Source organism: Brachyistius frenatus, unplaced genomic scaffold, assembly GCF_029030835.1.
Source record: "Brachyistius frenatus isolate BFR_SWC_R1_liver_20210118 unplaced genomic scaffold, ASM2903083v1 Contig_170, whole genome shotgun sequence".
NCBI lineage: Eukaryota > Metazoa > Chordata > Actinopteri > Embiotocidae > Brachyistius > Brachyistius frenatus.
This window is the reverse complement of record NW_027210769.1, coordinates 527,577-590,000: the sequence shown is the minus strand read 5'-3', so window position 1 is coordinate 590,000 and position 62,424 is coordinate 527,577. Positions and strand designations below refer to the sequence as shown.

At 42.4% G+C, this 62,424-nt stretch overlaps 4 protein-coding genes and 1 pseudogene across 8 annotated transcripts; 2 read left to right on the top strand and 3 right to left on the bottom strand.

Moving 5' to 3' along the window:
- The first annotated feature begins 2,308 nt into the window (after positions 1-2,308).
- Positions 2,309-7,506, top strand: LOC138631971 (ankyrin repeat domain-containing protein 10-like; annotated as a pseudogene).
- A 1,060-nt stretch (positions 7,507-8,566) lies between these two features.
- LOC138631970 (uncharacterized) lies at positions 8,567-16,012 on the bottom strand. 2 transcript variants are annotated; one of them, XM_069717196.1, is made up of 9 exons: positions 15,805-16,012; positions 14,286-14,329; positions 14,157-14,205; positions 13,779-13,851; positions 13,465-13,557; positions 13,016-13,357; positions 11,537-11,680; positions 11,340-11,442; positions 8,567-9,037 (listed from the first exon to the last, which is right to left on the bottom strand). In XM_069717196.1, exons 1-9 carry the CDS (start codon positions 15,826-15,828, stop codon positions 8,677-8,679), a joined length of 1,233 nt encoding a protein of 410 aa, XP_069573297.1. In that variant the 5' UTR covers positions 15,829-16,012; the 3' UTR covers positions 8,567-8,676. The 2 variants fall into 2 exon arrangements, with proteins under 2 accessions (XP_069573297.1, XP_069573298.1); XM_069717197.1 differs by lacking the exons at positions 14,157-14,205; positions 14,286-14,329.
- Positions 16,013-16,562: 550 nt separating this feature from the next.
- ddx4 (DEAD (Asp-Glu-Ala-Asp) box polypeptide 4) lies at positions 16,563-27,117 on the bottom strand. Its single transcript, XM_069717217.1, has 27 exons — positions 27,092-27,117; positions 26,528-26,589; positions 25,993-26,150; positions 25,595-25,794; positions 25,322-25,501; positions 24,989-25,120; positions 24,870-24,922; positions 22,999-23,031; positions 22,510-22,566; positions 22,393-22,413; positions 22,255-22,317; positions 21,922-21,966; positions 21,824-21,850; positions 21,705-21,749; positions 21,577-21,609; positions 21,465-21,500; positions 21,172-21,213; positions 20,952-21,094; positions 20,167-20,319; positions 19,932-20,086; positions 19,113-19,242; positions 18,872-19,038; positions 18,651-18,796; positions 17,547-17,646; positions 17,180-17,450; positions 16,988-17,095; positions 16,563-16,914 (listed from the first exon to the last, which is right to left on the bottom strand). The coding sequence occupies exons 1-27, from the start codon at positions 27,115-27,117 to the stop codon at positions 16,840-16,842; spliced, it is 2,661 nt and encodes an 886-aa protein (XP_069573318.1). The 3' UTR covers positions 16,563-16,839.
- Positions 27,118-39,526: 12,409 nt separating this feature from the next.
- LOC138631960 (ubiquitin-protein ligase E3A) lies at positions 39,527-52,525 on the top strand. 4 transcript variants are annotated; one of them, XR_011311770.1, is made up of 12 exons: positions 39,527-39,821; positions 40,486-40,530; positions 41,008-41,312; positions 41,398-42,647; positions 42,727-42,871; positions 44,324-44,529; positions 44,631-44,795; positions 45,423-45,578; positions 45,670-45,743; positions 46,774-46,917; positions 47,676-48,492; positions 52,337-52,525. XR_011311770.1 is itself a non-coding variant. In XM_069717182.1 (11 exons), exons 1-11 carry the CDS (start codon positions 39,745-39,747, stop codon positions 47,794-47,796), a joined length of 2,688 nt encoding a protein of 895 aa, XP_069573283.1. In that variant the 5' UTR covers positions 39,527-39,744; the 3' UTR covers positions 47,797-52,525. The 4 variants fall into 4 exon arrangements, 2 of the variants coding, with proteins under 2 accessions (XP_069573283.1, XP_069573284.1); XR_011311769.1 differs by having other exon boundaries at positions 50,894-52,525; XM_069717182.1 differs by having other exon boundaries at positions 47,676-52,525.
- Positions 52,526-53,706: 1,181 nt separating this feature from the next.
- On the bottom strand, positions 53,707-60,604 carry LOC138631964 (cyclic nucleotide-gated channel cone photoreceptor subunit alpha-like). Its single transcript, XM_069717188.1, has 7 exons — positions 60,534-60,604; positions 58,775-58,822; positions 58,357-58,527; positions 57,128-57,229; positions 56,931-57,037; positions 54,152-56,212; positions 53,707-54,078 (listed from the first exon to the last, which is right to left on the bottom strand). The coding sequence occupies exons 1-6, from the start codon at positions 60,596-60,598 to the stop codon at positions 54,855-54,857; spliced, it is 1,851 nt and encodes a 616-aa protein (XP_069573289.1). The 5' UTR covers positions 60,599-60,604; the 3' UTR covers positions 53,707-54,078; positions 54,152-54,854.
- Positions 60,605-62,424: the final 1,820 nt, after the last annotated feature.

Below are 62,424 nucleotides of genomic sequence, written 5' to 3'. Positions count from 1 at the left end.
TGTTTACATGATGCCCAGCTGGTACGAAGGACCCAAAGTGGGACAAGAAAATATCAAACCACCACCATCACCACCCCCTCAAACCACCACCCCACCATCCCTCCAGCACACCACCACCACCACCATCACACCACCACCAGCCTGTACCGCTGATACGAGGCAGGATGGATCCACGCTTTCATGTCGTTGATGCCAAACTCTGACGACCATCTGAATGTGGCAGCAGAAATCCAGACTCATCAGACGGAGACGTTACTCCCATCTTCAAGGTTAGGTTAGGTAGTTCCTTTATTAATCCCCGAGGGGACATTTTTTTCACTACAGCAGCATACAGAAGCAATAAAATAATAATAGAACAATAGAAAAGCAACAAAATAGCAGTAAAAATATAAAATATAAATATAAAATGCACAGTATATACAGTACAGTATATATCTATATATATTCTCCTGTCCAATGAGCCGGTGTGAATCCAGCCTCAGTTTGCTGTTGTTCGCTGGCAGGAGGACCCGGTGGTCTTCTGCTGTTGGAGTCCGTCTGCTTCAAGCTTCCAGGTGTTGATCAGATCTTCTGCATACCTCGGTTGGAACGAGTGCTTATTGGAGTTACTGTTTCCTTTCTATCATCTCCAACCAGTCTGGCTGACCTCCTCTGACCTCTGGCCTCAATGAGGCATCTTCGTGTGCGTTTTTTTTTTTTTTATTATTATTATTGTTGTACATTACATTTCATTTATCTGACTCTTTTATCCAAAGACTTACAATAATTTAATTTCAACCATGAGGGTTCAAAACCAGAACAACAAGAATCAAGAAAATATATTTCTTCCAGAAAGCCAAACTACAAAGTTCTACCAGTAAGTTCTATTTGAAGATACTAAAGTTCTACTGTTCAAGGTAAAGGAGGAAGAGGAGGAGAGGAGAAGGAGGAGGAGGATGTGTGTTTTTAGTTTGTGGTGGAAGATGTTCAGAGTTCCTGTCCTGATGTCGGTGGAGCTCATTCTACCATTTAGGAGCCAGGACAGAAAACAGTCGTGATTTAGTAGTGTTTGAGTTCAGTGAGGAGCAACAAGCTGATTGGTAGAAGCAGAGCAGAGGGAGGGGCTGGGATGTAGGGTTGGACCATGTCCTGGATGTAGAGGAGGAGGAGGAGGAGGAGGAGTGAACGGGCTGGGATGTAGACTGGACCTGATCTGTTCACAGCACCGTATGCAAGGACCAATGTTTGGAAACGGATGGGGGTGGCTACTGGTAACCAGTGAAGGGATCGGAGGCGGAGGAGGAGGAGGAGGAGGAGGAGGAAGACGAGGAGGAGGAGGAGGAGGAGGAGGAGCGGAGTAGTGTGAGTGAATTTCGGGAGGTTAAAGACCAGTGGAGCTGCTTCATTCTGGATGAGCTGCAGAGGTCAGATGGTACTAACAGGTAGACCTGCCAGGAGGGAGTTACAGTAGTCCAGATGTGAGATGACCAGAACCTGGACCAGAACTTGGACCAGAACTTGGACCAGAGCCTGGACCAGAACTTGGACCAGAACCTGGACCAGAACCAGAACCTGGACCAGAACCTGCACCTCCTTCTGAGTGAGAAGAGGACGTCTTCTCCTGATGTTGTGCAGCATGTATCTACAGGAACGTGTTGTTGCAGCGTTGTACAATAAAGTGCACAATTTCATATTTTTACATCCACCATCACATAACTCCAAATAATAAGTTAATAAATAATAATAAAGCCTTACCAACACGCTGTACTTTTATAGGTCCAAAGTGAACGTTTGATGTATTTATGTTACTGATACTTTATGTGGTGAGGCCTCTTAAAACAATTACAGCACTCAACACTAACAGGTATTGTTTTATGCTGAAGAAAGGGTCAAAGCAACAGATAATTAGTTGTTGGTTTTTTTACCTTTAATTGACCTTTAACAGCAGTTTCGTCCTTTAATGGCAGCACGTGCCTGTTCTCCGGCCTCACCTTTGATTTCCGGTCTGACGGCGCCGCCATCTTCTGCCTGTTTAATGTCCTTCTTCTGCTGTTAAACTTCTGTTGGAATAATTAGCAGATTATTTGTAGTATATACATGTCAGTGTATATTTCTGCCCATAAGTGCCTCCCTGTTAATCGTAAAACCGTAAAAACGGCAAAGCGAGCATCGTTAATTCAGCTACGAAACATGTCGGTATTGAGCGTGACGTCTGAGATACAGTGAAAGAGTTGTTGTTGTTGTTGTTGTTGTTGTTGTTCACTCCGCCATTAAAACGTGTTTCTAAAGATCATTTAAAACACGACGTGTCTCACCGGTGAGTCTCCCGACGACGTCCAGCGCTCCCAACCGGCTTTTAGAGGAAACCGCCCCGCCGCGGAGCGACTCCGCTCCGGGTTTCCCGGTCCTCCGGACGTCCGGTGAAGCTTTAATGTCCTCTCCCTTTGTGTTTGAACCCTCGCTGGTCTCCTCCTCGGACCGGGAGCACCGGACAGAAAGAAGCGCTTCTTGTCCGCCACGTTTATTTGTATTTTTTTTTTTACTTCTCCCCCTCTTTAATGTCCGCAGGGCTCGAGCCCGACTTTCCCCGCGATGAGGTGTTCATCAGCCGGTTCCCCGTGCACCGCGCGTGCCGGGACGGAGACGTGGGCGCCCTGGCGTCGCTGCTGGAGCGGCTGTCCGACCAGGTGCACCTGACGGCGGAGGACTCGTGCTTCGGGTGGAGTCCGATCCACTGGGCGGCTCACTACGGACAGGTGGGCTGGAGGCGACCGGGCGGGCGGAGGGAGCTCTTCGTCAAAAAGTCGCGTGTTCAACATTGGACAGTAAATCACACGTTAATCCAGTTTAACGAACCGCTTTCAACTCCGATCACAGCTTCGCTCGTTTGTTTTCGGTCCGTTTGACGCGCGGCGCCGCGATCAGGAACCATTTTTAAAATGTTCTTTTGTCGGTGAACAGTTATGTCTGCCTGTTTACGGTACAATAAAGTTTAAAAAAAAAAAAAAAAAGAATATAAATAAATAAAGTCACGGTTTGCAGCGTTTTCATTGGTTCTCAGGAGAGCCAATCGCTGTTCGGGCGCCAAACGGCTCCTTTAAAAAAACAAAACAGGAAGTGATGTGAACTCTGATCCCTTTGGTTTAAAGTGGATTTAAAAAAAAAAAAAGTGGGGTTGGCAGTGGTGACGTCACAACTTTAACGTAAACACACTTTTCAGATGTGACGGTGTAGAATTAAAATTAAAAATATAAGTAAAATAAAACCATAACAGACACCTGAACTTGTTTTTTTTTCTGCATCTAAAAAGCCCTTAAAGGCTCATCTGATATTCAAACAGGATTTGTCAGCTTTTCTTTTTCTAAATAAAAATGAACTTTTTTAATTAATTTTAATTAAGAACTGTATGATAAAATAAGGTCATTTTGAATTAAAATTCTTATGATTTTTTTAATTTGATTTAATACAATATTTGAACCATTAAAAGTACGTAGTCTTGTCTTTATGCTCTTTAATGTCATTTACTAATGTGGTAATGTAGTTGTTGAATTATTTGGTTTTATTTACCTTGAAACGACCCGTGTTGTGATTTTTTAAGCTCCATATAAATATCCTGGTTGAGTGATGGCGTGTTTTTTTCCTCTTCCAGCTGGCGTGCGTGGTGCACCTGGTGCAGGTGGGCTGCGAGGTGAACACGCTGAGCAGCCGCTTCAACCAGACGCCGACGCACACGGCGGCGTTCGGCGGACACCCTCACTGCGTGGTGTGGCTGACCGAGGCCGGGGCGGACGTCAACAAGCAGGTCGGTCGTCCTGCTGATCAGCGTTCGAATCGGACAGATCGTACAGACCGAATTAATGAATCTGTTGGCGTAATAAAGAAGGTTATTGTAATCAAATTCACCCGTATCACTCATATCGGAACATATGTTCGCATATATCTTGTATTTTGATCCTCCAGAAAAAGTGTCGTTAGGACTCGAACTACAGATTCTCACCATTTACGATGTAAAATGTTTTTCAAAATATGCTTTTATTTATAAAATATACTCAAATGAAGAAAATATTCCCGAAACTCAGACCTTTCTGCTTTTATATTGAATTTATTGATATTCTGCTGTTATTTGTTTCCGTTATTTTTTTTGGTAGCGATATTATGATGTAAACTTTGTATTTTCTATAACTTCAGATAAAAACCCACTGGGAGGTTTTTTTTGCCTCTTCCTGCACTGCACTGAATTTTTTTATTTTATTTTGTAAAATAAATCAAATCGAAATCTAAATAATAGAAGAATGAGGAACAGTCCTGAGTATTATTTTTTTTTTTTTACTGCAGTTAACATTATTTTACTAATATCTATATATATCTAAATAAATTCTGATATAATAAATAAACCTCTCTGGAGCCAGCACTACAGCAGTATTAGTCCCAATTATTCCACAATTATCGAAGAAACTTCCAATAAAGCTTCGTCTTCCTGAAATGATGCTGAAAGCAGATCTTCATAAATGTTCCTCTTCTTCAGTAAAGTCGTAACTGTCCTGATGTTTCCACGGAGGATGTAAATGTTCCATCCATCCTGAAATATTCTGCTAAAGTAGCTGTTATTGTGTTTCAGGACTTGGTCGGCGAGGCTCCGATCCACAAGGCAGCTCGCTCCGGTTCCCTGGAGTGTGTCCAGGTCCTGCTGATCGCAGGCGCTCAGCCACAGTAAGAATCTCCTGGTGGCAGGAAATCTCAGATTTCCACTCTGTTGAGGAGGGAACGACGTCACAGCGGTTTTAAAAGATTCGTTTTCAGATTCAGTTGTAATACGTATTTAGTTATGAGAGAAACACATTAAAATCACACGTCTATCACGAAACCACGGCAGCCAATCAGAATCCGACATTACGTAACAGTGATGACAGTGAACAAAAGGACACAACCCGTCTCTGAGCCGACGGATGACGGTCAGTCCCTCCAGAGGGGTTTTTGTGATTAAAAAATGTTTGATTTTGCGGTTGATTTTACTGAAAAATGTCGGTTATTTTGGGAGTTTTAAGTGAGATTTCTTGTGTAAAATTGCGAGAAAAAGTAAAGAAAAACAAAAACGTATATTTTTTTCAATCACTACCTGATAAAGTAATAAATCTGTCATCACTTCCTGTGATAATAATCCTGCTGCAAATCTTTTTTATGTATTTATTGAACTTAGAGAACCGTGGAGATAAAAGCTCCTAAAAGGTTCTAAAAGCTGCGTATGTTTCCAGAACAGAGCGTCTGTGACTGGAATATAGAAACAAGGACTACATCAGCCTTTCAAAATAAGAGCTTTAGATGCTGTTTAATTCATGTTCATTCAACACATAGACCTGCTGGATGAAACCAACAAAGAGACGTCTCTGACAACTGGACGTGTGGACAAAACTCATTTAACATCCAGTAATATGGAATCACTTCCTCTGATCACAAACATTTCATGAAGACCACATTTTTGCACAAAAACTTGCAAGTTTGCTTGAAGTTTTGTTAATTATTGCAATTTCCTGGAGGGTGATAATAATAATAATAATAATAATAATTATATGTTTGCTAACATCATATGAAGTTATAAAGATATCCTTTTCTCTGCTGTAATGTCATAATCAATGACTCCAACTTTCATATTCAGTTACTCTCTGGTCTTTTGTGAAGTCAGTAAAAAGCTTTCTTCAGTCAGCTGGTCTGAAGACAACATCAATATTTAGAATTGCTTTATGAATATATTTTGGATATATTAAAGTAAAAGAAGGATCACTTTCACGCACAAACACCCTCCTTTTTTTACAGTTTCTGAATTTGGAGCATGTCACATATTTTTATCGGATCATTTTTTATGAGCTGATTAACTGACAGAAAATTTAAAAAAAATTAAAAAAGAGAGTCTGGTTTCTGTTTTACAGAAAGAACCAAGATGCTTCCTAAGAATGAATTTAACCCTCAAATATTCAATATTCACACTCACATTTAGAGTAAAGACACGAGACTGAAAGAAACATTCAAATGAAAAAAAGTCAATTCAGATATGAATATGAAAAAGTAAAAAAATAAAATAATCTAACTTTGAATGTTGTTTAATGTGTTTAGTGAGATAAATAATATCTGAAGCTGATTGTTTTTGATTGATGATTAATATCTATATTGCAAAAAAAAACCTGTCATTTTAATTGAATTCTTACAAACCTTTTTAATTTCCCTTCGTGTTCAGTTTGAGGAACGCCAGCGGGCAGACGGCAGCCGACCTCGCCCGGTCCTATGGCTTCCACGACTGCTTCTGCTTCATCGCCAACGCACAGCAGCACGCAGACGTGGTGCTGAACGGAAACGGCGCCCCCTGTGGTCAGAGCGCGAACAGCAGGAAGAGGCCGCTGAGCGTCACTGACTGTGGTCACGTGAAGAAAGTCAGGAGGGCGGAAGGTACATAAAATATGTAATCATGTATTCATATTGTGAATATATCATGTTTAATACTCCAGGAAGTAGTCCGACCCTTAGCAACCACCTAGCAACAGAGAGGATTTCTAGTCTCCAACTGAATAAATACAGAACACAGGAACACTAAACTGATCAGCTCAGTCTGGTTGGAACAAAGATATCTGATTAACAAAGATATCTGAGGACATAACTAAGGATGTTAAGTGCGTGACTACCCGTGGTGTTACGGTACTGGTGCTCGGAGCGACCAAAAAGGACCAAAAGAGACCCGACTTCACCAAATGGGTCATTTAATAGACCTATAACAAGTAGAAACTACATTATACTACATATATAAAATTCTAATCATATATTGAGTGATATTTACTGTGCAGTTGACCAATCAGATCTCAGGGGCGGAGCTACTTGATAATGAGTGATTGCTCCTGCTGCAGGTGTGTTGGAGGAGGAGGTGGAGATGAACGTGGAATCTTCAGACGAGCTGATCTCAGGTCAGTCTGCAGCAGACGTGATTAAAAACAACTTTAATCTGCTTATAAAGAAACTTTTTTTTTATTCCATTTTTGTTTTGAAAGGTGAAACCAGCATCAAACATCCTGCCGCCCACAGCGAGCGTCCTCCCAGCCTCCTCCCCTCGTCCTGCCCTCCAGCCAATCAGCACGCGGCATCGTCGGCTCCCTCCCGGCACCCTTCGGCCGACATGTGCGGCTCTCTGCACCGGACCGGCAGCCCCAGCAGCTGCGTGTCCCACCGGCCGGCCTGGTGGGGGGGGGGGGGGGGGCGGGGGACTCGCTGCACTACGGACACTACCACGGCTTCGGGGACACGGCGGAGGAGCTGAGCGACGGCGTCCACGCCGAGCAGCGATACAGGCGACAAAATGTTGTTTAAAAGTCAAAATGTTGTTTAAAAAGCACATTTAAATCCAACGGCGTGTTCTTTGCTGCGTCCCGTGGCCTTCGCAGCGCTTATAACTGACCAGAAACATCAGGGATGGGTTTTTTTTCGTTTTGTTTTTTAGCCACACCTGCCACCAAAGATGAATGTTGGTTACCATGACAACCCCCCTCTCCCCTCCGCCGCCCCAGACTAGCAACAAACTCCAACTGTCTAGTTAACGTGTAGCTCTGGTTTGGTTTCCGGAAAATTCGAGAGAAAAATTCCCTTTCAGACGTTTTCCAGAAATGTCGCTTTCACAAACGTGGGGACGGTGACCTTTGACCTTTGACGACCCCCCCCCCCAAAAAATTTGACCAGCTCATCCTCTGTACCGAGTGAATGGTTTTTCTTTTATACCAAGTTTGAAGAAATTTCCTCAAAGCACTCGTTGCGACAGAGCGGGTCGGAGGACGTCGGATGGACCAAAGGGAATGTGTGTTTTTGTAATAATTTATTCGGCTGAATGTCGTTATTAATGTTATAAATCGGTCTTTTTGTAAACACGGTGTTTCTAAAGCTGCCTTCACCGACACTTTTCTACTCTGGCTTCATAAAACATGTTTTACACTTTCATAAAGAATTTCATAAAAACGCTTCGTGTCCACTGTGATTTGTTTGTCATATTTAATTTCCACAGAAGACGTCTGCAATTAATAAACTGGAAAATCACTATTTTGCATATAAATGGAACCTAATTACATTTATGTTTTGGAATTTACAGGCATGAATCAGTTCTTTTGGGAAAAAAAACTAAAACGCAGGACTTGTATAATATTAAACAAATAATAACATACGTTTTATAATCTTTCCAACCATCGTTGTGCTTTTATTGTGAAAAGAAGAAATTCAGTTAAAAAAAAATTGGATTTATTTTGACTGATATTCTGAAAACAAATTTATTATCATGTCCAACATTTCTTTTTAGGTTTTCAGAATAAAATAATCTCCTTAAATAAAAACAGACCTGTAGATATCTGCTGTATTAAGACACGATGTGTTGGACTGAATGCATCAAAGCATATTTACATCAAATATATCAGCGTTAACACCAACTATCAGTTCTGTTACTTGAAATAAATTTTAAAAAGTGTTAAAACGCCTGTTTGACCCTAAAATACAACCAGAATCTGTAGTTTTACTTTCTTATTGCTGCATGACGTCTGAATGAAACCGGAAAATATAGGTTTTAAAATCAGGTCAAAAAAGCTTTATTTGAAATCTTAAATATGATTTGACAGCAGAAATAAAACCGTCCGTGTCCTCGGACATCATGGCTTAAAGCAGAGTTTTGCTGAGTATGCGTCACCTCCGCAGGTCCAGCTGGATGTTCCTCTGCAGACTCTCGATTCTGGCGTCCAGCGCCGCCAGCCCGTCTCTGAACGCCGCCTCGTCTCTGGTGTCGAAGGTCGTCCCCGACCTCAGGCTGCACTCGGACCACGCCGACACGGCGTCCGTCGGCGAGCGCTCGAAAAGCTGCCTGCGTTCTCTTTGGCCGGGACGTCCCGCCGTCTCCTCAGCATCACACGCCTCCTCCGGCGGACCCAGAGACATCAGGTACCGGGTGATGAGGTCCGTAGGGGGCGCTGCTGCGTCCTGGCTGACATGTTGTTTTATGTCAACAACAACAGGAGGAGAATCAGGTAGACGCCGACTCTGAAGGAGCCTGAAACAGAGAGGAGACGTGTGAGGGGCTTAAAGCTGAGCTGATACCCTTTCACTTCTTTAATGGGCGTGGTCTCGGAGCTTGAGGCACTTTCAGCACTTCTAAAACAAAAGCTTCAACACTGAGGTTTTTCTTCCTGTTAAAGAGTTTTTCCTTCCTTCTGTTGGAGGTTTTTCTTCCTGTTAAAAGAGTTTTTCCTTCCTTCTGTTGGAGGTTTTTCTTCCTGTTAAAGAGAGTTTTTCCTTCCTTCTGTTGGAGGTTTTTCTTCCTGTTAAAGAGAGTTTTTCCTTCCTTCTGTTGGAGGTTTTTCTTCCTGTTAAAGAGAGTTTTTCCTTCCTTCTGTTGGAGGTTTTTCTTCCTGTTAAAGAGAGTTTTTCCTTCCTTCTGTTGGAGGTTTCTTCCTGTTAAAAGAGAGTTTTTCCTTCCTTCTGTTGGAGGTTTTTCTTCCTGTTAAAAGAGAGTTTTTCCTTCCTTCTGTTGGAGGTTTTTCTTCCTGTTAAAGAGAGTTTTTCCTTCCTTCTGTTGGAGGTTTTTCTTCCTGTTAAAGAGAGTTTTTCCTTCCTTCTGTTGGAGGTTTTTCTTCCTGTTAAAGAGAGTTTTTCCTTCCTTCTGTTGGAGGTTTCTTCCTGTTAAAGAGAGTTTTTCCTTCCTTCTGTTGGAGGTTTTTCTTCCTGTTAAAGAGAGTTTTTCCTTCCTTCTGTTGGAGGTTTTTCTTCCTGTTAAAGAGAGTTTTTCCTTCCTTCTGTTGGAGGTTTCTTCCTGTTAAAGAGAGTTTTTCCTTCCTTCTGTTGGAGGTTTTTCTTCCTGTTAAAGAGAGTTTTTCCTTCCTTCTGTTGGAGGTTTTTCTTCCTGTTAAAGAGAGTTTTTCCTTCCTTCTGTTGGAGGTTTTTCTTCCTGTTAAAGAGAGTTTTTCCTTCCTTCTGTTGGAGGTTTTTCTTCCTGTTAAAGAGAGAAAAGAGTTTTTCCTTCCTTCTGTTGGAGGTTTTTCTTCCTGTTAAAGAGTTTTTCCTTCCTTCAGTTGGAGGTTTTTCTTCCTGTTAAAGAGTTTTTCCTTCCTTCTGTTGGAGGTTTCTTCCTGTTAAAAGAGAGTTTTTCCTTCCTTCTGTTGGAGGTTTTTCTTCCTGTTAAAGAGTTTTTCCTTCCTTCAGTTGGAGGTTTTTCTTCCTGTTAAAGAGTTTTTCCTTCCTTCTGTTGGAGGTTTCTTCCTGTTAAAGAGAGTTTTTCCTTCCTTCTGTTGGAGGTTTTTCTTCCTGTTAAAGAGAGTTTTTCCTTCCTTCTGTTGAAGGTTTCTTCCTGTTAAAAGAGAGTTTTTCCTTCCTTCTGTTGGAGGTTTTTCTTCCTGTTAAAGAGAGTTTTTCCTCCCTTCTTTTGGAGGTTTTTCTTCCTGTTAAAGAGTTTTTCCTTCCTTCTGTTGGAGGTTTTTCTTCCTGTTAAAGAGTTTTTCCTTCCTTCTGTTGGAGGTTTTTCTTCATGTTAAAGGGAGTTTTTCCTTCCTTCAGTTGGAGGTTTCTTCCTGTTAAAGAGTGTTTTTCCTTCCTTCAGTTGGAGGTTTTTCTTCCTGTTAAAGAGAGTTTTTCCTTCCTTCTGTTGGAGGTTTTTCTTCCTGTTAAAGAGAGTTTTTCCTTCCTTCTGTTGGAGGTTTTTCTTCCTGTTAAAGAGAGTTTTTCCTTCCTTCTGTTGGAGGTTTTTCTTCCTGTTAAAGAGAGTTTTTCCTTCCTTCTGTTGGAGGTTTCTTCCTGTTAAAAGAGTTTTTCCTTCCTTCTGTTGAAGGTTTCTTCCTGTTAAAAGAGAGTTTTTCCTTCCTTCTGTGGGAGGTTTTTCTTCCTGTTAAAGAGTGTTTTTCCTTCCTTCAGTTGGAGGTTTTTCTTCCTGTTAAAAGAGAGTTTTTCCTTCCTTCTGTTGGAGGTTTTTCTTCCTGTTAAAGAGAGTTTTTCCTCCCTTCTTTTGGAGGTTTCTTCCTGTTAAAAGAAAGTTTTTCCTTCCTTCTGTTGGAGGTTTTTCTTCCTGTTAAAGAGTTTTTCCTTCCTTCTGTTGGAGGTTTTTCTTCATGTTAAAGGGAGTTTTTCCTTCCTTCAGTTGGAGGTTTCTTCCTGTTAAAGAGTGTTTTTCCTTCCTTCTGTTGGAGGTTTTTCTTCCTGTTAAAGAGTTTTTCCTTCCTTCTGTTGGAGGTTTCTTCCTGTTAAAAGAGTTTTTCCTTTCTAGTTTACGTGGTAAGTGTTGAACTGTTAGGTCCGTCTGTATAATGTTGTAGTTCTGTTGTGACTTGTGTCCATATAAATAAACTTGAATTGAGTTGAACTACCTGTGTAGGTTTTCCATCTCCTCCAGTCTCTGCTGGGCGAGCGACGTCATCTCGTTCTTCTCTCGCTTGACATTCACCAACCGTCTTCTCGTGTCCTCCAAGTCTGAACTCACAAAACACATTTTTTTGTTTACAATTTTTTTTTCCCTCTCAGTAAATAACTCCATTTTCAATTCAGTTTTTCATTGATTCCTGACCCGTCTTCATGAGTGTGTTCTCCTCCTCCGTGTCCCTCAGCCGTCTCCGTGTGTCCTGCAGGACTTCCTGTAGTTCGGTCAGGTTCTGCTGGACGTCCTGCAGCCTGGACCGAGACGTCAGCAGCTCCTCCTGCAGAATCACGACTGAGGACACACGGAAGTCAATACTCACATTTATTCATCTTTTACTCTGAAATAAAGTCTTCTTTCCACTCTAAAAGGGGGCGGAGCTCCATAATGTGACCTTCCCACCAACATGAGTACATACAATACAATGCAACACACACACACACACACACACACACACACACACACACACACACACACACACACACACACACACACACACACACACACACACACACACACACACACACACACACACACACACCACGGTTATGATGTGTGTTACAGAGCATCTCTCTCCTTCAACTGCTGCTCCAGAGTCTCTCTCTCCTTCACACACACACACACACGCCTCACCCGCACGACACACACACACACACACACACACACACACACACACACACACACACACACACACACACACACACACACACACACACACACACACAGAGTTGTCACAGGCAGTAGCTTGTGGGCCAGTTAACGTCTGGAACTTGATGTGAAAGGAAACTCTGTGTGTGTGTGTGTGTGTGTGTGTGTGTGTGTGTGTGTGTGTGTGTGTGTGTGTGTGTGTGTGTGTGTGTGTGTGTGTGTGTGTGTGTGTGTGTGTGTGTGTTACCTGCGGAGCTGTGAGTTCTGGCTCTGCAGTGATGACAGATCTGGTTCACTCTCAGTCTGGATGTTTAATCTGCCAACATTCATGTGAGCTGAGGACACAGTCTGCAACCGCTCTGCTGCACTGTCTGACACACACACACACACACACACACACACACACACACACACACACACACACACACACACACACACACACACACACAGTTCACGTGGACACATTTTATTCACTTTGGATTTGATGAGAGAAGTTGAATGGGAGTCTATGGAGCCGGAGGCTTTTTGGAGCCGACCTCTAGTGGCACTCGCTGGTATTGCAGCTGAAGACACTTCTGGATCAGAACCATTTTACAGACCTGAAGCTACGAACACGTTTATATGGATTAAATTGGAACATTATATATTGTGTTAGTACTGTATACATTTGCACTGGGAAAACAAAATTTAAAAAAAAACGTTTGTACAGTCACTTCATTTTTTCCTGACTTTTTTAGTTTTTGATTGTTTTTTACCAAAACAAATAAATCCTCGTTACGTGAAAATAAATTCAGATTCTGAAATCTGAATTGGTCGTATCCATGGCAACAAACGAGCTCTGAAAAGCCTCTGACTTTAAATATTCTGAAACTACAAACAACAGCAGCACCTGCCCACCTTCAAGTCCAGCTGTTATTCTGTGAAATATCCCTCTGAAAATAATTAACAGATCAGATGTGTAATAAACAAACGTTGCGTTACCGTCTCCTGTGATCCGACCCCGGACCGTCTTCCCTCCGTCTCCTCGCCAGCTGTGCGCGTCCTCGGGGACGTCCTCATGCCGTCCAGCCTCCAGCTTCACGCCTGACGTCTTCCTGCTGCAGGTGTTGATCTGGGAGTGTGTGTCTCTGACAGGAACACACTCCTCCTGTCCATCACAGAGTGTGTGTGGAGACGACGAATGGCGCACGGACAGAAGGACGGAGGTCTGGGGGGGAGGGGGGGAGGTCTGGGGGGGAGGTTTGGTGTGAGGTCGTCTCTTAGGAGGATGCAGCTTCACTCCGGAGTGAGCAGCTGCAGCGGTGGAGCGCTGCGGTCCCGGAGCTGGACATGGAGGACAGATGTGGGAGTGTTAGAGACACACAGAGCTCAGAGGACAGAAACATAGTAGATATTTAAGCTCTGCCCCCCCCCCACCTCCTCCCACACACCTGTCTTTGCAGGCAGCTTCCTGATGGTCTTCTTCCCTCGTGAGGTGGAGAGTCGCGATTTGCCTGCTGCAGCCTTCACTGTTCTGGGGGAGACTTTTATACACACACACACACACACGCACGCGCACACACACACACACAGTATTAGATGGATGTAATGAACAGATGAAACTCTGGTTGACAGTTCTGATTGATGAAAGTATTAAAATCACTTCTGTGAACTGATTATTCTCCTGAATCACCTGATTCATTAATAAACTCATAATTTCAAAGATCTCCGGTTTTGTTCTGTTGCATCATGAAACTCGTCTCACCTGGCTGGTCGGCCTCCAAGATGTCACTGAGCAAGGCAGCGCAGCGGTCCAGACCCCGATGGAGAGTGGTGACCTGAGGACAGATGACTTTTGTCAGCATGTAAACATCTGTCACTCTTCCTGCTTTGACCTTTGACCTTCACGTAAAGTGCTCCAGAGGATCTGGTTTGTGTTTGTTGAAGCCGTCTGACTTTTAGTTTTTTGTTCCCAGAACTCTGCAGCAAATTCATTAAAATGATAAAAACCCAACAACTCGTTTTAGATCGTGTGTGACATCATAAGTATATAAAAGACATTAAACTGCAACAGAAAGCTGTTTTCAAATAGAATTATATGCTGATTTGGCGATACATCAATAACTCCAGATGGGGTCGGTACCTGGTCCTCTGAGTCGGTGGAGTAGAGCGAGTAGGCCGGTTCAGGAGTCCTAACGGCAACACAGCGTGTTCAAAATCATGTAAATATATTCAAAGTAAAACCTTGTGATTATTAAGTGGATGACCTCACCGACTGACTGCGACTGCCCCCGTCAGCCTCCCCGACGTCACCACCTGACCACCAGCAGCACAGCAGGGGGTCCACACATTAATACAGGTATAGTCTACCATCGTACACGTTCTCGTAGCTTCTGGTCCACAATGGACGATTATATAACCAGTAAAAATAAATGTAAATATTAAAGATGTTACCACATATTCTTAACATGGAAAATCATAATTGTGAGTTAATTATAAATGTATTAATTCTCAATGGAAAGTTTTTTCAAAACAAGAGGAATATGCTATTTTTATGCATATATCTTTTTCTCCTATATTTTTGCAACAAAGGAATTTATGCATTTAAAACCATTGTTTTATTTTTATTATATTTATTTATTACTTTTGTTATTATGTCCACATTGCTATCTTTCCGTACAAAATAATGATTACTTGTCTACACTCTTTGTAAATCCACATCTTGTTCAATAAAGTTCTGATTTAAAACAGCATGGTATCTATGCTCTCTCTCTCTCTCTCTCTATATATATATATATATATATATATATATATATATATATATATATATAAAATTATTGGTAATTAATTTACATTACGTATGGTATATTTCCATGTGTTGTTCTACTTTCACCGAGACATGCAAATAAAGTTTGTTATAAAATAAATAGAAGGATTATAACTGCAGAACCAACATATTTTCTGATTATGTTGTAAACACAACATTTAATTTCTGAAATGTGAAATTACTACTGAAGTTCAGTTGTTGTTGTTTTTTTTAAATAACATCTTTATTTAAAAGGATTTACAACCCAAACTGGCACCATTTTATTTAAATGGCATCTTTTATTTCCCTCATACAAACAAAAACAGATCTAGACACCGTCGGTGAAGTCACATAAAATACTGTATTCTGCCAGTTTAGTATCTTTGTGAACCTTGTAATTAAAATCAGTCATTCAGGAGCACAAAGACTGAAGAAGAAAGAAAAACCCTCAAACTGTGACAACATAAGTCACATTATAAAACTCCAGAGCTTCATAAAACCAAACAAAACACTGAAGCCTCCTGTTGCTCACTTCACGTTATACAGCTCATCAGACACAAGATATTATTACAATAAAAAATAAAAAAAATGGCACAGTGTGAATGCTGCAGTATCAAAACTGAATTATATAGCATGGACCAAAGAAATATTGAAACATATATGTTTATATATATGAAATAAATTGACCTCCTGTGTTCCTGACATGTTGAATTTGAGCATTAAAACGTTGATATTTATTTTTTCCTCAAAGATTGAAATATGAAATATGTTCCTGGGAGTTTGAGCATTAAGGAGTCAAATGTGTGCATGACACTTAAATCATCTTTTGGATGATCAGGTTATCAAAACAAGAAGTGTGCTGAAGTGTCTCCGTCTTCTTGGTTTATTGCCGCTGACAGGATTCAGTGTTTTTCTGTCTTTATTAATAAAAGTCTCATTAATTACAGAAGACAACGAACAGCTGGTGAAGCTAACTTAGACTTACCTTGCGTTTAGCTTTTCCTCTCATGTTTTAACGGCAGCTTCAGTCACCGGCAGGAAATATCCACCGGAGCGGAACCGAGCGGGACCGAGCAGGACCGAGCGGGACCGACTGTCAACGTCCACTCGTGTGTCTTCCCGCTGTTTCCTCCGGTTTCTCTCCGTCAACTCTTCAAGCTGATTTCTCGAGACTCCAGTTAGCGAACAAAACATTTGAAACGGAAAACATGTCGCCGACCAATCAGATCGTTCCGGTCAAAAAAGGGACCGCCCACACAGAGGGGCGGGGCCGATGGAGCAGGCATGCGCAGATTCGATATCACTTCACGAGGGCAACGATAACCTCGCGAGATCAGGGCGGCTGTAGTTTTCCGGGGACTCCGACCTTTCAGAGGTTTTTATACTTCACATCGATGTTAGAGGTTTATTGTTTAAATAAAACTAAACTCAGATGACGTCAAAAACGGCACACAGTGTCAGGTTTCTTAAGTTTTTATGAAGTTTGAGAGGAAGACATTTATACATTCCTCGATACTCTTTAACGTGAAAGGTTAAACCATCAACAAATTACCTGGCTTTATTCAAATGTATTTAATAACCTCCTCCTGTCAGTATTAGACTCTAAAACTTCAGTCTATTATAGACATTGACAGCACAGAACAACTAAATCATTTAGCAACCATCAACAGGTGGATTCTTGTTTTTCTAGTGTTGATGTTGATGTTTTAATTTCCTTTAACTCAGAATAAATGTCAACTCTGCTTTGAACCATTATGTATTTATTGATCTTCATGCTGCCATAAACAGAATATGCAGTATTAAATGTGTAACTTATGACCACGTTATAACGCCGGTTATGAATAAAAAATAAAAAAAAGTTTTCCACATCAGTGAAGAATGATTGACAGGTGAAAACCTGCTTTAAACAACATTTTCAACCTCGACAAACTTCTTTTTTTCTTCTTCTACTTCAAACAAAAACTCAAGATATAACAACGAACGCGTTAAAAGAAAACCAACTGAGTGATGCGTGGCGTCTCTACTCCCATTCTTCATCATCGACGGCCGCCGGCCGGCAGCCGTCCTGGGAGGGGCCTGACGGAGGGGGAGGAGCCTGAAGACAGACCACACCGTGAGGCTCAGTGACATCACAGAGACTCGTAAACAGGAAGTGGACAACCGTTTACCTTCCTGGAGTCGGTGGAGCCGAACATCCTCCTGCCCGGGTTGAAGCCGGCGGCGCCGGGACCGCTGAACGCCGACTCCTCCAACCAGGACGGGACCTCCTGCTGGGCCTGATGGGAACACGCAACACGGTGACGTTCAGGAAGGAGCTGCATGAGGACATCAAGTCTGCCGAGTCGGAGCTTCGTTCCTACCTTGGACAGGATGGTGACGAGGGAGCGCGCCAGCTGTCCGTCAGCCTCCAGGTCGTAGAAGGACACGGCCCTCCCGGTGTTGCCGCAGCGACCGGTCCTCCCGATGCGGTGCACGTACTCGTCGATGTTGTTCGGGAGGTCAAAGTTCACCACGTGCTGCACGTCTGGGATGTCCAGACCGCGGGCGGCGACCGAGGTCGCCACCAGGACCGGACACCTCCCCGAGCGGAAGTCGGCCAGGGCCTGTTCACGCTCCCGCTGCTCCCGGTCGCTGCCGGACCGTCATGTTGGCACGGTAACACGACACGTTAATAAAACACCTCAATGAGACGCGTTAACAGACTTTGTCAGCGTTGTCCTGACGTACCCGTGGATGCTGGTGGTCGCGACCTTCTCTTGACACAAGAAGGTGGCGATGAAGTCCGCTTGTCTCTTGGTCTCTACGAACACCATCGTGCGCTCTGTTCCTGCAACCCCCCGCAAACAAAGAGTGAAGCTTTAGTTCCTACCAGAGCTTCTTTTTTCTTTTCTTTTTTTTGTGAGTGTTGCGATCGAAAACGTTTCATTTTTCATCCGATTTTATCAAAAAATTATGTAATTTGCAGTTTGTAAATGAGTTTTTTGTGGTAAAATTGTGGGAATTAGAAAATATTGCCCTACCTGATAAAAGGAATAAATCTGTAATCAATTCCTGTAATAATAATCATACTGCACAACAGAAATGTTTTTATTTTACTCTTTTATTTGATATTTTATTGAATTTAGAGAACCGTGGACATAAAAGGTCCTAAAAGGTCCTAAAAGCTGCGTATGTCTCCAGAACAGACCGTCTGTGACTGGAATATAGAAACAAGGACGACATCAGCTGTCAAAATAAGAGCTTTAGATGCTGTTTAATTCATGTTCATTCAACACATAGACCTGCTGGATGAAACAAACAAAGAGACGTCTCTGACAACTGGACGTGTGGACAAAACTCATTTAACATCCAGTAATATGGAATCACTTCCTTTGATCACAAACATTTAATCATCATTTTAATGTGAAGAACACATTTCCTGCAAAACCCTTGAGTTTTATTTGGTGATGAAAACAGCAGCAGAGACTTTCTGGTTGAAATGAAGAGTTATTGTTTTTAATAAAGTGAGTTTAGTTTGAAAAGATTTACTTTATGTTTTAATACTTTCAGCTCAGATTCTGATGAAGTTTTTTTTGCAGAAAAATTGCAAACACCCACAAAAATGACTGAATTTGCGTTTATAAATGAAGGGACTGAAGGATGTGCTTTGTAATAAAACGCTACATAAATCCGTGTAGTGAAGCTAGAACTTCTTAATTTTAAATGGAAAATATATAGAAGTGCTCAGTTTTAGTATCATAAAACTTACTAATTATACTTTATATATTAGTGAAAAGTTTTTGTTTACAAGTTTTTCTTTCTAGACTTGAAGCCTAAAAAAAACAAACCCACCGGTGGTCTTGAGGAGGTTCAGAAGTTGGTCCCTCTTGGAGAACTTCGTCACCTGCACGAACGTCTGCTCCACGTCTCTGCAGGCTCCACCCACAATCCCCACAGCCAGGAACAGGTAGTCCGTCTTCAGGAAGTCCGCCGCCATCCTGCGAACACACACATCCAACGTTCAGATCTCATACTCTCGACATCTGTCGCGGTGAAAGCGGCGGTGAGCGGACCTCTGGATGTCCTCGGGGTAGGTGGCGCTGAACATCAGAGTCTGGCGTTGCTCTTTGCCCGGCATCCCCGGAGAGCCCACCAGGCGGCGCATGTCGGGCTCGAACCCCATGTCCAACATCCGGTCGGCCTCGTCCAGCACCAGGTACCGAACTTTACCCAACCCGACCTGCAGCGACACAAACCGATGAGTCGCCACATTTACGCCCTTTGACTGAGGACGGAGAAGAAGAAAGTCGTCACCTTTCCTCGTCCAATCACGTCCAGCAGCCGTCCCGGTGTCCCGCACAGCACGTTGCACCCCTTCGCCACCTCCCGGATCTGGTGGCTGGTGCTGACGCCGCCGTAAACCACCACCGGGCGCACACACGTCCTGCAACACACACCGAGGCTGATTATACAACCAGGAGCTCCGCCCCCAACATTTGATTGGTCAACTAAATACTACAAAAAACACTCCTCCTCACTGGAATATAGAATTAGAATAGAATTTCATATAATATGTAATATAATGTAGTTTCTACTTGTTATAGATCTATTAAATGACCCATTTGGTGAAGTCGGGTCTCTTTTGGTCCTTTTTGGTCGCTCCGAGCACCCGTACCGTAACACCACGGATAGTCACGCACTTAACATCCTTAGTTACGTCCTCAGATATCTTTGTTCATCACATATCTTTGTTCATCAGATATCTTTGTTCATCAGATATCTTTGTTCATCAGATATCTTTGTTCATTAGATATCTTTGTTCATCAGATATCTTTGTTCATCAGATATCTTTGTTCATCAGATATCTTTGTTCCTCAGATATCTTTGTTCATCAGATATCTTTGTTCCAACCAGACTGAACTAGCTGATCAGTTTAGTGTTTCTATGTTCTGTATTTATTCAGTTGGAGACTAGAAATCCTCTCTGTTGCTAGGTGGTTGCTAAGGGTCCGGCTGGAGTAGGAAACACTGCGTACGTTACATAAGAGTCTACTGATTGTTTTCCAGTTGTTAGTCTTGCCCCCGTGCGTTACCATGGAAACCGGGATCGCACCGATAACGCTCTAAAACGAACCCGTGGGCGAACTTGCGGGCCTCCAGGTAGATCTGGTTGATGAGCTCGCGGGTCGGCGCCACGATGACGGCTTCGGGCTCCTGAGCCTCACTGAAGCGACTCGCCGCCACGCCGTCCGCCATCAGCTGCTGCAGGATGGGGAGGAGGAACGCCGCCTGGAGGAGGAGGAGGAGGAGGAGTCACGTTTAAACTGTGACCACCTACAGATCAGCTGCTCGCTCTCATCCCGCCTCACCGTTTTTCCGGACCCGGTCTGGGCGCAGGCCATCAGGTCTCTGCCGGCCGAGATGATCGGGATGCCGTGTTTCTGCACCGGCGTCGGCTTCACGTAACCCGATTTGCTGACGTTGTTTTTCAGGGACTCGCACAACGCCGCCTCCTCAAAGGTCTGGGAGGAGAGAAGAAAAGGAAAACACACAACAGGTTCAAGAAACACTGAAGACACAAAGATGGAGCCGTTTTCTGCTGCCTGGTATTATTATTACATTATTTGTATTATTGTATTATTGTTGGCTGCAGCCTGTTGAAATCTGTATTTAATCTCTAAATTAACTCCTAAAAGTTGTTTCAGCCTTTTCATCATTTTTTTAAATAGTAACTCACGGTCAGTAAAATACATCCTGAAGGACACTTTGATCAAACTATAAAACATCATTTAAAAATATTCAAACCATCCAACCGACATCTTGAAATCATCTGAGGAGGATTAAGACTTTTAAAGTGCTTTGATTGAGACAGAATTTTAATCATCACTTATCTACATTTATCGATGCTTCTCGCCATAATTTGGTGCAAAAATATTAAGACATAAAAAAAAAAGATTATTGTATCTCTTCTGGACCCAGAAAATGTCTTCCTTAAAAACAGAGCTGGTGAGATCAAATGTGGAGAAATGAGCTAATAATAAATCAATTAAAATATCTTTATTTGCATTTTATTTTTCAAATTATTTCTGCATGTGTATAAAAGGAGATCGTTGAGGCTGCGCCTCCTACCACGACGGCCCGCGGCGCCTCCTACCATGATGGCGTCCGGCGGGTCGGTGCCGCTGACGTCCACCAGGATGTCGTCGTACTTGTTGAAGTTGATGCCCGACGCGTAGTGAGAGAAGATGGAGTCTTCGTCCTCGGGGAGGGTCGGAGGCACGTAGGTGACCCGCGGTCCTGCAGGTCAGAGGTCAGGACTGGAAACAGCCGGCTCACACTGAACTACTGCTAAACATAAATATAGTTTAACTTACGTTCTCCTTCTTCTGCATCCTTCGCTCGTCCTTTATCGTCCCCTGAATCAAACGGACGTCATCAAGTCACTAAAAAAATCACTCAATTATTTATCCCCGACACTTTTCCATTCATCCCAGGCTGTATTTAGTTGTGTGTATTTTTTCATTGCTCTTATCTTTTTCTAAAATAATTATTTTATTGTACACATATTTGTAATTTTTTTCAGTGTTTGCACCTTTTTTTGTGTTTCTATGCTGCCGTGATTAAATTTCCCCACTGTGGGATTAATAAAGTGTAAATCTACGATCACCTTGAGCGAACACCTCTTCGTCTCTCCCTCGGTAGCCTGCAAAAGCAAAATAAATGTCAACCGCTGACGGATGAAGAAGCTTTAATGTGACGTGTGATGGTTCCTCGTCTACCTCCTCCGAAGCTGCCGCCGCTCTGCTCGCCTCCTTCAACAACATCAACAAATAATGATCTGCATTGCTTCAATAGTTTTTTTTTAATTTTATTTTTTTAAGATAATCATGTAAAAACTAATTGATACCTTGTCGAAATCCTCCTCGACCCCCCCGACCTCGTCCTCTAAACCCTGATCACAAAACAAAACACTGAAACACAACAGCTCTCATACAGCAGATTAAAAACAGTCCTAATGTGACGTACCGTTTTCACAAACTTCATCTCGGCCTCCTGTCAACAGAGTCACATTAAATATCTGTTGGATAGAAACAACTTCAGCTAAAGACACGTGAAAACGTTACCGTCCAGCTCGCTTCGGTCCGACCCGCCGAATCCTTTGCCACGACCTGAAACCCAAAAAACTTTAAAGACCAATCTGATGCATCTCAGTTCTAGATTTTTTTATTATTTTTTAATATGCCATTATATCTGTTTTTATGTGAAACACTAGATGTCATTTTTCTGGCATTAAAGCACTTTGAGCTGCATTTCTTGTATGAAAGCTGCTATAAAAAAATATATATTTTTTAATTATTGCAACACAGGTTTTTGGTTTTTTTAGTTGCTTTACAGCATTTATTGGCTGAAACTCACAACTATAAAATGTCACTTTAGAAAAATAATTCACATCCCACCTCGACCTCCTCGTCCTCTGAAACCTCCTCGTTCTCCTCCTGAACTCGTCCAACTGTCTCCATCTACGAGGAGAAATCAAGACACTGAGAAACATCGAAGATGGAAGCGACTCCTGTTCATTTAAAATCAGCGCTTACCGTTTCCGTTCTCATTAGGACCTGTGGGACGAAAAGTCAATAAAAGCAAACAATAATTAGATCCAGTCAGCCGACAACCGCATTAACTTGATCAAATAACAGGAGCTGAAGGAGCACCTGAGGAGAAGGGGTTTTTAAAGGCTCCTCCTCTGCTTCTCCCTCGTCCACCTCCACCTGCAGGGAAACAAATAAACATCTTGAAACACCTTCAGACCAAACAGTAAGAACCTCCTCCTCCTTTTTCTACACTGACCTCGTCCACCGTCTCCTCGGGAGCCTAAAAAAAACACAACATTTCATATTGTAGTCAACTGATTTAAACAGTTACAACAATTAAATGTAAGCAGTTATCCAATCAAACTACGAGAGATTTCTGTGGACACAAATAATAATTTTCGCCACTATTATTAGTGTTTGTTAACATGAGTAACAGAACAAACCTTCACTTGAGGGGCTGGTTAGTGGAAACGTGCCAGTCGAGCTGTTTCTCTGTGAACATGAGGAAACTAATTAATTCATATCTATTAATTATTAACAAATTAAGATCGGGTGTTCTCTGTCAGGGAAGAATAAAGCTGAACATGATTAACATATAAACTAACTTACCTCTTCTTCCCAGTCCTCCATTACTAAGATCACCTGAACAGATCAACAACACAAAAGTCCACATTTAAATGCAAATAATCGAAGATATGTTTACATTTGAGAGACAATTGTTGTAAAAGGCAAAATGGATTTAAAACAATCATAATAATCGAAATGTTGGATTAAAACCAAACATTTCTCTCAGATGAAGTACCACTGAAGTTTTCCTCCATGAAAATGATCTCATTAAAAGTCCGACATGAACTTGGTCAAGACTTTGACCAGAACACCGCGTGACCTCCGACACGTGCTTAAAGCTAACAGCTAACTCAAAACTTCTCCTGAATGGCGGTGAAACGAGCACAAACAACCTCCCCGAGCACAAACAACCTCCCCGAGCACAAACAACAAACAACCTCCCCGAGCACAAACAACCTCCTCGAGCACAAACAACCTCCCCGAGCACAAACAACCTCCTCGAGCACAAACAACAAACAACCTCCCCGAGCACAAACAACCTCCTCGGTGCTGCTGGTCCTTCTGGTACAACCAGGAAATACGTCTGGACCCTTTTAAACACGTTCAGGTCTCTTGTTGAGGTCTCTTGTTGAGGTCTCTTGTTGAGGTCTCTTGTTGAGGTCTCTTGTTAAGGTTTCTTGTTGAGGTCTCTTGTTGAGGTTTCTTGTTGAGGTCTCTTGTTGAGGTCTCTTGTTGAGGTCTCGACCCTTCTCTAAATTAAAACTGTAAATTCAAACTGGTGCTACTTCCGTTAACACTGCTCGTCTCGACCAATGTTCCTGAAAGCAGCCTGAGAGAAGAAGTCGTGACCATGTCGGACTGAAGACCTTCAGCAATGACGACACCTGGAAATACGGCGGTTAGCTAAAGTTAGCCGACTGCGACGTCGATGATTAACATCAACGTCGCGTGAAATAAGTGATGATGAACGAACTCTCCGTCCGGTTCGTCGGTTCATGAATTCATACCGATGAATAAAAACCTCGCTCGGTGGTCGTGTCCCTCGTGTCCCTCGTGTCCTCGTGTCCCTCGTGTCCGCTCCGCTCCCTCGTGCGCTTTGGTCAGCGTCGCGAAGGTTGCCAGGTCCGCTTGTTTTCCCGCTCGACTTCAACTACTTCGGAAAATTAAATGACTAAAAGATGCAGAAAAACAACTTGCTGTCGGAGAGTTGAGTATATCTTTCTGGAAGTCATGTACGATAAATCAGCTGCTGCTTTGTTGGTATAATTGTTTTCGTAAAACGATCAACTTAACACTTTTTACATGTAATGCGGCTAAACCGAGGGGCGTTGCACCACCACGGAACTACTATCCTCTTTATGTCCCCTTGTTGGACTCGGGCTCCTGCTAAAGGAACCAACATGTGTCAGCCTCCAGTCCTGCGTGTTCTTTAATGAGGCAACAGGAGAAGATGTCAGGCTCCAAGATATTTATTTAACAGCAGCAGAACCACCATTTTACAGAGCTCTGGGTCCAGACTATGTTTCCCTGACCTTCATGAAGTCTGACCTCCTGACTCTCCCTGACCTTCTTCTTATAGTACTGAAACCAAAAAGTCATGTGTATTGATGGATCCTTTGTTGGTTGGAGGAGGTGGTGGTTGTCTTCCTTCACATCCTGGAGTCCTCCAGACAGCCTGTTCCTGTTTATGCCTCAAAGAACAACAGTATGTGACCCCACAGGTTGCCGACCCCCTCCTGTGACCTTTTGGTTTGGCCCAGTACTCTCACTCTCATTCACAACCACAGCCTGTTGTCTACACCTTCATTCACAACCTTTCGTCTACCCCTTAGGATTAATAGTTGATAATACGACCTATATATAATTCATATGATATGGCATATATATATATGTTGTATTATTGTAAACATAACCTAGCACAGAATCGCACAATTCCTCCTTTTGGTCTCCCACAGGAGACCAACAACTGTAAGAAAGAAAGAGAACACAAATCAATGCAAAAGAGACACGAGTGCATACAAACAAATCCTACACAACATTGTCCTCATCATCCTCCTCCCTGTCCATCAAGGCCAGCTCCCCTTCCAGGAGCAAGGACATCTGGTAGGGAGGAGGGTTGCCCGTCTTCTCCACAGTGGCCACGATAATGCGGCTGCACAATGACCTAATGCAGGGAACACAACAACAGCCACACAATGCAAAAGCACACAACATCCCTAAAATCGAGAGGAATACCGAGACCACCACATTCTTCCATTTCCCAAACCAGTTTCCTAACCAATCATCCAGAGGATTAGCAATCCCTGACATCTCATGCATTTCTCGGGAAAGAATTTTCAGACCTTCTAAGGCTTTTGTGACTGACCCATCAGGAGCTGTGTTGTTGGCGATATACGTACAGCACTGATCCCCGAACATGTGGCACACACCCCCTTTTTCAGCCAACAGCATGTCCAACGCCATCCTATTCTGCACCGTCATCAGCGAGGTCGCCGCCAACTGCTCAGATAGCCCCGCTACCGCGTCCCGTGGGGCATTTGCCAGCCTGAGGACATTGTAATGTACAAAATTAATTCTATCAACATTCTTATTGGGTGTAATGGGGAACAGAGCAGATATAATAGGGAGATTTTCAAACCCAGCAGCCACTTGATCAACTAATTTATATTCGTCTGGCACTCCTCTCGGGACGCCAATGGCATCCGTGTAGGTGGAGGATCCGATGCCAAAAGCGTCCGTGCTGCGTCTGGAACGGGAGTGTGTGCCCGTTCCGTTGCCTTTGTAGCCCAGCAAGGTTAAAGGTCGGCCCAACCTCACCAGTGCACAGGTGCCGCCCCACTGAGGTGGGAGCTGAACATACAATGTATATTCCCCACAATACCAAAAAAGGTCGGCTCTGCCCCATGTCATCTGTGTTCTATTGGACCAATTGGATACGTCAATGTTATGTAAACACCAACTTGGATCCACGTTTCCCAGCTCCCGCTCGCCTGTGCTGGAGAAACAGGTATAATTACCTTTTCTTGGTGTGAATACAGGTGGGATGGTGGTGTTCTTAACTGGGGGAAAGATCCCACTCAAGGTGTCGCAGCCCCCTGGATGCGCCTGCATGGTGAGTTTCAGCATGCAATTAAACCCTGTAGGATCTATATCGGGAAACAGTGGAGCAGGGACAGTGAACAGCGTGGGCCTCGCTGAGGAGCATGCAACACAGTCAGACATATTCTGAGACAATGCGGTGGCTGATAGCCAATCTAGCCACGTGTTCTTGTCATTATATCCGGTGGCGATATGGAGCAAAACGACAGGTGTGATCTTTTCAGGAGGGCTCGTCGCCACTTTCCCAGATTTGTCAACCGTTACTACAACATATCCTTTGCGCCCCGGGGTAGTGGTGGTCTTTATAGTAATTTTCACCAGTCCTGTGTGATCTTTCCCTCTCTGATCAACTCCAAGCGTGAGATACAGTGATTGATAGGCCGTAAACCCAGTTATAGAGAGCCTCATAGCGTTTTGTCCAGGCACATCCATGCCTTTGCACAAGTGAAATTTGGAACCCACTGAGTCGTACTGACGAGAACCCCATGATTTTGGGCCTCGAGTCCATCCTTGCACGTCCTCCCAGGAGCCACACTGCGGTGGGACACGTGTGGCAATGCACCAATATATGTCATAATCTCTCCAATAATTGGGGTTACCATAACATGAGATTACATCGCAAAAATCAAACTTGAACGAAGTGGATGAACCTCTGATGTAATTCAGCTCTATACCCCCGTATTTAGTCAGCACTGCCATCAATGCTACTGGTGGAGCCTCCACCCAGGACAGCTTGGTTTGAGCACATACTTTACTGATTTTACTTTTCAGTGTCTGATTCATTCTTTCTACCCTCCCCTGTGACTGAGGGTGGTAAACCGGGCCAAATGCGTGTTTTAGGCCCAAATGTTTTTCCACTTCTTGTAAGTCTTTATTTTTGAAATGGGAGCCGTTATCTGAAGGGATGCTACGAGGAAACCCATGCACGGGTATGTAGTGATTTATCAAGAATTTGATCACTGTTTTTGCATCCTCTTTTTTAGCAGGTATTGCCTCTGGCCAGCCAGTGTATGCATCCACGGCTACCAGGAGGTACCTGTGTCCTCCCACTCTGTCAATCATGTCGGTGTAATCAATGATAATGTCCTGCCCTGGGAGCTGTGGCAGGGGAAACTGTCCTTGGTGAGGCTTAATGGTCGCCTTTACATTGTATACCATACACACACTACATTCTCTCACGTGGTTTTCTATCATAGCCGGTAGAAATGGATGCCACCAATGGGTCAGATGTCTCTGCATCTGTTTCTGTCCACAGTGAGTGAGACCATGTGCTTCCTGTAATGTCCTCTGTACCAGGCCTGGTGGCAGAACTAGTCTACCATCCGGGGCTCTCCACAATCCATCCTGTTCTGTGGCTCCTCTGTCCTGCCATACACTGGTGTCCCATGGAGAGGCCTTTGTCTGCTCCTTTCTTATCATGTCTACATCACACTGTGGCAGCATGTCCTGTACTGTCCTGTCGGTTTGCAACATAACGTACTCAGCTCCATATCCTGCCGTTCTCTTGGCAGCCTGGTCAGCTTGATCATTGCCCATTGCAATCCCAGGTGTCTGTTTTGTCGTGTCCTTTACACTTCACAGCTTTTGGCTTCATTAGTGCCTCCACCAGTCTCCTCATGTCTGTTTCATGTCTGATGGGTGTCTTGTCTGCAGTCAGGAATCCTGCTCTGATCCATTGTCTCAGCTCTATATGAACAGCACCCACCACATATGCTGAGTCTGTGTAGATGTTTACAACTTTCCCTTCTGCCCATTCTGGTGCTCTAATCATGGCCTGTAGTTCTGGCCTGTAGTTCTGCTATCTGAGCTGACTCTTTTCCAACTACTGGTTCTGCTACCACTTCCTGAAATCCTTCCTGTGTTCTCCTGACCACCGCTAGGGCTGCTTTCAGTCCGTCCGTTGGGTGTCTGTAACAACACCCATCTGTGAACAGGGTTTCATCAACATCAGGGAAAGGAGCAAGGAGCAAGCTCTCTCTCACCCTGACATCTTTCTGCACTCTTTCCTCACACACATGCAGCTCCCCTTCTCCCATGTTGTCTGCCATGTTAATGCCGTCATGTGTGTATGTGATGTGTGGTGATGTCAGCGTTTTGTCCAGCCTGGTCTGTCTTAGTGATGACATGGTGAATGCTGTAGAATTCACATATGCCACTACTGTGTGTGTGGTGAGTACTATTAATTGATGTTGCATGACTATGTGTGCCGTTTTCTGCAAAATCTTTGCCACTCCTGCTGCATGTCTTGTGCATGGTGGGTGCCTGTTCTCTGTAGCATCTAGTGTCACACTTACATACATCAACACCTTCCTGTCACCCCCCTTTTTCTGAAACAGCACATCATTTGCTGTCTGGGCTGTTTCAGAAACATCCAGATAGAATGGATCCGTGTAATCTGGTACCGACAGGTCAGTGGCATTGCTCAGGGCATTTGTGAGTGATATAAACGCCATTTCCGCCTGCGCGGTCCAGATTAAGGCGGCAGTAAGGTTCCTCCTAGTCTTTTGCTCATTACCTTTTCTTTTATTTATTTTATGTTGTGGTTCTATTATTATTTATCTACTTATTCTAATCCGCCCTTCTACTTCTGGTGTGACTAGCGCTCTCCTATACTACACTGTCTTTGGGCCCCTTTAAACTTGAACTTTTACGTCTTAAATCTCAGTATTCTCTTATTTTATTTGATCTATCTTATCCTTAACTTTGATCTCTTAACTTCGTTCTATCTTTTCTATTAACTCAGCTCTAACTAATCTCATATTATTTTAAGTTGATTTATTTTACTTTATCTTATCCAATCAATCAACTCTTCTTCTGAGACAGGTTCTGTTTCAGAAGTTGAATTGCTGGTTCATCAGACTTCCTGTTTGATTGTTTAACTCATGTTTCCACATCACCGCCCCCTTTGATCCTCTGTAGTATTCTGTTGTTAGTGTCTCTTAGCAGTGATCACGTGACAGGTATGAAAGGAGTTCGAGTCGGTGGAGTCTGTTGAGGTCAGCCAACTGTTTCTGACACCCAGATTGTCCGTGCCTCCCGTACTTGTGCCACCGGATCCATCTCGGTGTTTTACGGCCTCTTGTCATGATTTCAGTGTCTTTTCTTTTTTAGTTTTTATTTTGATGCCTGTTGCTGGTGGTTGCTCCGAGGAGGACTGTTTGTCTCTGTCCTCACGCTCTCTGTCCACTTCTTGCGGTGCAGACATGGTGCTGGTCTGCTGTATTGCCTCCTTTGCTCTCAGGGTGTCTTGACTGTGTTGTTGCAGAGTTTCATCTTCCTCTGCACTGGTAGAGTCCTCTTGCTTCCCTCTCTGGCTACCACCCAAACCCTCTCAATCTGTCCGTGATCTTTGCATCTTATAATATCTCTCATTTATACTGTGGGTTTGTTTGATTTTCCCACCTTAGGGCTCTCATGAGGCTGTGATGCAGATTTTGCTGTCTCTAACCTTATTTTCTCCCTTAATCTCCCCATTGTTTTGTGTCCTTTTTACTTATCAGTAGCTTTTGCGTCTGGCGTCATCTAATTGGAGTTTCAAAAGCTGAGCCTGTGTCTGTCTCAGCTCCTCCTCCTGTTCCTTTTTCCTCTGTTATCTCTATGCTATCACTTATCTTAAGTTATTTCTTCTTTATTCATGTATTTTCTTCAGTCTTTAACCCATATTTGTTTGTTTCTCTCTTTTTTTTTTAATGGGCTTCCTTAACCATATTGCTTCTCTATCTTTTTTATTATTTCATTTTTAACTATCACTTTTATTAATTGTTCCCATTCTTTTATTTATATATATTATTACGTTCTGGATTATTCTAGTCATTTGTCTGTCTCCGTTGTTCTAAGTTTTTGTTTGTTTTAGCGCGATCTTTCAGCGTTAGTTTCACTCTGTTCTGATTTTATTTTTTCGCTTACTTCAATTTTTTTTTTATTTCTGACTGAGATCCTGCCTCTGTTTATGTTATCCTTCTCTCTCAGTCATTTTGTTCATCTGGTCTTTTCTTCATCTGCTCTTTCCGTTTACTCTCCCACACTTGCTGTGTGGCTCCGCCTACTAATGCCATATTATGCAATCTTCTTCTCCTATCCTGCATCTCTGGAGCTCCTCAGGGAACTGTTCTGTCTCCTTTCTGTTCACCTTATACACAACTGACTTCCAGTACAACTCAGAGTCCTGCCATCTGCAGAAGTTCTCTGATGACTCTGCAGTGGTCGGATGTATAAGGGACGGACGGGAGGATGAGTACAGGGCAGTAGTGGAGGACTTTGTGGAGTGGGCTGGTAGAAATCACCTGCTCCTGAACGTGGCCAAGACCAGAGAGATGGTGGTCGACTTCAGGAGGAAGGCGACGGCTCCACAACCGCTGAGAGTTCTGGGAGAGGAGGTGGACATGGTTGAGGAGTACAAGTACCTGGGTGTGTCCATCGACAACAGACTGAACTGGAAGACCAACATCAACGCTGTCTACAAGAAGGTGATGAGTCGACTCTTTTTTCTGAGGAAACTTCGATCCTTCAATGTGTGCAGCATGATGCTGGAGATGTTCTACCAGTCTGTTGTGGCCAGTGAACTGTACTTCGCTGGGGTCTGCTGGGGGAGCAGCATTGGAGCCGGTGACACCAACAAACTTAACAAGCTGGTTAAGAAGGCCGGCTCCATCATCGGCTACAAACTAGATAGTCTGGAAAAGGTGGTGGAGAGGAGGACGCTGATCAAACTATTGTCCATCTTGGATAATCCTGTCCACCCTCTCAACCACCTGCTGCAGGGACAGAGGAGCACTTTCTCTAAAAGATTCCTCCAGCTCCGCTGTCACAAGGACAGATACAGGAGATCATTCCTGTCCACTGCCATAAGACTTTCCAGATACAGGAGATCACCTGTCCACTGCAATAATCCATCACAGTACAAAAACACTGTTGACTGTGTTTCTTGGTTTCTTGCTTGTATATTATATGTATATTATATATATAGATATATACTGTACCGTATGTATATATATATATATATATATATGTTGACTGTGTTTATTGGTTTGTTGTATATAATATATATAGATATTTAATGTACTGTATATATACTGTATGTACTGTGCATTTTATATTTTATATTTATATTTTTTATTTTATTGCTTTTCTATTATATTATTCTATTCTATTATTATTTTATTCTATTGTTTCTATTATTGCTCCTGTATGTATGCTGTTGTGGCGAAAAAATTTCCCCTCAGGGATTAATAAAGTATATACCTACCTACCTACCTACCTACCTACCTCTTCCTTTTCCTTTTTCCACTTCCTTTTTTCTGTCCATCCCTTAGGACCACCTTCTTCACATTTCTTTATGTCTTGTCTGGTCTTATTTTCTGCTCTACTCAGCCATGGCCACACCACCATCATGTCCTGGTCTGAGGGGAATCCTTCTGTTTCCTTCAGTTCGTCCCATAACTTATCATATTCTCTCATCTCTCTCTTTCTGACTCCCTTGTCACATCCACTACTCAACTGCATCCTAATGAGAACCCATTGTTCTCCTACATTCACTTCTGGGCCACAGCCCCCATACTCCAAACACTCTCGATCAAATTCACCTTCCATCTCCTTTTTTAAATTTTTTTTAAATGTTTTTTACTGTTTATTCAACACTACCACACAGTGATAATTCAACACACACGTGGAGATTGAGTGTGAATGACTCCTTCAGGTCAATTTGTGGATCTAGTGAGACAAGCTTCTAGGCTGAATAACTTCAGTCCGGTCTCACTCTAGGGGTCGCCCCAGATACCACAAATCTTTTAATTCACGCTCACTTCTCCACCAACACCACCCTTTGTCCCCACAGAACAAGAACTTGCCGAGACTGGATGTCTCTATAAAACTTGCTTAGTTCTTGGAAGCCACCCACATTTCCCCGTATTTAAATGCTTTCAACAATCTTCAATTTCACTTCAACATCAGACTGCAGTGGTCAGTTCTTCATAAGAAAAATTAATGACCTCACACACATTGTATCGCCTTATACAACGATCTTTCGCTCCGACTCTAACAGAGGCAGGTCTGTAACCCTGGGTCTTTGCTACGACTCTAACGTAGACGGGACTCCAACCCTTGGGTTTTTTGGAGGACTATAACCTCTCTGGTTTCCAAACCCTACCATGGGCCTTTAACCCCTACTTTTACCGATGCTGGGCCTCTAACCCCCGTCTCACACTTGATTACTCTGCCACTTACTAGGACATTGAGGTCCTCACCATGACAACAATATAATTTGACATTATCCAATTGCAGAACTTCGTTAAAACAGGCGTCTGCTTACCTTCTTAGATGTGGGCCCACTGTTGTCACCGTTGACCAGATGTCCGCTGTTGGTAGTCTTTTTACCGCCTTCACTTCTCCGTCCTCATCACGTCGGGGTCACCAAATTGTTGGACTTGGGCTCCTGCTAAAGTAACCAATATGTGTCAGCCCCCAGTCCTGCGTGTTCTTTAATGAGGCAATAGGAGAAGATGTCAGGCTCCAAGATATTTATTTAACAGCAGCAGAATAACCATTTTACAGAGCTCTGGGTCCAGACTATGTTTCCTGACCACAACAGAGTATGTGTCAGTTCACAAAGTCTGATCTCCTGACTATCCCTGACCCAGTCTTCTTATAGTACTGAAAACAAAAAGTCATGTGTATTGATGGATCCTTTGTTGGTTGGAGGAGGTGGTGGTTGTCTTCCACCAAAAAGTCATGTGTATTGATGTGTCCTTTGTTGGTTGGAGGAGGTGGTGGTTGTCTTCCTTCACATCCTGGAGTCCTCCAGACAGCCGTCTGTTCCTGTTTATGCCTCAAAGAACAACAGTATGTGACCCCACAGGTTGCAGACCCCCTCCTGTGACCTTTTGGTTTGGCACAGTACTCTCACTCTCATTCACAACCACACCCTGTTGTCTACACCTTCATTCACAAACACAGCCTTTCATCTACCCCTTAGGATTAATAGTTGATAATACGACCTATATATAATTCATATGATATGGCATATATATATGTTGTATTATTGTAAACATAACCTAGCACAGAATCACACACTTTGCATTCCCTTTTTTTAATATTATTTTTCCATACGTATTGTGTCTTAAACATCAACCTGTATTGATATATGCTGATTATGATTCATTACATCAACAGAATTAAAGAGTTTACCTGGTTTTACACTGCCTGCAGCGCCCTCTGTTGGACAGACGACGTAATGACCTCGAATGTAATTCTGACATTCTGCATCTTATAGTTTCATATCTTCACATCATATCGATGCTTCAACTGATGCACCTGTGATGAAGCAATATTACCAACATCAGCTTGGTCCGTTTGAGCAATAAACAGATAAACAATAAACAGTGAATATCCCAGATGTGATTTATTTAGAAGATTGATTCAGGACAACATTGAAAACAGCAGGGTCCTATTGTTGCAATTAAAGCAATGCAAATATTAACTATTATATCATGTAAACTTACATTACGGTGGGAACACAACCTTAGAAATGAGCCACAGCTTAAAATGTGTTATATAAGAATAATAAGAGACATTTTCTATCCAACCTTGTAAATGAAATACATTTGCATAGAAAAGATTCTGTAATTCTTATTGACATAGAAGAAGTAGATGTAGTTAAGATTTTTTTTTTTTTTTTTTTTTTTTGTGGTAAAACGATGTTCCAAGCACAATATTTCAATATTTCTTATTAACATGTCTGGAGAGGCTCTTTTAACTTTAACTACTGAACCTCGTCTATAATAACATACATGATAACATATTAAAAGGCCCTCAGTCATTCCAAAACTGTGTATTATTATGATTATGTAGTCGTGACATCACAAGCTTCTTCACAAATAAAAATAACTATTAGATAAAAAAAAATATCCTCACCGTGACTGACAGAAACGTATCGTCAGGTACGGCAGATTTAAAAAGGTCTGTCTGACCTGATTTATATTTAGACTTCTTCTCGCCTGTAAATCTCTTTGAGCCAACATCAAGACATTCAACTTATCTTTTAACATTTATTGTGAGACTGGAACGCATATTTGTGATGAAAGGAAGTGCGCCAGGCTGATTAAAGTCCTATTTAGGTCCACAGGCTTCTGCATGTGATTAACTCTGTGTCCTCTCTTCTGTGCAGGTGTCTCTGGCTCTGTCGACAACACCAGAAGGTGTTAAGTTAAGTGCCTTATGATGGCATATGGGGGGATTTGTCACTTATCCAAATAAAATCCAAATAAAATTTAACTTAAGTGAGTTGAATATATAATTTTTTTTTTTTTAAATAATTAAAAAATGCAAATGTGTCAAATGTGGTATTTTGTACTGTGGTCTTTATGCAAGACAGTTCAGGCTGTTATATGTTGTATAATATAATACAATACAATATACTATACTATAACATATAATTAAAAAATAATATATGTATATATAATAAAACTATGTTGCATTGTATTATATTATATTTTATTGTATTGTATTCTATCATATTATATTATATTAAATTATGTTATATTATAATTTAATTTAATTTAATATAATAGAAAATAAATCATGTATATCATATCAGAATCGGAATTAGAATCCGAATCGCTTCATTGGCCATATATGTTGACACATACAAGGAATGTTACCCCTGTTTTAGGTTCGCTCTCAGCGTCCAAAAAAAACAAAGCAGACAGACATAAATAGACATATTTACAGGATAGAAATGAATGAATATATACATATTGTATGATATTATATTAAATTACACTACATTATATCATATTGTATTACATTGTATTGTATTATATTATATTATGTTGTATTATATTTTATTATATGATATGATATTTTATTATATTACATTATATTATATTATATCGTATAGTATTGTATTGTATTGTATTATATTGTATTATATTTTGTGATATGATATGATGTTATTGTAAGTCGCTTTGGATAAAAGCATCAGCTAAATGAAATGTAATGTAATATGATATGATATTGTATTATATTTTAATTCAATTCAACTTTATTTATATAGCGCCAAGTCACAACACAGGTTATTTCATGGCACTTAACACATTAAAGTCTTTACAGCGAGACTTTACAATATTATACAGAGAAACCAACAATTCAAAAATTCAACAATTCAACAATTCAACAATTCCCACATAAGCTAGGAGGGAAAAACTCCTCTTTAAGGGAGAAACCACCTCCAGAACCAGGATCAGAGGTGGGCGGAGCAAAAACTCCGGAGCATCTGTTAACAGGAAGAAACCATCTGACAGAACCAGGATCAGAGGTGGGCGGAGCATCTGTTAACAGAACCAGGCTCAGAGGTGGGCGGAGAATCTGTTAACAGAACCAGGCTCAGAGGTGGGCGGAGCATCTGTTAACAGAACCGGGATCAGAGGTGGGCGGAGCATCTGTTAACAGAACCAGGCTCAGAGGTGGGCGGAGCATCTGTTAACAGAACCAGGATCAGAGGTGGGCGGTCATCTGCCTCGACCGGTTGGGGTGAGAGGAGAGCAGAGAGAGAAAAGGACAGCATAGAGATAGAAGAGAAGAACTGTTGGTGGAGACGACAATCACAGAGCAGAGACATGCAGCTCCATGACGGGACATCTGGAAAAGAAAGAAGAGAAACTACACGAGTGAAGGAACTGAATGGAGACAACAGATAATAAGAAGAAACTATGGGAGAGAAGAAGATGGCGAGGTATGAGTCAGTTAAAGAGTAGGAGGAAAGAAAAGAAGATCAGCATGTAACGAGGTCCTCCAGCAGCCTCGGCCTATAACAGCATAACTAAGAGTTGGTTCAGGTCTACCTGAGCCAGCCCTAGCTATAGGCTTTATCAAAAAGGAACGTTTTGAGTCTAATCTTAAAGCTAGAGAGGGTTTCTGCCCCTCCAACACAAACTGGGAGCTGGTTCCACAGGGGAGGAGCCTGAAAACTGAAGCTCCGCCTCCCATTCTACTTCTGGAAACTCTAGGAACCACAAGTAGACCAGCGTACTGAGAGAGAAGTGCTCTGCTAGGATTATATGGTTCTATAAGATCTCTAAGATATGATGGAGCCTGGTCATGTAGAGCTTTGTAAGTCAGCAAGAGAATTTTAAATTCTATTCTTGATTTAACAGGAAGCCAGTGAAGAGAAGATAAAACTGGAGAAATATGATCTCTCTTGTTAAACACTGTCAGTACTCTTGCTGCAGCATTTTGGATCAGTTGCAGGTTTTTAATGAGTAATTTGGACATCCTAACAACAAGGAATTACAATAATCTAGTCTAGAAGTAACAAACGCATGAATGAGTTTTTCTGCGTCACACTGAGGAAGGATTTTCCTGATTTTATTAATATTACGTAGATGAAAGAAGGCAGTTCTGGAGATTTGCTTTATATGGTGTCTAAAGGACAAATCCTCATCAAAGATGACTCCAAGGTTCCTCACAGTTTTGCTGGAGGCCAAGACAACGTCATCTAGAGTAACTAAGTGATCACAGAAAGAGTTTCTGAGGTGTTTCGGACCAAGTACAAGAACTTCTGTTTTGTCTGAATTTAGAAACAGGAAGTTTTTGGTCATTCAGGCCTTTACGTCTTTTAGACAGGCTTCAAGTTTTACTAACTGATTAGTTTCATCTGGTTTTATAGAAAGATATAGCTGAGTGTCATCTGCATAACAATGGAAGTTGATGCAGTGCTTCCTGATGACATCTCCTAATGGAAGCATGTAAAAAGTAAAAAGTATTGGGCCCAACACTGAGCCTTGTGGAACTCCATAACTAACTCTTGTTTGTCTGGAAGACTCATTGTTGACATGGACAAACTGGAATCTATCTGATAAGTAGGATTTGAACCAGTCTAATGCAGTTCCTTTAATCCTTGTAACGTCTTCTAATCTCTGTAATAAGATCGTATGATCAATCGTATCAAAAGCAGCCGTTGAGGTCCAGAAGAACAAGTACAGAGACGAGTCCATTATCTGAGGCTAATAAAAGGTCCTTAGTAACTTTCACCAGAGCTGTTTCTGTGCTATGATGAACTCTAAAGACTGAAAATCTTCAAACAGATCATTCCTTTGTAAATGATCACAAAGTTGATTTGCAACAACTTTTTCAAGGATTTTAGAAATAAACATCAGGTTGTAAATTGGTCTGTAGTTTCCTAAAACAGCTGATCAAGAGTCGGCTTTTTAAGTAAAGGTTTAATTACAGCCACTTTAAAAGCCTGCGGTACATAGCTGGTTACAATAGATAGGTTGATCTGATCTAATATGGAAGTATTAATTAAAGGGAAGACTTCCTTTAAAAAGTTTAGTTGGGATGAGATCTAACAGACAGCTAGAGGATCCAGATGAAGAAATAATTCTAGTTAACTCAGAGAGCTCAACAGGAGAGAAATGTTCCAAGTTTACATCTGGTCCTACAGTTGCTTTCAGGGCTGCTGTTGCTTAGCAACACATCAGTGATGGTGTCAGGAAGGGTCGGCCCGATTCTCTCCCTGATAGTAAGAATTGTATTAGTAAAGAAGTTAATGAAGTCATTACTGCTGAGAGCTGAAGGAATAGAGGGCTCAACAGAACTGGGACTCTTTGTCAGCCTGCTACAGTGATGAAAAGAAACCTGGGGTTGTTCTTGTTGTCCTCTATTAATGATGAATAATATAAAGTTCTGGCCTTACGAAGAGCTTTCTTATATAATATTAGACTCTCCTTCCAGGCAGGTGAAATTCTTCTAAATTAGTGGAACTCCATTTCCTTTCCATCTTTCTAGTCGCTGCCTAGCAGAGCGTAGTTCTGAGTTGTACCATGGAGACAACTTCCTCTGGTTCATGACTCTCTTCTTCAGAGGGGCGACATCATCTAGAGTTGTAGCAGAGATACTGCAGTGTTTTCTACCAGATGATCCACTTGTGTGGGACTAAGATCAACGTAGATGTCTTCCACTGCTTTAACACACGGCATCGAAGAGGATAAACATGTAACTGCTTCCTTAAACTTGGCCACGACATCATCTGACAGACATCTACTGTAGTGGGATTTATTCCCACATGCTGTGTCGTCCATTATTGGAACTTCAGATGTTAATAAGAAGTGGTCCGACAAAACAGGGTTTGGAGGAAGTACTATTACATTTTCAGTTTCCATCCCATACGACAGATCCAGATGGAGGGTGTGGTTACCACGGTGACGGGGTTTATTTACATCCTGATAAAAGCCTATAGAATCTAATAATGAGCTGAAAGTAGAACTGAGGCTGTCGTTGTCCACGTCAACATGAATGTTAAAGTCTCCCACTATCATCACTTTATCTGAACTCAGCACTAAATCTGATCAAAAGTCAGAATTCAGTTAGAAACTCTGAATAAGGACCAGGTGGGAGATAAACAACAACAATACAATCCGTTTCTCTGCTTTCCAGTTTGGGTGAGAGACTAAGAGTCAGACTCTCAAATGATTTATAACTAAGTTTAGGCTTTGGATTAATTGATAAACTTTAGTGGAAGATTGCTGCCACTCCTCCTCCTCCTCCTCCTCCTCCTCCTCCTGAATCTCTAGGAATATGATAATTAATATGACTGGGAGGAGTTGCTTCATTAATCCTAACATATTCTTCCTGTTGCAGCCAGGTCTCTGTGAGACAGAGTAAATCAATCTGATGATCAGTTATCAAGTCATTTACTAACAGAGATTTAGACCAGAGAGATCTCATATTTAATAATCCGCTTTTAATTGTCAGATTTTTTTGATCCATTAATTTGGTAGGATCCATTTTTATTACATTTTTATTGATACATTTTTCTCGAGTTTTTTTTAAATATCGGTGGTCTGGGTACAGACACAACCTCTACAGGATGTTGAAGGTTTTGGGTGAGTGACAGCTCTAAAGAAGCTGCAGAGGAGCTGTAAGACTGCAGCTCTGCGTCCTGGCCTCAACCCTGGATGTCAGGTTTTAGGGCTGTTATATGATATTATATTAAATTACACTACATTATATCATATTATATTACATTATATTATATTATATTGTATTGTATTATATTTTATTATATGATAGGATATAATGTGATGATATGATATTTTATTATATTACATTATATTATATCGTATCATATTGTATTGTATTACATTATATTGTATTATATTTTGTTATATGAAATGATATGATATACAACAATACAATACTATAATACAATACAATACAATATAATATAATATAATATAATATAATATAATATAATATAATATAATATAATATAATATAATATAATATAATATAATATATAGATAATTAAATATACATATATATATACATTGATATATATATCTATGTATATAAATGGATAGCCAGTGTGTTTGTGTGTAGAAACCCTGTCATGATGAGGACCGGGGAGTCCGGTTCCTTCGGACGATCCAGTCCAGCAGGTCTTGACGCCAGAACGCAGTGCATTGTGGGACGTGAGTTGACAGCGAAGTTCAAGATGGCTGCGAACCTCCGGCGGAGGGAAGAGCCTGCAGCGGGAAGGCCGTGAATCAAGTTCTGGACAGAAAAACCTTCGCTGCTGCCCGATAAGACTCAAACGACCGTGCTAAGTTGTAACCGGCCACGCGGAGGACCTCAAAACACCCACACACACAAAAAAGGAAACAGAATCACAAACAACTGAGGATAAAGTCTCGTATGAATCCCGACGAGAAGGAGGACTGTGAGTGTGCGCCGCCGCAGGCCGAGACTCGCCCGGCAGGAGGACCCGAGAGGTGGGCACGCTGTCAGGAAAGAGCCGGGGATGTCGGGGATGCTCGTCGCAGCGCCGATACGGGAACGCTGGCTAGCTGTCGCTAGTAGCCGTTTGAATGCTAACGCTGTGCTGTTTTAACCTCAATATAAAGCGGAAGTTCGTAGAAAGCTTCGGTTGAATATAAAATAAAAATCCGTAAATACGCTGCTTTGGAAACGGCAGTTCTGCACGGATAAGAGTCGGAAGTAAGGCCGAGCTACTGTTAGCCACATTAGCGTGCTAAGGCAGCGTCAGAATGACCAGGTCCGTGACATTTCTCCAGCTTTACTCGTGTTTACTGATATTTGATTCCGTATTAAGACTGCACAGTTGACTTTCCCTTAAAGCTTATTAATTGTAATAAATTACAGAACATGTGCATGAAATATAATGACTGCTTCTAGCTAACAAGACTCTGGCGTTGCCTTTATTTTCTTTAATGTCATTTCCATATTTATATTCCTAAACCGGAATAATGTGCTTTTATTTTATATTTATTATATTGTCCCTGATGCAGCCGACGCAGAGTCAGAAGTAGTCGTTGAAAATGTGTCCACGCAGCACATCGTGACCTCTGCTGTTTTCTCATGGTGTTTTTGTTTGTTTGTTTGTTTGTTTGTTGTTGTTGTTGTTGTTTAATTTAGTGACTACGAGGAGGCTGAAATAGAAAACCCAGAAGCAAGCCGAATGTAAGTCCAACGTGCAACCAGATCATATATATTTAAACCTGCCACTCAACACCAGCACATTATAACCCTGTACTTATATTATTACGTACATCACATCAACCACATTATTTTAAACTGTTGTAAGAACATTTGAGTCACATTTTTCATTCAGTAGCGTGAAGGGGAAAAAAAAAATCTATTGTTTTGGTAGAAAGTTTTACAGGAAAAAGCTTTCAACCAATGTTTTGTGCACATTTGAATAGATTAATACCTTCTGAAATATCAATATCTCATTTATAAATGCTCAAAAATGAATGTTGAAATTGATTGATGATTAATTACCAGTTTCAGATTGTTAATAAGATTTACCTTGTTGGATTCTCTCTCCCCCCTCAGATTTTTCTGAAAGCTTGTATATTTTATTTGACACATCTTATTCGTCCAATGAAAATGATCTCCTCATAATTACGATCCACTTGGTTGCGTCTCTGTAAACAGGAAGCGAGCCGCCGCCAAGCATCTGATAGAGCGCTACTACCACCAGTTAACGGAGGGCTGTGGGAATGAGTCTTGCTCCAACTCGTGGTGCGCCTCGTCGCTCGGCTTCAGCCGCATGGACAACAACGCGGCGGCGGTCAAGGCGCTGGAGCTCTACAAGGTCAACGCCAAGCTGTGCGACCCGCACCCGTCGAAGAAAGGCACGGCGTCCGCCTACCTGGAGAGCTCCGCCCACAGCAACTCCGCCTGCAGCAACAGGAAGATGAACCATAAGGACATCCACTCCGTACGGGACAACTTCAAAGGTGAGATTTTGTTTTTTGCTGAGTTTTTTTTATCGAACTTGTTTTTCTTTATATTTGTAACCTCGTGATGTTTGATTTTTTTTAGATGTGAATTACCTGACGGAGGAGAAAGTGTACGAGATCCTGGACATCTGCGGGGAGAAGGAGGACTACTCCCCCCTGATCCGGGTCATCGGCCGGGTGTTCTCCAGCGCCGAGGGCCTGGTGCAGAGCTTCCGGAGGTCCAAGCCTCACACCAAGGAGGAGCTCAAGTCCCTCCAGGGGAAGGACGAGGACAAGGACGAGGACGAGAAGGAGGCCGCCGCCTGCTCCGCCACCGCCATGGAGGAGGACTCGCCCACCTCCTCGTCGTCGAGGCTCGGCGAGGGCTCGTCGGCGGAGAACGACGTCCAGAAGCTCGCCCCCGACGAGGTGTCGGTGGACATCGAGGCGGTGCGGCGGGTCTACGAGCGCCTCCTGTCCAACGAGAAGATCGAAACCGCCTTCCTGAACGCGCTGGTCTACCTGTCGCCCAACGTGGAGTGCGACCTGACGTACCACAACGTGTACTCCCGGGACCAGAACTACCTGAACCTGTTCGTGATCGTGATGGAGAACAGCAACCTCCACAGCCCGGAGTACCTGGAGATCGCGCTGCCGCAGTTCTGCAAGGCCATGAGCAAACTCCCGCTGCCGGCGCAGGCCAAGCTGGCGCGTCTGTGGTCGTGTTACGGCGCCGAGCAGATCCGCCGCATGGTGGAGACCTTCCAGCAGCTCATCACCTACAAGGTGATCAGCAACGAGTTCAACAGCCGCAACCTGGTGAACGACGACGACGCCGTGGTGGGGTCCACCAAGTGCTTGAAGATCGTCTACTATGCAAACGTGCTGGGCGGCGACCTGGACACGGAGCACAACGAGGACGAGGACGAGGAGCCCATCCCGGAGTCCAGCGAGCTCACGCTGCAGGAGCTGCTGGGCGAGGAGCGGCGCAACAAGAAGGGCCCGCGGGTGGACCCTCTGGAGACGGAGCTCGGCGTCCGCACCAACGACTGCCGGCGGCCGCTCGTGCCCTTCGAGGAGTTCGTCAACGAGCCGCTGAACGAGGTGCTGGAGATGGACAAGGACTACACCTTCTTCAAGGTGGAGACGGAGAACAAGTTCTCCTTCATGACCTGCCCCTTCATCCTCAACGCCGTCACCAAGAACCTCGGCCTCTACTACGACAACCGCATCCGCATGTACAGCGAGCGGCGCATCACGGTGCTGTACAGCCTGGTGCAGGGGCAGCAGCTCAACCCCTACCTGAGGCTGAAGGTGCGCCGGGACCACATCATCGACGACGCGCTGGTCAGGGTACGTAACCGCCGACACCCCCCGGTTTTATTGTTTCAATCGTGGCGTCTAATCGCTTCGTGCTTCGTCGTCCCCGCAGCTGGAAATGATCGCGATGGAGAATCCTGCAGACTTGAAGAAGCAGCTGTACGTGGAGTTCGAAGGAGAGCAAGGCGTTGATGAAGGAGGCGTTTCCAAAGAGTTCTTCCAGCTGGTGGTGGAGGAGATCTTCAACCCGGATATCGGTGAGAAAACACAACATGTAGATAGCAGAAGTGGGACTTTTTTTGATTTGGTTTCATGTGATGTCAACATTCAGCTCTGACTCTTCCTCCAGAATCCATTCAGATCTCTTATTAAATCTGTTCATTTAAAATGTTCTTCCTCTAATAACGTCAATTGCTAATTTTAACTGTGATTAAAGGACCAATAACGACACTAATCAACTGCACTTGTGGACATTTAACTGTGATTAATATAAGTAGGTCTTTTCAACACATTTCTTTGATCACTCATGAACCAAGTCAGTTTAACTGTAAAACTAAAAACAGTATTTTGCTTCCTAAAAACTTTTTTTTTTCGCTGCGTCGCAAAAAACACAGAAGTACGACTGAGGATTCACATATTTATAGACAGATCAATTATCTGATCACTCTCCTGATTCACAACGAACCGCACATCAAAATAAACAGCATGATATTATCTGTTCAAAAGTTAGTGAATTTACCTTTTACATGTCCGAAGGTTCGTAGGATTAACGCAAGAAAATGCTTTTTGGAAATCTGAAACAGGTCCTCCATGTTTGTTTCCAGCAGCATCGTTGAGTTACGACGATATGTTCAATCAGTTCGACCGTTCTCTGCTTTGGTTTCCTGCTTTTTTCTGACGTTTAGAGTTTCTGTCCCTAAATGAAATGCTAATTAAAGCCTGAAATCCAGCCGGTCTGCGATACGTGCAGATATTTGCTGTTATGAACATGTTTTCTGAAAGCAGCATTATTATTATCATTATTATTTCAGTTCAGTTAATCACACAGTTCAGACATTTGGGGGCATTTTTAGTGTCATAAGTTGATTCGTTGTCAGCACTGAAGCAATTACAAAAATATAATATTCCTACAAATGTGTTATCCTGCTCTTAGTGACAGCAGCGGAGATCACAAACGCATGTTAGCAAAAGTCTTTTTTTATTTAAAGGCGGAAAAACCAGCAAACATCCGATGAAAGTTCATCACATACAAGAGATATACGTCGTTTAAATCATTAACCATCCGACTGTTATGGACTCGTTCTGAGACTTAATCTGAAATGGTGTTAAAAAATGATCAAGTAGCACATGTCCAGCTCTGATCTGCCTTTTATGAGCAGTATAAACGGAATACAGCTGTTACATGTATTATTTTGATGAGCCACAATTTTTTTTTAAATCAAAAATATAAAAGGTATTGGTGAAATTTGTAATAAAAAAAGAAAGAAAGATTGAGGAGCAGCAAAGGCATCTGAGCTTATTTCAATCATTTAGAGGATTTGTAATTTAAAAAAAGAGCAACATCTGTGTGAGCTGACAGAAGAAATGAATGCTTAAAAGGATTTTTCACGTTGTCGCTAACTTTATTTTAAACAGCAGGTGGAAAAACAAGGACGTTGGCTTGAGTTGTTAATGACACCCCCCCTTCCTCCTCCTCCTCCTCCCTGCAGGCATGTTCACGTACGACGAGCGCACCAAGCTGTTCTGGTTCAACCCGTCGTCGTTTGAGAACGAGGGCCAGTACACTTTGATCGGCATCGTTCTGGGTCTGGCCATCTACAACAACTGCATCCTGGACGTCCACTTCCCCATGGTGGTCTACAGGAAGCTGATGGGCAAGAAGGGAACCTTCAGGGACCTGGCCGACGCCAACCCGGTCAGAAAACCGTACTTCTTCCTCTTTATCCCGAATAGGACAATCTTAAAGTTATTGGGGAGAAAAACGGGATTAAATGTGGCGGTGATGGCGTTTGACAGGTTCTTCACCAGAGTCTGAAGGAGCTGCTGGAGTACGAAGGCAGCGTGGAGGACGACATGATGATCACCTTCCAGATCTCCCAGACCGACCTGTTCGGAAACCCGCTCATGTACGACTTACGGGAAAACGGGGACAAGATCCCGGTCACGAACGAAAACAGAAAGGTGAGATGGCGCTGGTGTGTTTTCTACCGTCGGCGAGGCGGCCGGTCGTCGTGGCAGCACTTTTCTGTCCCTGAAAGTCGCGCTAATGCTGAGTCTCATGAGGGGGCGGGGCTTAGGGGACTCAAAGCTAATACTTGTTACGTCTAAAAAATAAATAAATAAAAAAGTGCAGTAACAGCCTAAAATTACGCCGTCAATGGTGAAACAAAGTAAACTTCACGACATAAAGTGGCAGCTGCAATCTACGACATATTTCTTAAAAATAATGTCTTATTGTATTACTATCTGAAAAAAATTCACAATTTCAAACTGGAAAAGTGTTGTTGTTTTTTTCCCCATTTAGTCTTGTTTATTTACGCGGATAAAAAATAAGCTCCTGCTCTGCATTCAACTTTTGCAAAAGTTTGTTGTTGTTTCATGGTCGTTGGCAAAACAGCATTTTGGTGCGTTACCGCCATCTTGTGGCGGCTTTGACACATTACAGCGGGGGGGGGGGGGGACAAAGGAAATAAAACAAGACGGCGTTAAATCTCTTTGAACAATTTTAATAACAACTATCTTTTAATAATTGTACAACCCGTGACGCCGTTTCATCCGGACGTTGTCGTGCTTGTTGTGTCCGTGCAGGAGTTCGTCGCGCAGTATTCGGAGTACATGCTGAACAAAAGCGTGGAGAAGCAGTTCAAAGCCTTCAGGAGAGGTTTCCACATGGTGACCAACGAGTCGCCCCTCAAGTACCTGTTCAGACCGGAGGAGATCGAGCTGCTGATCTGTGGCAGCCGGGTGAGATGTGGGGCCGGACGTTTGAAGACTCCAGGAGCTCATTTCAATCTGAGAAATATTTCATATTTGTGTGTTTTGTCCCAAACTGCAGAACCTGGACTTCCTAGCACTTGAAGAAACAACAGAATATGACGGCGGTTATAACAGGGATTCACGGATTATCAAGTAAGAAAACGCTCACATTTTTTTTGTTGTGATTGTTGGGATCAAAAATGTTTTGTTTTACGATGTAATTTGTGGAGGTATTTTTTGCGTAAAATTGCAAGAATGAAAAAAAAAATTGCAATTCGAGAAATAAACTGTAATCAATCACTAATCCTGCTGCGCATCACAGAATGATCTTTGTTCTAACCTTTTATTTATTTATTTAAAAATCACGGGGTTAAAAGTTACAAAAGAAATCATCAAAGTGTCAAAATAAGAGCTTTAGATGCTGTTTAATTCATGTTCATTCAACACATAGACCTGCTGGATGAAACAAACAAAGAGACGTCTCTGACAACTGGACGTGTGGACAAAACTCATTTAACGTCCAGTAATATGGAATCACTTCCTTTGATCACAAACATTTCATCATCATTTTAATGTGAAGAACACATTTCCCACAAACCCCGTCAACTCTGAGGTTTATTTGCTGATGAAAACAGGATCAGAGCCTTTCTGATTGGAAATCAGTTATTTCTGTTATTAAAGTGATTTTTATTTAAAAGAAAACGTACTTTATGTTGTTAATACTTTCAGCACAGATTCTGATGACGGTGGGGTTTTTTTTGCAGAAAAATGGCAAACTCCCACAAATATTGCCGAGTTTGCTTGAATTTGCGTTTATAAATGAAGGGACTGAAGGATGTGCTTTGTAATAGAACGCTACATAAATCCGTGTAGTGAAGTTACAGCTTCTTCATTTTAAATGGAATATATACAGAAGTGCTCAGTTTTAGTACCATAAAACTTATTAAGTATACTTTGTTATATTTAGTGAAATGTTTTTATTTTTACACTTGAAGCCTAAAAAAAACCCCAAAAAAACAGCGGTGGTCTTGAGGAGGTTCAGAAGCTCGTCCCTCTGGGAGAAAATGGAGGGAATTTAAAAAGATGTAATCTCCCGCCTGCTCTAAAGTAACCCCCCCCCCCCGACGGTATATCGGTGTTTATGATGAGATGGTGATATTGACGTGAACGTTTCTGACTGCAGGGAGTTCTGGGAGACGTTGCACTCGTTCGGCGAGGAGCAGAAGCGCCTCTTCCTGCAGTTCACCACCGGCACCGACCGAGCGCCCGTCGGCGGCCTCGGCAAGCTGAAGATGATCATCGCCAAGAACGGCCCCGACACCGACAGGTGAGCGCCCACTTCCTGTAACTCCTGCCGCTCGGCCCCGCCCTCTCCTCCGCTCATACTGCACTCAACAGGAAAGAGGCCTGCACCTTGGTAAATAGTACAGTACCAGCAGGGCTTTCAGGAAACTTGAAATACTCCTGTATGCAGAATATAAACCGTTAAAACTCTGCAAATTCAACCACTTTGCAATATTTGCGGGAGATTTTGCAGGATTTCCTGTGATTTTTTTTTTTTTTTTTACTGCAATAAACGTGCTGAAAAGAATCTCTGTTCACAACGTAGTTTAGACTGCATAAAGTTTGACATGAATAAACACAAAATTAACAAAAAATAGCTAAAGTCACTTCTCCTTATTAGTTTTCTGGAGGTCCATCTGAAAATAATCCCTCATTCATTAGAAAAGAAGATTCAAGAAGACCTGTTTTTGGGGGCGTGTCTGTTTGATTGACAGGCCTGTGGTGCAGTCAGGTTACAGCTATCGGTGGGCGGGACGTAGTATGGTCAGGTTTCTAATCAGATCAACCAGATCCACCAGATCTGGTAGGCAGCTTTTAGGTGCGTTACCGCCCCTTTCTGGCGGGAGTAAAGCATTACAACCAGGCGCCGGTAAAAACCGGAGGAAATAAGGAAGAAGGAAATTCTTCTTATTGGAAATGTGTGCCCCATCCTTACTAGAACATTCAACCTATTTCACATCGACATTTACACGTTTATCAAATTCAATGTATCGCACGATGTTTTGTTTTTCTGTATCGCAGGTTACCGACGTCTCACACTTGCTTTAACGTGCTGCTGCTGCCTGAGTACGGCAGCAAGGACAAGCTGAGGGAGAGACTGCTGAAAGCCATCACCTATGCCAAAGGGTTTGGCATGCTCTGAGCCCCCCCCCCCCCGCCCCCATCCACTTCCACCGCCCCCTCCCCCCCCGCCTCCAAACAGACTCCTTCTCAGAACGCCCGTCAGAGCCCTAGCCCCGCCAGTTCCTGTACCACACACAATCAAAAAAAAAAAAAAAAAAAAAAGTGACAAAAGACAGACCGATATGTTTTTGGAGAAAAAGCAAACCCTCCCCCAACACCCAAAAGAGGACAAAATGGTTGTAATACAGCGCTCGTGTAGTTCGGCTACTGTGCCTGCATCACCCACGTCTGTAAGCACAGAGACCTCCTGAAGTACCCCCCCCCCCCCACACCCGCAGCCTCCCCTCCTTTTTTTTTTTTTTTTTTTTTCTGTGTACAGAGAGAATCATTTTCCTTATTATTTATTTTTAAGGTTAAAATTGGTTATTTCATGCCTGCCTGTTGTGATAGCTTCCCTAACGTATAGGGGGAAAGGGGAGGGGGGGTATTAAAACAGTGTAAATTTGGGGACGATGCTTTATCCAGTCGATAGGAACACCCCCCCCCCCTCCCCTATTGATTGGGCGAAACGTAAAGAGTAGCCCGAACTCTTCGCAGACAGAGTCTAGTTTTAGAGTAGCCGTCACTATGAAATGAATTATTGTCCTTCCCACTAAAAGAAACCTCCGTTCCTCTCACAACATCGCTTACTGGTTCCACTCAGTTCTCATTCAAGGTAAGCGTTACTGTCATCTGGTCCAAAATGGCACATGATGAAATACCTGTTCTTTTTTTTTTCTTTCTTCTCGGGGGGACACCGCAGGTTAAACTAAAATCTTGTCAGAGCTGTGTAAGTGCACTTAGACATTTTCAGAATGTTTGTTTTTTGGCCGCAGGTTGCCACGATTGTCTGAAGCATTTTATTTCCTTGTCTTCCTGTGTTGACGATTCTGAATAAAAACAAAACAGTATTTATATATCGGTGCAGTTGGAGCTCCGGTGCCGTGTTGTTAGGTAACGTTACGGAGGACGTACACGTGTAGACGACTTCTTCTTGTGCCAACCTTTAAACTGTCGTTTGATGAGTGGAAGGACCTCGTGTCTCATTTCTAGCTTCGTCTTGAGTCTCCGTTCGATGTAACCGGAGTTTATCAGAAACCTCCACACGACAAGTGTCTGCAGACCTTTTCAAGCTTCTGTACTTTGTGCTCTTTTTCTGAGTTTTCTGGCCGTGCCTGTAATTTAACAGTTTGAATTCACGACCCCGTGCTCGTTCCCGGTGTGGACGCGGCGCCCCCGTGAGGCCGACAACGGTTTTTGATGCGTCAAAGCTCAGAAAAAAAACCTCCAGTCACTCTTTATCTCAGACATGACAAGTTCCCATCATCCCCTCATTTGCCGTCAGACCCACGATGAAAGATACAACCCTCGTTTCCCCCAAAAAAACGTTAGGACGCCGTGTAAGATGCAAATATAAACGGAGTGATTTGCAAATCACATAAACTCATATTTAATTGAAAATAGACCAAAGACGACATATCAGATGTTGAAACTGAGAAATGATGTTGTTTTAAGAAAAATATGCTTGTTGTTAATTTGATGGCAGCAACGCGTCTCCCAAAAAGTTGGGACGGGGTCAACAAAAGATGGAAAAGTTGTGTCGATGGTGAAAGACTGCGGGCAAATAGTGCAACAATTTGAGAATAATTTTGCACAACGTAAAACTACAAAGAATTACTGGATTCCAAGGGACGAGGCTGAAAACCAATATTGGATGGTGGTGATCTGGAAATCACTGCATGGGCTCAGGAACACTTCTGAAAACCATCGTCTGTGAACACAGTTCGTTAAAACTTCACCACGCAAAGAAGAATTGTTTTCATCAAACAATAAAATGTCTTCGTTTTCAATATCTCGTATGTTGTCTTTGGTCTGTTTGCAATTAAATATGAGTTTAAATGAGTAGCAAGCGATCGCATTCTGGTTTTATTTACACTTTATTTACACAGCGTCACAACTTCTTTGGAAACGCGGTTGTAAATATATAAATCTGATGTCCCGCTGACATTTGTTGTGAGAAAACAGCCGTCTCGTTATCTTCCAGCTGAGAGTGAACAGACAGGCCAGGCGAGCTGTGTCCCCCCCCCGCCCCCCGCATTCCCCACCCCCCTCCACGCTACTAGCCCAGAGGCTACTGAGTGCACAGATAACACTGGAAGTACTGTGCAGACACATCACTGTGATCAGCTTTCTGTCACACTCAAAAAACAAAAGTGAAAACAGGTGTAAACCACTGCTGATAAAAAAAAAAAAAAAAAAAAAGTGCTTCATAGAACTTTCTGTTGAATATTAAATAGAAATATTAACTGTGAAATCATACCCCGACAGAACAGGCAGATCTTTTGTATTTTTATTTCTTTTCCTTGTCTTTTTTTTTTTTTTAATAGTTCTCTTTCTGATCAGGCTGCAATTGTAAAACGAGTAATGTCTGCATGATGTTCTTGCACACAGACTCAGTTCACTGGTTTAAATGATTTTTTTTAACAAACAACCCCGGCTCATGTTTTTGTAGTTTTTTAAACCACAATTCTGCTCATTTTCTGTTCAAACGCAGCAATTTCCATTCGTCAACACTGTCGGTAGTTTTACCCAAATTATTCAAACCGCTTATTTGAAAGTGAAAACAAATGTTGGTCGTTCTGTTGTGTCCGTGAGACAAGTCACATTTTAAAAGTGAAGTCAGATTTTCACACTGGAGGGAAATTAACGGAAGACAGCAGCTACCGCGAACCCTCCAAAATCCAAAACTCAAACATGTAAAATATCGACTAAAACCTGCTTTAACTTCGACTTTTTGTTTTCAAATAAGTGCTGGAGTATTTTGGGTAATCGTAACGCTGTCACTTTCCCCTCATCTTCAGTTTTGGTGTTAAAAGTTCATCACTGATCAGCCACAACATTAAAACCACCTGCCTAACATGGTGGAGGTCCCCATAGTGCAACCAAAGCTGACCCCTCGAGGTAACGGCCGCCAAGATGTTGGATCGGACTGGTTTTACCAGCACATCCCACCCCCACCCATTCTGGATTGGTTTGATCCATCCACCCATTTTCTTCCACTTATCTGGTTTTCCGAGACTTGCCTTCCCCGGCCAGATGATCCATAATCCCTCCAGCGGGTTTCTGGATCCCGGAAAACCTCCAGAAGGAAGCAGCCTGATCAGATTCCCAAAACCAACTCGGGCGCAAAGGAGCGGCTCGACTCCCAAGATCCTTCCGGAACGATTGGATTGAGATTCGGGGGAGTTCGGAGGACCGACCTGCCGGCGTGCCTTCCAGCTTCTTCTTCCCTTAGTGCGTCCACCGGTAGATGATGCCGCCTCGTTCTGACGCTCCACGGCCCATCGGAGGTGCTTTCAGCAGTAGATGTGAGTTTCTATCATCGCCAGAGTTCAGGTTTCTCTTCTGTGGGATCGGACCACACGGGCCAACCTTCACTCCCCTCATGCGTCATTGAGCCTTGGGTTCCCGTGACTCTGGTTGAACCAGGAACCCTCTACAACACCTACCGTCTACAAGATGCTCCGACCCGGTCGTTCGGCCATCGAAATGTGTCCGTTATCAAAGTCGCTCGGATCCTTTCGTTTTCCCTTTTTTTCCTGCTTCCATCACATCAAGAGCTGCCTGATCCTGATATATTCCACCCACTGTGACGAGATCACGTCACCTGCGAGCGGTTTTAATGTAGCGGCTGATCAGTGTTCGTCAACCACGTCTCGTTGCACGCCGATCACATCTCGGGGTTCAACTATGGGACACCGACTGTGTTTTTCTGTGATTCGAAGATGCATCTCTGGCATCAGGTGTGAATCTCGTTGATCTTTTCCCACTCCTTGGTAAACCGGGCAGGTGGCGGTCTACTGGTTGGAGACTCCTTCTTAAAGGGTCATGGACCAGGAGTTAGTGGACAGAAAATGATCTTTGGAGGACATTCACATCCGATGTCAGAAACCACCTTCGGACAAAGATGGGTCATATTTCCCAGCACGTCACCACAGTCCTTTTCTTTGGTAATGTGTTGATACCTGAGCTGGTTTCGACAGTCTGCCGACGTCCGAACAGGAAGGTGCCGCGTCCGTTTTCATGTGCACTTACGAGATAGTCGTCGGTAGGAAGTTCTCTCTCGGATCTCGAGGTTCCTGCCGTCCGTAGTGACGTCATGGCGCCCTCGATTACCACTGAACCAGTACGGAACACCAACCCTGAGGTGTTTGATTTCTGTTCCACGCTTTTACTTTTCTAATCGTCACGGTTTCAGTCAGACCAAAATGTTCCTGGAGAATACCTTTTTTTTTTTTTTTTTTTTTTGCCTTCATTGGCTCCAATGGACAGTACAAGGAGTGCCTGAAAATACGGACGAACGCTGGACAGTTGGAGGGTCACCACGGCGCACAGTATATTGGTGCGACTAACTAGCCGGCTGGCGTTGAGTACACTGCAGTAAAAACCAACTGTTTGAGAACCAGGTTTTGGTTTCGGCAGTTCAAACATGACTTGTACCTCCGTTTTTTTGTAAGCAGAAGATGCTGCCCGTCTGGACACGCGAGTCAAAAGGTCAAGGGTCGACCTGATATCGGAAAGGGAAGCGGTTTTCATCGATTGGTTCGACGCGACAGTTACGAAGTTCTACAAGATACAGACTGATGAAAGGCGTAAAGTATTCAGTGTTGTGAAAACTAAATAAAGATGGCTGCTTTTTTTCCAACTTGTCCCGACTTATAATCCTGATTTGACTCCGTAGGTCCTTTCTGTTGTTGTTGTGACGATGAAGCTCAATCGTATTCAACTGGATCAAAGATCATCTAACTCTACTTCTGGTATTAAATTATTTTATCTGACTGCATTTAGTAACATTAAATGTATATTTTGCTAAGAAGACAGTTGCTAATCAGTTTAACGGCGCTAGAAACCATTAATTAAAAATTAAGATTTAAAAGCTAAAAATAACAATATGGCAGCAAATAAAAAATGCAGCTGAAGTTCATAAATCAAATGGAAATTTTGAACGGAAGATGGAGGAATTAACTCCCGGTATTTAATAAAAAATTACGGAAACGCTAAAGTCATTAGCATCCTCCTGTAGATTTTGTGTAATTATCAGAGTCTTTAAAACTGACATAAAAGCATTTATTATGAATATTTGGAAATGATTTATGTCTTGTAAACAGAAGCAACAACTACAACAAGTTTCTTGTCTGCTTTGCTGCAACTTCAAAAAATAATCTCTTTAAAAGGAAACTTTACTTCTGATTATAGCGTTGCCTTGAAAACCATGAAAGATATAATAAATGAAAATGATGAAAATACATTATATGAAAACAGTGGTATGACGTGTTTTTGTTGGATTGCTTTAAATATACAATAATCCTTATTATTTATATGGATATTAATTTAAAGGACTTCAGATTTCTCACCTATTTTAATTCATTTAAAATTATATTTCCTAAAATAAATTATGTAAAAGTTTTGTGTTGGTATTACATAAACAGCTGTCATGGAACAGAAAATAACACGGTAAATTATGTAAATCTGACCAACTTACCAAAAGTTTTCAGTACCAGAAACCTTTTGTGATAAACGGTAGGGACATAATTTATCACAATATATGTATTATATAGAAGAGTCTTTGAGTCAAACTCCCAGAAAAAAAAAATCATCTTTAGCAGAAGTAAAACTTTAAATGATTCATTTAACTGACGTGCAGTCGTGTGTAGTGTTAGGCACGAAAGATGTTTAGATGTTTATCCTTCACTCAATACCTTAAACTTCTGCACATTACTGTACGTATGAAACGGATGTAAACATTTCTTAAATTTTTTTTTTTTTTTAAAGTGCTGGATGAACATGTTCGACTCAGAAAAGATGTGTAAAGTCCAAAAATCAGGATGCTTTCAAAGCCTTTATTGTGACTTGAGGAAATAAAGTTACCACGTTAAACGTCATTATTCTTTGACAGAAGTGATGTGAATGAGCGTTTTATGTTATATTATAAATAATAGGTCATATCATAATTTTTTTTTTTTTTTTTTTAACTCAGTATGTCCAAAGATGGAAAACTTTCACCAGGTCCCATCCAACTGTAGAGATATTAGTATGCTCTCTATGTCCAGGAAAATACCCGAAAAAGTCATTTTTAATCAAATATCACATTTGTTTAAGCAGAAATTGCCGTCTTACAAAAAACAACTATTCTTATTGTGCTTAAACGGTGAGCGCTAGCTGGGTTGAAGACCAGCAGTCATGGAGTATTTTTCTGATCGCACTTTTCTTTGGTTCACTTTTTCTCAGAATTAAAAAAAAAAAAGATTTACCATGTGTTGTTAAACGTTAGATACATATGCACATGATTCAGCTTTGTTCTACGCTTCACCAACGTTAGCTTCATGCCGTCACTAAATTAATGAACAAATTGGTAATGAACATAGCAAAAACAAATTACACGATACACATAAACAATATTTAACCGACGGTACTTAAATTACTGCTGTTCTTGGAACCCTTGTTGTTATAATATTTACATATTTATATGTTACGATGTTAAATATTCACATTTGGTCTATTTTTATATTTCTTGTGTTGTTTTCGATTCTACGAGAAACGACAAAAATAGTAGCCCGACTATTTGCTCACAACTTCAGTTTTCTTCAGTGTGATTATAGTCTGGAAACGCGGCTCAAGTTAAAGTTGGATCGGCCGCTCTGAATGTACGATTATGTTTTTTTTTATACACGTAGTTGCAGCAGCGGTTTACCGATTCGTTAAAGTTGCTGCAATAGTTACGAAAATAACCCGAGGTCTACGCCCGGTAAACCATTCCCTCTGGAGAGTCGCCGGACCCGTATACTCACGCAGGAATCTAACATCTCTGAACAAAGAATACAGAAACACAATCAACTTTCAAGGCAATAATTATGATTTTTATCGTGTGTGATAACGATGAGCGGAGACGCCATCCAGCTGCTGGTCTTTGAGGAGGACAAACGGTCCTACAATCCCGAGGCAGAGGGCACTAAACCCGGTCGTAGCAGTCGCACTACTTCACTCTCCGTCGACTCTCAGGCTTCTGCACTGGTTTGATAGGTTAGTGAGCCGCTGCTTGATTTTCCGCTGCGAGGACTCGTACTGACCCGTCAGCTTTCGAAATTTGGCTGCCATGATGTCGTAACTGGCTTCGATTTGGTTGACTTTATTTTCCAGGTCCTTGGCGTCGACGGCGGCGACCAGCGACTCGTCTATGAGGTTATCTTTCATCAGGATGGCTCGCCCCTTCTCCTCCAGAGCGTATTTAGCTTCGGGATACTCGATGAGTGACTCCATCAGGTCGTCTTTGGACAGAGCGAATAGATCAGAGTAGCCCACGCTTCGGATGTTGGCCGTTCTTCGGTTTCCCGCCTTGCTGCCCTTGATTCCGAGAATGCTGATTTCCCCAAAATACGCGCCATCACTGAGGACCACAAATTGGGTAACTCCATCATCTGCGACCACCGCCAGCTTCCCTTCTTTGATGATGTACATTTCCCTGCCGATGTCGCCCTTCTTGCATATGTAGTCGCCGGGACTGAACACTTGAGCCTGAAGCTTCAGAACCAACTCGACGAGCAAACCCGCTTCACAGTCTTGGAAGATGCGCACTTTGCTCAGCGTTTCCAAATGCACGTTGATGGCTATCTCTGCCTTTAGCTTGTCCGGCAAATTCTTCAGCACCTGCTTCTCATCGCAGGTCTTCTCCTCCGTCCACAGGTAGTCGAACCACTTCACCACCCGGATCTCCAGGTCTTTGGTCACCTTACGAAACTGCATGTACTGCTTGATGGAGTCGATCTTCGCCTGGAACTCCACACGGGCGGCGCTCATGTTGGAGATCATGGCGCCGACGTTTCCCACGATCGTAGCGAAGATCAGGACCCCGGTGAGGAAGTCAATGACCACAAAGAAGTATTCAACGTCTCGGACCGGCGGTGGCGTCTCACCGATCGTGGTCAAGGTCAGAGTGGACCAGTACAAGCAGTAGACGTACTGCCTGGCCAAGCGAGCGAACTCCCGGTCTTTCAAGCTGGGGTACACCCAAGTGTCCGAGCCGAAGCCGAGCGTCTTGGAGATTGCGAAGTAAAGGCAGGCGTTCCAGTGAATGATGATGAGGATGTAAAGTACGAGGTTGCCGATTCGGAAGATGTTCGGGAAATTGGTTCGCGTTTCGGTCCGGTCAAATAATTCGAAGAGGCGGGGCAACTTGAAGAGACGGTTGAACCTCCACTCGGCGTTGTCGATTCCAATTTTGATGAACACGATGTCGGTGGGAATCATCGATATGACGTCCATTTGGAACTGGCGGGTCTTCATGTACCTTTCTTTCAGGGCCTTTTGATCCTTCACGAGCAGTCCTTGTTCCAGAAAACCTGTTGACACATTAGCGCACGGTGAACATGATCACATATAACCACTCCCTCCAGGAAATCACGATATTGTGAAACCCCGCAATATTTGTGGAAGTTTGCAATTTTTAAAAATTCCTGCTATTTTTCCACAAAAAATGTCATCATCAGAATCTGTGCAGAAAGTACTAACGACATAAATAACTCCTCATTTAGTCAGAAAGTCTCTGCTCCTGTTTTCATCACCAAATAAAACTTCACTGGAGGAAACAGGAACAAGAGGGGAAACAGGAAGTGACGGGATTTTTGGGAAATGTGGCCTTCAAAATAAACATTTCAAATTAAATGCTTACTATCAAAGGAAGAGATTACATGTTAAAAAAAAAAAAGAAGTCACGTCCAGTTGTCAGAGACATCTCTTTGTTTGTTTCATCCAGCAGGTCTATGTGTTGAATGAACATGAATTAAACAGCATCTAAAGCTCTTATTTTGACAGCTGATGTCGTCCTTGTTTCTATATTCCAGTCACAGACCGTCTGTTCTGGAAACATACGCAGCTTTTAGGAGGTTTTTCGGTAACTTTCAACAGCTTTTTTTTTTTTTTTTCAATAAATCAATTTGAATGAATAAATCAAAATTTTTTTTTTTTTAACTCACTTAAAACTGCCAATTACATCAAAATTTTTGAAAAATCAAAATTTTTGATCGCTACAATCACAAAGAAACAGTTGGTGTGACTGACCTGTCCTGGCTCTCACAAAGGTGTCGAGGTAGTAGAGGGCGTCGGAGAGGTAGTCCAAAACCATCCACATCGTCACGTTCTTGGTCTGCAGTTCGTTAAAGCAAGACCTACGTGGAAGCACAACCACAACAAAGAGATGGTTGAAACATCGATAACATAAAAAGAGGAAGAGAACAGGAGATGCCATGAGTGCCCACCTGGACACGAGGATCATCAGGTTGTAGAACACTGGGATGGATATGATGGACAGCCAGTAGTAGTACGTATCCGTGGCCGGGTCCAGGATCCACACCTCCTTTCTGAATGAGGAAAAGATGTTTTCAATCAGAAACACTCACATAAGTAAACAACTGATAAAAGACTGTCTCCAGCTTTATTATTCGATCAGGTGCATCTCAGTTATCTGAACAAGTATTTGAGGGATGAATAGTTATACTCTTGCTTTTAATGTTGCTACAGCTTGTGCTTCGACCACCGTTCACACTTTGGTGAAATTTGGTCCTGTATATGTTTGTCGAGTCGAGTTGTGATACATTTAAATGTTTTCCCCCCTCCTTTCAAAATGAGGTTTTTACATAAGTTCAATAAGAAAAATCTGTAACTTTGCGTCACGGTTTAATACCACCAGAATTGATCCTGCTCTGCTATCTTGTCCTTCAATTCCACATTCCCATGTTATAGGTTTTTTTCTTCATGTTATAGAAGTTTTTTCTTCCTGTTAAAAGGGAGGTTTTTCTTAATGTTTAGGAGATTTTTCTTCCTTTTAAAAGGAATTTTTCTCTTTATATTATAGGTTTTTTTTTTCATATTATTGGAGTTTTTTCTTCATATTATCGGAGGTTCTTCTTCCTGTTAAAAGACAGTTTTTTTCTTCATGTTATAGGAGTTTTTTCTTCATGTTATAGTTTTTTCTTCATGTTATAGAAGTTCTTTCTTCCTGTTAAAAGGACGTTTTTCTTTATGATATAGGAGGTTTTTCTTCCTGTTAAAAAGGAGTTTTTTTCTTCATGTTAAAAGGACGTTTTTCTTTATGATATAGGAGGTTTTTCTTCACGTTAAAAGACAGTTTTTTTCTTCACCTTGTGGGATTTGTTGGGTTCCTGTCTTCTTTAAATGTCTTGTGATTAGGCGCTACATAAAAAAATAATAATAATCCGCATACTTGACTCCACTACCTCCAGGGCCATCGCCAAAATATATAGCTACTTTAATACATTGTTTTCCATTCCTAATGATCTCCTGTTATTAAACTGATGGTCATACTGTATATTTGGTCATGTCAGACCTCATTCCTACCTTTTTATCAGCCATAAGTGATGGCTTTGCAAACACTTCCGTGGATAAACTGTGTTCAAAGTGGAGATTCATCAGGCATAAGATTATAATTATTCTCATATGTTGCAGCCAAGGAATAGTATGTACTTACGGTTCTTCCTTTTTCTCGTCTTTTTTGTCGTCTTTCTTCTCATCCTTCTTCTCATCTTTCTTCTCATCCTTCTTCTCATCTTTCTTCTCATCCTTCTTCTCATCTTTCTTTTCATCTTTCTTCTCATCCTTCTTCTCATCCTTCTTCTCATCCTTCTTCTCGTCCTTCTTCCTGTAAATATTAATTAAAAAAGAGGAAGATTGCAACAACTTAATATTCCACTTTCAAATAATCGAGAAAAGGCTTGAAGTCTGAATGCTAATTAGAAATAAATCAATCTGATTGACTGGGCAAGAAAAACATCGTTCATGTAAAATAACTGCTTCTAATGTCTTTCTATAGTTCATAAATCTTGAGGAGCAGATGGTCCAGTATCTGTTTAATGAAGTGGTGTGAGAGGATCCTTGCATCATCGTACCCGTCGTTGTTGTTGCAGTTGTTCACGTTGTTTGCAGCCAGACCATCACTGGAAAAGAACAATCAATGTATAATCAGTTTTTCTTAATTTATGCTTCTGATAGGAACACATATACCACTACTACTATAATATATAGTGTTATAGAACCTGAACTGGCATAAACAGATATATTTGGTTTGTTATACATCAGTTACAAAAGATATTTTTATCACAAATTAAATGTATGTGGTTTGTGATGTAAATCTAATCGTAAAGCAGGCTTAGAAAAATGTCAAGTGAAACAGAGTGAAAATATTTATGTTTTAAATTCATCAACACTGTTAATGTTTCTGAATATTAAATGTGTATATTGATTTAGTATAATCAATACAGTATCATAATGTCCTTTCCTTGCTTCAGTGTGAAACCTTCATGTTCTTTAAAGTTAAGCTCAGTCATATTTAGCTCAATTTTATTTATATAGTCACAAATCACCACAAGTTATGAGGACATAACTTTACAACATTATACAGAGGAACCCAACAATTCAACAATTTAACAATTCCCACATGATGGTTTGGGAGGAAAAAACTCCCTTTTAACAGGAAGAAACCTCCAACAGTAGGAAGGAAAAACTCTCTTTTAACACGAAGAAAAACCTCCAACAGAAGGAAGGAAAAACTCTCTTTAACAGGAAGAAAAAAACTCTCTTTAACAGGAAGAAAAACCTCCAACAGAAGGAAGGAAAAACTCTTTTAACACAAAGAAAAACCTCCAACACGAGGAATGAAAAACTCTCTTTAACAGGAAGAAAAACCTCCAGCAGAAGGAAGGAAAAACTCTCTTTAACAGGAAGAAAAACCTCCAACAGAAGGAAGGAAAAACACTCTCTAACAGGAAGAAAAACCTCCAACAGAAGGAAGGAAAAACTCTCTTTAACAGGAAGAAAAACCTCCAACAGAAGGAAGGAAAAACACTCTCTAACAGGAAGAAAAACCTCCAACAGAAGGAAGGAAAAAACTCTCTTTAACAGAAAGAAAAACCTCCAACAGAAGGAAGGAAAAACTCTCTTTAACAGGAAGAAAAACCTCCAACAGAAGGAAGGAAAAACTCTATTTAACAGGAAGAAAAACCTCCAACAGAAGGAAGGAAAAACTCTCTTTAACAGGAAGAAAAACCTCCAACAGAAGGAAGGAAAACCTCTCTTTAGCAGGAAGAAAAACCTCCCACAGAAGGAAGGAAAAACTCTCTTTAACAGGAAGGAAAAACCTCCAACAGAAGGAAGGGAAAAACTCTCTTTAACAGGAAGAAAAACCTCCCACAGAAGGAAGGAAAAACTCTCTTTAACAGGATAAAAAACCTCCGACAGAAGGAAGGAAAAACTACCTCTAACAGGAAGAAAAACCTCCAACAGAAGGAAGGAAAAACTCTCTTTAACAGGAAGAAAAACCTCCAACAGAAGGAAGGAAAAACTCTCTTTAACAGGAAGAAAAACCTCCAACAGAAGGAAGGAAAAACTCTCTTTAGCAGGAAGAAAAACCTCCCACAGAAGGAAGGAAAAACTCTCTTTAACAGGAAGAAAAACCTCCGGCAGAAGGAAGGAAAAACTCTCTTTAACAGGAAGAAAAACCTCCAACAGAAGGAAGGAAAAACTCTCTTTAACAGGAAGAAAAACCTCCAACAGAAGGAAGGAAAAACTCTTTTAACAGGAAGAAAAACCTTATTATCCTCGAGTCATTCACTACTTTAAGTGATTTGTGGTTGCAGGTCCTCATCTCACCTGCTCCCCATGTTCCCGTCTGAGGACTCTGCAGGACCAACACTGCTCCTGCCAAAGGGCCTCATGTGGGACATCCTGGGAAGAGATCAACATGACAAGAGAAAATTCAACCATTTCAATATCACTTCTGTCATGATGTGGACCGTCTGCAGTGGTTGGAGACTTCTGCTGAAGTACGTTGTGGTTTCCGAGACGATGGAGAGACTCACCTAGACAGCAGTCCTACCCCCACTGAGGATGTCTGATGTTGGGTGTCCATCAGCCTGAGACGTGGACACAGAGACATTGAAGAGGACGGTTAGATGAGCTCTCTGTGGGTCCATGTCTCTTGGTTATAATACAGCAATGTGTTCAATCACTCAACATTCATAGTTTCCTGTCTGAGCTCTTCACAGTAAAGGTTCAGTACTTAGAATTTATGAGCATTTAATGGTAGACGTGGAATAAAATATCCATCCATCCATCATCCATCCATCCATCCATCCATCCATCATATCCAACCATCATCCATCCATCCATCCATCCATCCATCCATCCATCCATCCATCCATCCATCCATCCATCCATCCATCCATCCATCCATCTAACCATCATCCATCCAACCATCATCCATCCATCCATCCATCCATCCATCCATCCATCCATCCATCCAACCATCATCCATCCATCCATCCATCATATCCATCCATCCATCCATCCATCCATCCATCCATCCAACCATCATCCATCCATCCATCCATCCATCCATCCATCCATCCATCCATCCATCCGTCCATCCAACCATCATCCATCCATCCATCCAACCATCATCCATCCATCCAACCATCATCCATTCATCCATTCATCCATCCATCATCCATCCATCATATCCATCCAACCATCATCCATCCATCCATCCATCCATCCATCATCCATCCATCATCCATCCATCCATCCATCCAACCATCATCCATCCATCCAACCATCATCCATTCATCCATTCATCCATCCATCATCCATCCATCATATCCATCCAACCATCATCCATCCATCCATCCATCCATCCATCCATCCATCCATCATCCATCCATCCATCATCCATCCATCCATCCATCCAACCATCATCCATCCATCCATCCAACCATCATCCATTCATCCATTCATCCATCCATCATCCATCCATCATATCCATCCAACCATCATCCATCCATCCATCCATCCATCCATCCATCATCCATCATCCATCCATCCATCCATCCATCCATCATCCATCCATCCATCATCCATCCATCATCCATCCATCCATCCAACCATCCATCCATCCATCCATCCATCCATCATCCATCCATCCATCCATCCATCATCCATCCATCCATCCATCCATCCATCCATCCATCCATCCATCCATCCATCCATCCATCATCCATCCATCCATCATCCATCCATCCATCCATCCATCCATCATCCATCATCCATCCATCCATCCATCCATCCATCATCCATCCATCCATCATCCATCCATCATCCATCCATCCATCCATCCATCCATCCATCCATCCATCCATCCATCCATCCAACCATCATCCATTCATCCATTCATCCATCCATCATCCATCCATCATATCCATCCAACCATCATCCATCCATCCATCCATCCATCCATCCATCCATCCATCCATCCATCCATCCATCCATCCATCCAACCATCATCCATCCATCCATCCATCCATCCATCCATCCATCCATCCATCCATCCATCCATCCATCCATCCATCCATCCATCCATCATCCATCCATCCATCCATCCATCCATCCATCCATCCATCCATCCAAGTCTAAATGATCAGAAGATGGAAAAGTACACGGTGAGTCATGAATGTTCTCCAGGATGAAGTTTTGAACATGTTTCAGT

Excerpts from the sequence above, each read along its gene's own strand:
- LOC138631960 (XM_069717182.1), top strand. The coding sequence starts at position 39,745 with ATGAATCCCGACGAGAAGGAGGACTGTGAGTGTGCGCCGCCGCAGGCC. Across the intron at positions 40,531-41,007 it reads AACCCAGAAGCAAGCCGAAT|GAAGCGAGCCGCCGCCAAGC; the intron begins GTAAGTCCAACG and ends CTCTGTAAACAG. Across the intron at positions 42,648-42,726 it reads TCGACGACGCGCTGGTCAGG|CTGGAAATGATCGCGATGGA; the intron begins GTACGTAACCGC and ends TCGTCCCCGCAG.
- LOC138631970 (XM_069717196.1), bottom strand. The coding sequence starts at position 15,828 with ATGAGAGGAAAAGCTAAACGCAAG. Across the intron at positions 13,558-13,778 it reads CTTGGAGGCCGACCAGCCAG|TCTCCCCCAGAACAGTGAAG; the intron begins GTGAGACGAGTT and ends TGTGTATAAAAG. Across the intron at positions 13,358-13,464 it reads GAAGCTGCCTGCAAAGACAG|CTCCGGGACCGCAGCGCTCC; the intron begins GTGTGTGGGAGG and ends CTCCATGTCCAG.
- ddx4 (XM_069717217.1), bottom strand. The coding sequence starts at position 27,117 with ATGATTGACAGAGTGGGAGGACACAG. Across the intron at positions 26,590-27,091 it reads GACAGAGTGGGAGGACACAG|TGTGGCTCCTGGGAGGACGT; the intron begins GTACCTCCTGGT and ends GTCCCACCGCAG. Across the intron at positions 17,096-17,179 it reads TCGTCACCATCCTGTCCAAG|GCCCAGCAGGAGGTCCCGTC; the intron begins GTAGGAACGAAG and ends TGTTCCCATCAG.
- LOC138631964 (XM_069717188.1), bottom strand. The coding sequence starts at position 60,598 with ATGAGGCCCTTTGGCAGGAGCAGTGTTGGTCCTGCAGAGTCCTCAGAC. Across the intron at positions 58,823-60,533 it reads GACGGGAACATGGGGAGCAG|TGATGGTCTGGCTGCAAACA; the intron begins GTGAGATGAGGA and ends GTTCTTTTCCAG. Across the intron at positions 58,528-58,774 it reads AACTGCAACAACAACGACGG|GAAGAAGGACGAGAAGAAGG; the intron begins GTACGATGATGC and ends TAATATTTACAG.